The sequence below is a fragment of the Triticum aestivum genome, chromosome 7A, assembly GCF_018294505.1.
Source record: "Triticum aestivum cultivar Chinese Spring chromosome 7A, IWGSC CS RefSeq v2.1, whole genome shotgun sequence".
NCBI lineage: Eukaryota > Viridiplantae > Streptophyta > Magnoliopsida > Poales > Poaceae > Triticum > Triticum aestivum.
In genome coordinates this window covers 31628700-31700788 of record NC_057812.1, presented here as the reverse complement: position 1 = coordinate 31700788, position 72089 = coordinate 31628700, and the positions used below count along the sequence as shown (strand labels likewise).

Genomic DNA, 72089 nt, shown 5'->3' with positions numbered 1-72089 from the left:
AATGTTTGCATTTTTATTTGTTCAGAAATTCAAAAAATTTGTTTGGGAATTTCAAAAAACATGCAAGATTTTCCAAATTGTTCTTATTTCCAAAACAAATCAGGATTTTCCATTCGTTCTCATTTTTCAAATTTTGTTCACCAAATCAAAAAATATTCATGTTTACAAAGCATGTTCTGGAATTTTGAAACATGTTCACGTTTTAAAAAAACGTTTTGAAATTTTTAAAAATGTCATGTTTAGAATAAATTGTTTATAATTCCAAAATAAGTACCACTTTTCGAGTTTTGATTACAAACTCCAAAAAATGTTCACATTTACGAAAAATGTTTAGGAAGTTGAAATTTTCTTCATAGCTTTCATAAGATGGTGAGAAAATTTTAAATTTGTTCACGTGTGTTAAAAAATATTCCTAACTTAATTAAAGTGTTCTAAATTTGAAACATTGTTTGCTATGTTTTAAGTAATGTTTCGTCTACGCCACTAAATGTAGTACTTTATGGTTCACACGGCTAGTTTCGTCAACAATGTTCAATAGGTGGACTGGTTAGCCAGACTCATTCGCCAGCAGCATCTCTCTAGTTCTAATCCGAGCTCGCGTGACGCATTGTTTTTACGATTTTTTTTCGCCGGACAGCTTGGTTTGTTCAACTCAAAATGGGCCGGCCCAGTCGGACGCGCCCTGTGCGAAGGGAGGTCTGTTTGCCGCATAATGCGGTGGCTAGGATCTCCCGGTGTACTACACCAGTGGTGGCTACTCCACGAGGAGCCCAGCAGTAGGCCTGCCACGGGTCCTAGAAGACCCACCAAGGAGCTAGTGACCGGTCACGATATCTCTATTCCTAATGGACGACTTGGTGAATAGTCTGCACGGTTTTTTTTCGCTGGTTTTTTTTCGTCATCCTCCCACCTCCGTTTTATTTTCGTCATCCTCCCACCACTTTCGTCTGGGTTTTTTCGTCCCCCCTCCCACCACCCCATCGGTATATTTTTTTCACTATTTCCTTCTAAACAAACACTTTCCTACCGTACAAAAAGACACAGATCTAACTTTACTAAATCACCCAAATCAAACGATCCATCTCATCAATGCAATTTGCTTTAGGAAACATATAATGGATGTGAAGGAAACAAATAATAGACTATCCAAATCAATCGATCCATCCCATCAATGCAATTTGATTTAGGAAACATATAATAAATTTTAAGGAAACAAATAACAGACTTTAAAGAAAAATCCAATTTTAAGGAAACAAATCAATCGATCCATCCAAATCAAACGATCCATCTCGTCAATGCAATTTGCTTTAGGAAACATATAATGGATGTGAAGGAAACAAATAATAGACTATCCAAATCAATCGATCCATCCCATCGATGCAATTTGATTTAGGAAATCTCTACTCCTAATGGACGACTTGGTGAATAGTCTGCGCGGTTTTTTTTCGCTAGTTTTTTTTCGTCATCCTCCCACCTCCGTTTTATTTTCGTCATCCTCCCACCACTTTCGTCTGGGTTTTTTCGTCCCCCCTCCCACCACCCCATCGGTTTATTTTTTCACTATTTCTTTCTAAACAAACACTTTCCTACCGTACAAAAAGACACAGATCTAACTTTACTAAATTACCCAAATCAAACGATCCATCTCATCAATGCAATTTGCTTTAGGAAACATATAATGGATGTGAAGGAAACAAATAATAGACTATCCAAATCAATCGATCCATCCCATCAATGCAATTTGATTTAGGAAACATATAATAAATTTTAAGGAAACAAATAACAGACTTTAAAGAAAAATCCAATTTTAAGGAAACAAATCAATCGATCCATCCAAATCAAACGATCCATCTCATCAATGCAATTTGCTTTAGGAAACAAATAATGGATGTGAAGGAAACAAATAATAGACTATCCAAATCAATCGATCCATCCCATCAATGCAATTTGATTTAGGAAATCTCTACTCCTAATGGATGACTTGGTGAATAGTCTGCGCGGTTTTTTTTCGTCATCCTCCCACCTCCATTTTATTTTTGTCATCCTCCCACCACTTTCGTCTGGATTTTTTTGTCCCCCCTCCCACCATCCCATCGGTTTATTTTTTCACTATTTCCTTCTAAACAAACACTTTCCTACCGTACAAAAAGACACATATCTAACTTTACTAAATTACCCAAATCAAACGATCCATCTCATCAATGCAATTTGCTTTAGGAAACATATAATGGATGTGAAGGAAACAAATAATAGACTATCCAAATCAATCGATCCATCCCATCAATGCAATTTGATTTAGGAAACATATAATAAATTTTAAGGAAACAAATAACAGACTTTAAAGAAAAATCCAATTTTAAGGAAACAAATCAATCGATCCATCCAAATCAAACGATCCATCTCATCAATGCAATTTGCTTTAGGAAACATATAATGGATGTGAAGGAAACAAATAATAGACTATCCAAATCAATCGATCCATCCCATCAATGCAATTTGATTTAGGAAATCTCTACTCCTAATGGACGACTTGGTGAATAGTCTGCGCGGTTTTTTTTCGTCATCCTCCCACCTCCATTTTATTTTCGTCATCCTCCCACCACTTTCGTCTGGGTTTTTTCGTCCCCCCTCCCACCACCCCATCGGTTTATTTTTTCACTATTTCCTTCTAAACAAACACTTTCCTACCGTACAAAAAGACACAGATCTAACTTTACTAAATCACCCAAATCAAACGATCCATCTCATCAATGCAATTTGCTTTAGGAAACATATAATGGATGTGAAGGAAACAAATAATAGACTATCCAAATCAATCGATCCATCCCATCAATGCAATTTGATTTAGGAAACATATAATAAATTTTAAGGAAACAAATAACAGACTTTAAAGAAAAATCCAATTTTAAGGAAACAAATCAATCGATCCATCCAAATCAAACGATCCATCTCATCAATGCAATTTGCTTTAGGAAACATATAATGGATGTGAAGGAAACAAATAATAGACTATCCAAATCAATCGATCCATCCCATCAATGCAATTTGATTTAGGAAATCTCTACTCCTAATGGATGACTTGGTGAATAGTCTGCGCGGTTTTTTTTCGTCATCCTCCCACCTCCATTTTATTTTCGTCATCCTCCCACCACTTTCGTCTGGATTTTTTCGTCCCCCCTCCCACCATCCCATCGGTTTATTTTTTCACTATTTCCTTCTAAACAAACACTTTCCTACCGTACAAAAAGACACATATCTAACTTTACTAAATTACCCAAATCAAACGATCCATCTCATCAATGCAATTTGCTTTAGGAAACATATAATGGATGTGAAGGAAACAAATAATAGACTATCCAAATCAATCGATCCATCCCATCAATGCAATTTGATTTACGAAACATATAATAAATTTTAAGGAAACAAATAACAGACTTTAAAGAAAAATCCAATTTTAAGGAAACAAATAAATCGATCCATCCAAATCAAACGATCCATCTCATCAATGCAATTTGCTTTAGGAAACATATGATGGATGTGAAGGAAACAAATAATAGACTATCCAAATCAATCGATCCATCCCATCAATGCAATTTGATTTAGGAAATCTCTACTCCTAATGGACGACTTGGTGAATAGTCTGCGCGGTTTTTTTTCGTCATCCTCCCACCTCCATTTTATTTTCGTCATCCTCCCACCACTTTCGTCTGGGTTTTTTCGTCCCCCCTCCCACCACCCCATCGGTTTATTTTTTCACTATTTCCTTCTAAACAAACACTTTCCTACCGTACAAAAAGACACATATCTAACTTTACTAAATTACCCAAATCAAACGATCCATCTCATCAATGCAATTTGCTTTAGGAAACATATAATGGATGTGAAGGAAACAAATAATAGACTATCCAAATCAATCGATCCATCATCAATGCAATTTGATTTAGGAAACATATAATAAATTTTAAGGAAACAATTAACAGACTTTAAAGAAAAATCCAATTTTAAGGAAACAAATCAATCGATCCATCCAAATCAAACGATCCATCTCATCAATGCAATTTGCTTTAGGAAACATATAATGGATGTGAAGGAAACAAATAATAGACTATCCAAATCAATCGATCCATCCCATCGATGCAATTTGATTTAGAAAACATATAATAAATTTTAAGGAAACAAATAACAGACTTTAAAAAAATCCAATTAACTAATCTCTGCTCTTAAAGGCCCCTCGATTGATTTTTGTCCCTCGCTTCCTTCCCAGCACTGATACAATGGAAGGAATTATAATCCACCTATTTGTTCTCCTATATATATCCGTGCAGACAACACAACATAAACCGGTGAAAAAAACACTCACCTCGCACGTCCCCCTGCCTGCAATCCCGAAACGCCGCCATCGCTCCAGGCTCCAGCCTCCGCCGTCCTACATCTTGCCCCTCTCCAACCTCAGAGACCTCCGCCACCGCCGCCATCTCTAAACCCCAGTTCAGGGCAGGACTCAGGGAGGGTGTGGATGTGGATGACGCTGCCGCCGTCGCAGAACCCTAGGGCAGGGCGTGGTCGCGTTGCGGGCAGCGCGAGCGGCCGTGCGTCTCCCCCGTCAGGCTGTGCGGCGTGCACAGTAATCTCCCCGGCCTACTATGTCTTCACGTCAATGCTCCTGTGCTCCGACCCTCCCCGACTCCTCCCAGCAAGCAGCAGAGTCTCTCGGGTTCGAGCTCCACCAGGCCGCCGGCGGCGGCGTCCATGTTCGTTGGGCAGAGCACAATGCTAGGTTTGAAATCCACCATGATGCTACTGATGAGGCTCTCCTTCTCCTTTGTTTCGTCTGGGTTTTTTCGTCCCCCCTCCCACCACCCCATCTCGTCTGGGTTTGAAATCAATAAGAGCAGCACAAAGTCTAGGTCCCTGTCTCGGTGGCAGACGGAAGGAGGAGAAGGATTGATATGTATGAGAATATTAATATTAAACTCTTAAAGTTAATGTGGCCCCGTTGCAACGCACGGACGTTCTTCTAGTCTATACTGGTATTGGGGAGGGAGCAGCTCCTAAGCGGTGCTAGATGTATTGACAAACGATGTATCACTGTTTTCATATGAAATATAAACCGTCATGATGGCTTTTCCCTCGAAAATAGCGGTGCTCTAAGCGCCGGTTGGTTCTATCGGCGCACGCTAGCGGCGCGTAGCGGGCCGTCCCACTAACCAATTGAAAATAGAACGTGGAGAAGAAAATATGCGTTAGTGGGATTCGAATTCGAACTCAACAACGCATCACTTGTAGCGTTACGTATTAACCACTAGACCATCCTACTTGTTATGTATAATGCTAGCAAATAGTCCTAACTAACCTTTCCTTTAGTAAAACGTTAACATATAACCAGAACATATATTTTTGAAAAAAAATCTAAATCTGAAAGCAAGAACAGATTTCTAGAAAAGATCGTCAATTTTTAAGAAAAAGTTCACAAAGTTGAAAAAACTTCATTAGTTTTGAAGAAAAGTTCATATATTTGGAAAAAGTTCATCATTTTTCAAAAAAAAGTTTTAAAAAAAGGTCATTGATTTTGAAAAAAAAAGTTCATCGGTTTTGAAAAAAGATTCATTGAAAAGAGTTCATCGATTTCGAAAAAAGTTCATTGATTTTGAAAAAAAGTTCATCAAATTTAAAAATAGTTCATCAATTTGAAAAAGTTCATCCAGTTCGAAAAAAGTTCAGCGATTTTGAAAAAAAATTCAGCGAAAGTAGTTCAGCGATGTTCAAAAGAGTTCATCATCTTTTAAAAGAGTTCATCAATTTGAAAAAATTCATGGATTTGGAAAAAAGCTCATCGACTTTAAACAATAATAAATTTTAAAAAGAGTTCATCACTTTTAAAAGAGTTCATCGATTTTAAAAGAGCTTGTCCATTATGAAAAAAAAGTTCATCATTTTTGAAGACAAGGTTCACAAAATTAAAAAAAAATCAGGCATTTAGCAAAACTAAAAAGAAAAAAAAGGAAAAGAACATAACCGTTCCAAAAAAGAGGACAAAAAAAGGAACAGGAAAAAAGAATAAGAAAATAAATCAGAATGAAGAATGAAGAATAAGGAAAGAAGAAAAGAAAGAAGAAGTAAATAATCACATCAGTAGTGGGTGGTCAGTTGGTTACTTTTGCTTACAAATCACGTACCAAATTTTTTGCGGGATAAAGCAGGGAAAAAGTGGTAGATGGCCAAGCCCAAGTCGCTGGGAGGTATGAGCCCAAGTCGCTGAAGGCGCCGTTTAGGAATTGCCTAATATATGCGAAATCACTAATTAAGGAGTACTCGTTGCAAAGAACACTTCACTTTCCCAGGTCGCGACAAGTGGCGCACAAGCAGCGCTCCACTTGTCGCAACCTGTGAGTTTTCCCTTTTTTCGTAGATCCGTTTATTCAAAACGCTTTATCTCTTAAACCGTGCGTCCAAATCTCGAACCGTTTTCACCGTTGAATTCCTCGCGTCGAGATCTTCAAAATTAGATCACATGTTGATAGGTTTTGATGAACTTTTTTTTCACAAAAAAAATGGACAAAAATACCGAACTGGGAGCATGGTTTTTTTCCTTTTCCGAAAGAGGCACGTCCGTGCCTCTCGCGAAATCACAACCGTGCCTCTCGTGAAAGGAAAAAAAACAGAAGACACATTTTTTTTTGTTTTCCGAGAGGCACGGCCGTGACTCTCGCAAAAGCACAACCGTGCCAACATTAATGGGCTGGCCCATATAATTTTTTTCCTTGTGCATTTTTAATCTGCAAAAGATGCGCGCACTGATAAAAGATCCAAACCAACGACCTCCCCATCTTAAGGGAGTGGTAAACGAAGCCAGATCTGGTTTACTCGAACCTTTACGTTTTCTTTTCCGTTTTCTCCTTTTTTTTCTTTTGCTTTTACTTTTTACTTTTTACTTTTTCCTTCTTCCGGGGTCAACGAATTGTCTTGCAAATACATGAACTTTTTCTTCAAATCAGTGAACTTATATTAAATTGTCTTTTGCTTTTACTTTTCAAATTTAATGAATTTTTTTCAAATTGAAGAATTTTTTTCCAAGTTTTTTGTAAAAAATCATGAATTTTTTTAAAGTTTTCTGACGAACTATTTTCAAAATTGATGAACTTTTTTTCCCAATCCGCTGAACTGTTTTGAAAATCAATGAACTTTTTTCTAATTATGATGAATTTTTTGTCACACTCGATGAACTTTTCTCAGATTCGATGAAATTTGTCCAGTTATGATGAACTTTTCTCAAATTCGATGAACTTTTTTTCAGATTCGATCAACTTTCGTTAAATTTTGATGAACTATTAAAAAACCAATGAAATTTTTCAAATTTTAAAAAGTAAAAAGTTTGATATTTTTTTTAGAAAAGTGCACGCATATAGAAAAGAAAAAGGAAAGAAAGAAGGCAAACAAAACCGTTAAAGAAAAAAAAGACGGTTTTGGAAGCTTCCTAGACCGGGGTCTTTGTGAGATGGAGGAAGATAAAGGTGAGCAAACTGACTTTAGTGAGCACAAGTTGGTCGATGGCGTAGTGGTTCATGCACTCGTAGCTGTAGGTTCGGCTACCGAGTTCGAATCCTGCTCCTCTTTACACAGAAAGAGGACAAATGGGCCTCACAGCAAAGGCAGCAAATGAGCAGCTCAACGTCCAGCGAGCTGCGGCTGAAGTATATAGAGCCACGATGAGTGTAACGAGGGGATAGTTAGCACGAACTAGGCGAGGTTGGGTCGCGCTCCGGCACTCTCGTAGCCGCAGCTCTCCCTGCGCCAAATGACCGCACATCCTGCACAATGGCGAGCTTTGTCCGCAGTGTAGGGTGGTTTGGCATGCGTTGTCGCCGTGAACCAGGCAACACAATATGCTGCACACGGCCGTAGGATATGGAATGAGGATGGGTCGCACGGCGCCGGACCAGCAGAAACGTAGAAGCATCGGTCCACGAGAACAGCGGCATAAGCGGAGCCGGCCCGGCAGGCGTGGTCAGAGATGCAGAGAATCACGGATTAACAACAAGAACAGCTCCGATAAAAGAGCTCGGCTAGGGAGTTGAGCCCCAAGGATCGGATAAAGTATCTAGAGATCATCTTGGCCGCCAAGTCAACGTGACGACCGTCATATTGGCTCTACCTCATGTAAAACCCAAGCCCTCACCGTATATGTAAACCGAAGGGAGGGGGCTCTTATATATCCCCATCTATTTCCATAGACCTAGACTCTCGGTAGCAATACTTCCTTCATTGTAATCCCTCACACGAGGTATATCCATTATGAATACAAACACAAAGCAGAATGTAAGGTATTACTCTTTACCAGAGGCACGAACCTGGGTAAACTGTGCATTTCAGCTCCGTTCTGGTACTTCCGGCCATGTTCGCCACCCTACCGAGGGTACCTACGACTTTCCGCTCCCTCGATTGGTGCGTCGGGCACGAGCTACGCTGGACGGAGAAGGAACCCAGATCGGAGATCTATATATACATGCCCGGCGACATCACGCCAGGCCGAACTTTCGCCGTTGGCTCGTTCGATCTCGAGGTCCGTGACCGGGGGCTGCTCTACGACGTGATGCCCCCACCCCACATCGACTACATCCACCACATCTCACCGTGTATGTAAACCGAAGGGAGGGGGCTCTTATATATCCCCATCTTGATCGATCCATAGTCCCCCCCCCCCCCCCGGCCCTCGCGTCGTCCTCCCGAGGGCGACTCGGGGGCGACTAGGGTTTCCCCCGTGCCGCCACCCCCTCAATCCCAGCCCCTCCTCGCCGCCACCTGAGGGGATCGACAGGCAAGCCTGTTGGGTCGTTGATGAAGGTGGCGGTGAGGTGCTGCGTTGCTTCGTGCCCCCGCGAAGGACCTGGAAGCCAGGGCGGCGGCCCCGGACGGCGAGGCGGCGCTGCCTCCGCGATTGGCGGCGCGCGCAGGAAGAGGTGGCCGGCATCCTCGGCTGCCCGGGCAGCGAGGATTCGGCGGGCGGTCGCGGCGCGGAGTCTCTCTCCCCCAGATCTGAAGGTCAGGCGCCCTCCTCCCCTGCTCTCTCCTCCCTGCCGGTCGTACCCTTCTGCGACTCTGGTCGCCAGATCCGGTGCTGGTGGGGTGCGGGTGCTCAGGTTCGAGCCCGGGGGAAACCCTTGGCCGGTCCTCCGGTCACGACGGCGACGACGCGTGTGCGCGTCGTGTTCTTCGCTGGAGGCGCCGTCGAGGGCTCTCCTCTTCACCCCCGTCCCAGACCCCGGGTGAAAACCCAAAACCCGTCTCGGGTTGGCCGGCGGCGGCGCCTAGTGCGTCGCGTCCTTGTTGGAGGCGCCGTCTTGGGTGTCTGGTTCTTCGGGAGAGGGATGAGGTGGTTGGTGGGCGTCGGCTGCGAGGCCAAGTTTGCGTTCTTCTGTGGAGGGTGCTCGTTCCTGTAAGAGTCCTTCGCGGCCATGGAATGGGACCTGGTGCTCCCCTGCTCCGCCTCTTGGCCTCGGCAGCTTTCTTCTTTGGCGACCTCCCGACGGCTATCCTTCTGCTCTTGGTTGTTCAGGAGAGGTGGCAGTGCAGCTGTGGTGTGTGCGCGCGGCGTGGCGAGGGCTGTACAACTTGTCTGCGATGGGGATCCGGCTGGCGTCTGCTCTAGTTCTCGGGTGAGTGCCAACGATCCGACGGTGCGGCGCCTTCGAGCCTAGGCGAGAGGAAAGGGTTCCTCTTCGGCGTTGGGAGCGATGTTCTTCCCTTGCCCTTGGGTTCAGACAGTTCACACCTTTCTCTGGCCTTCGGCTGATCATCGATGCTTTTCTGCTGCTCCTCTCTCTGTTGACTATGTGCAGTAGGCTTCGACACTACTAGCAGGGCTCTTCATGTATTTTCTTTCTGCTCTAGTGTGTGTTGCATTGTTAGCTGTTCACTAAGCTCCATTGTATCTTTCAGTCGCTATCGCTTGGTGGCCTTGTGTAATCCTGGCCGGTTGATGGCTTCGTTAATTCAAAGCCGGGCTCCCCTTGAGCCTTCGTTCTAAAAAAGATATATCCCCATCTATTTCCGTAGACCTAGACTCTCGGTAGCAATACTTTCTTCATTGTAATCCCTCACACGAGGTATATCCACTATGAATACAAACACAAAGCAGAATGTAAGGTATTACTCTTTACCAGAGGCCTGAACCTAGGTAAACTGTGCATGTCAGCTCCGTTCTGGTACTTCCGGCCATGTTCGCCACCCTACCGAGGGTACCTACGACTTTCCGCTCCCTCGATTGGTGCGTCGGGCACGGGCTACGCTGATCGGAGAAGGAACCCAGATCGGAGATCTATACATGCCCGGCGACATCACGCCAGGCCGAACTTTCGCCTTTGGCTCGTTCGATCTCGAGGTCCGCGACCGGGGGCTGCTCTACAACGTGATGCCCCCACCCCACATCGACTACATCCACTTTGGCAAGGTCGAGTTCCTGTTCGACGAGCACGGCGACACCACGGCCATCCAGGCCCTTGCGTCGCCCATGGCAAAGAAAGCGGCTCAGGCAGGACCTTCATCAACCCGCTAGTCCACCCCCAACAACCAGCATCAACATGATCTTCCCGGCCGCCGGCACGCGCTGGGCTCAAAAGATTACTCGATGCACGGTATACACGACCGCACCGGCCCCCCTAGAGTTGTTTGATGCCACGATCATCTTCGACAACACTGATCATCCGGCCTACGTTCCCCACCCTGGCAAGTTTGTCTTGGTGGTAGATCCGATCGTCGGGGGCTTCTGCATCCCGCGGGGCCTGGTTAATTAGCCACCCGTCTGATCCGTTGGCGATTAGTACAAAACACCCCCACTCCACCAACCTAATAACAAAGAAATACAGGGTTGTCATCTCACCAGAAAATGAAGAAATGCAATTTTTATATGCTCAGTTCGTACCCAGCTGCATCGTATTGATAACCACGAGTTGGAGTGGGAGTTCGGACACGGACACAGACGTTCATGTCCTGCATTGACACATGGTATATAAATCTGTTTTCACGAAGAAGAAAATGACACAGTAAAACCATTGACGGTGACAGCTGGAAACCGGAGTTTTGATCGACCACCGTCTAGTCTAGTACCTGATCGAACTCGGATGGGCAGGTTCCACCGCCACAAGTAACCTAGCCAAGTCATCGGAGCTATGCTCCTTTATCCAAAAAAATCAGAGCTATGCTCAGTTCATAGATTCAATTTGCCCGCAGTCATGGAGCACGCCCTCGAGACCCCAACCGACCGACCGCGAAAACCGGAGCCAGAAATGAAACCAACAGTCATGCATATCACAGTGTGCAAAAACAGACAGACGGCCGCGGCCGTGGTTATTCCATCGGAGGTTCATCCACGGGAATGTTTGGGAGCCTAGTAGAATCCAATGTTTTGGGTACCGAGCGAAATTCCGAGATCTCGCGCGTTTACCGCCCCCCCCCCCCCCCCCCCCCCTCAAGAACTACGCATACCGAGCAAAGAATCTCGAATAATTTGAAAATTTTGAATTCAAACGCTCACATCATAGTTAAAAACAGGCCATCTCTTATCCAACCGCAGAGCTACTCGCGGCCTAGTGGTAAAGCCAACCTTTTGTAAGCTGCTAAATTGTGGTAAACACTTTTTATTTTTCTTTTTGAGGATGCAAAAGTTAAAAAACAGGCCATTTCTTATCCAACCGCAGAGCTCTCGCGGCCTAGTGGTAAAGCCAACCTTTTGTAAGCTGCTAAATTGTGGTAAACACTTTTTCTTTTTCTTTTTGAGGATGCAAAAGTTAAAAAACAGGCCATTTCTTATCCAACCGCAGAGCTCTCGCGGCCTAGTGGTAAAGCCAACCTTTTGTAAGCTGCTAAATTGTGGTAAACACTTTTTATTTTTCTTTTTGAGGATGCAAAAGTTAAAAAACAGGCCATCTCTTATCCAACCGCAGAGCTACTCGCGGCCTAGTGGTAAAGCCAACCTTTTGTAAGCTGCTAAATTGTGGTAAACACTTTTTATTTTTCTTTTTGAGGATGCAAAAGTTAAAAAACAGGCCATCTCTTATCCAACCGCAGAGCTACTCGCGGCCTAGTGGTAAAGCCAACCTTTTGTAAGCTGCTAAATTGTGGTAAACACTTTTTATTTTTCTTTTTGAGGATGCAAAAGTTAAAAAACAGGCCAAATTGTGGGGCGACCAAGGTTCGAACTTAGAACTTCTACACAGGTGGTAGCTGCTGCCGAATAGCCACTAGGCCAGAGAAGCATTAGTGATATTTAGGACTGATAAATATATCTATATCTACTTCAAAAAAATTTGAATTCAAAATTTGATTTGAAATTTCGTGCGAAATTTTTCCGGAATTTCGTGGTTACCGTGGTAACCGTAAATTCCGGTGCCCCACGAGAAAAAAGGTTCGCTCGGGATCCAAAACCTACTAGAATCCCCACGATCCCCAGGGCTGCTGCACTTCTTCTTATACACCTTCCGTTTCCGGGGGAGACGCACAACACAAGAAGGCAAGCAAGCAAGCAAATTCTTTCTAGTGGTAGACAGATGCTAATGCCGCTCACGAACAGCTGAAAAAGCACGGCGACAACGTGGGTTCATCACATGGCGTTGATCATCCGCTTCATCTCCGCGGTCCTCCGTGGGTCAGGGTCCGCAATGGCCCACTCCGTCAGCACATGCTTGATCCGGCACATCGATCTCCTCACCTGAAACAAAAAAACAAACAATAGCGGGGCGAGTCAGGTGCTGATGTGCGCGCTGGTAAGAAACTTTCAAGTCCTGTTGTTGACTCTTGGCAAGAACCAAATGGGGGTGGGGGTGGGGGGGGGGGGGCGGCACCCTATGAAAGCAGGTCATATCTCCATACGCTAAAAAGATCACCAACAACATATTGTTGACTAACTGTGTACTCGTTATTTTCCTCAAAATCATGTGCCCAGCGCTAAACAGAGTCCTAACAGAAAAGATGCCTTAAACAAAAAAAATATGCTCATGACAAGAAAGACCAAGTCACATCGACACTTGACAAGAACCACATGGAGGAAATGCTAGCCTATAAAGCAGGTCATAGACCCAGTTTGAAAGATCATCAACAAGATATTGTTGACTATCCCTTCACCCATTATGTCTTCAAAAGCAAGCACCCAGTGCTCAACGCAAAATAACATTAACAAGTGACCAAGCTGCACCAACGTTGAACACTACCAATGAATTGTCATTTTGGATAAGAAAAAAAAGTAGTCACCGTCCCCACGACACCATGGTTTCATAAATTTTCCCTTACAATTCTGCAAAAACAAATTGTTTTCCAGCTTGTCCATGCACCTTATTATTTCACTGATGCAAAACAGGTACTTCTGTGCTTCAGTTTATCACGAAGGCCAATGTTTGTGAGCAAAAAACACTAGGTGCGGACTACACAGCTTCTTTGGTTACACAGTCTGGTTATCTGAACCAAGCATATTCAAGGACAATAAACTTAAATGAAGACTCAGAAAGACAGCAATGGATTAACTTAACAGGACCTGCAGAGAATGACCAATGGTATCTGTGACTTTTAGTCCATCATTAAACTAGAGCGACCAAATTGTAGTTCTACTAACTAGCAAAAAATGTGCAAGTATCATAAATATGTGATTAGATACAGATGGCAGGGATTCCGAAATACAACAATTTGACTTGCAGTGGGCATAGCTTGCCATCCACAGATGGAGGGAGCAAAAATCTTACAAAAAGTATGTCATACAATTATTTGATTAAATCAAAATTTGTTGCACGTGGACATGGTTATGTGGACTGAGAACCAAAATATGCAGTAACCCATGTTGAACACTATGACCAAGACACCCGTGATTTCATAGAACTTTCTGCAATTCTGCAAAAATAAATTGTTTTCCAGTATGTCCATGCAGCTTAATTTACAAATCAGGCGAGATAAAAATATTCTGTTTGCCGCAAAAAATAGCAATTCTGTAGTTTTGTTTGTCAAAAAGCCGATTGTTTCTACACACTAAGATGGTATCTTTGATGACACGGTTTGGTTATCAGAACCAATGATATTCAAGGGCAGTAAAGTTTATTTAGACTAGCAAACATGCCCGTGCGTTGCACCGGGAGAAAAAAAATGCCACACTTTCCTAGCCCATAGGCTCAAGACCATATTTTGCTGCATCACTGAGATATTCTCTCTCTCTCTCTCTCTCTTCCGCTATCACTGAGATATTTTCCCTCTCTTCCTCTATCACTGAGGCTTTCCTGGCAGCATAAGTCATGTAATGTATTTTATCGACAGTGTTAAACAAGAAAAGAGCTATATTCACATAGCACTGCTCATAAAGGACATGCTCATTGTCATTGTAAAGAATTGGTTAATTTAAACATGCAAATTACCTTCACAGTTAATTTAAATATGTAAGGAGCCATTATGTTCATCAGTTGATATATTATTGAGACTTGAGAGACTAAATCATGAGTATCGTACATATATGTAGACAAATAAGAAATTGATGTTTAATTAGTAAGTCGCTAAATGCCCGTTAGTGATTACGAAATTTCTTCTAACCCTGCTTGCACGTCTGACCTATACAAAGCTTAAAGTGCAACTCAATTTTCTTTTCTTTGATACAGAAGAAAACATAATAAACAGATTTGCACGTACCACACCAAAGCGGTTTTATTTCTTTAAAGAATGCGGAAAGAACATTACCCTAGTTATATCAGGTCAATTGAATAACATTTGCTAAGCTTAATGACATCGCAACGCTTCATGCTACGGTAATTTACTTCGAAATTTTGTCCTTCCAAAGATGACTTTAATACACATGCATTGCAGACCTTTTCTTGGTTGCAGCACGGCCTCCATGACGTCCAATGAGTTGATGCCAAATTTTAAATATGAACTTCAAATTTAGGCGGCCAGTAATAATTTCCACGAAATCAAGTGCATGATGCAGATTTTGTTTTTTAACCATGCATGCTTCCGAATCCAAGTTAAGACATGATCCAGTTATTTAGACAAAGAGATCATTGATGTTTTGGCAAACTGATTGCTCTCCTACTTTTGACAGTGATTCAAGCGAGATTAGGAGCACCGGACACAATACCAAGCTAAGTTTTGACAACAATTAGTACGTGATTGAAAAATTGATGCCAAATATGACATGCCGATGAATTGGCGAGATGCTCGCCGTGTGTGACAGGGAACAAAAATGACATGAATTCATGGAGAACTTGACGATTCAATGGATGGGAGGGTCTTTGAGAGGTGTTAGCTCGGAATTCAGGTTCGTTGTGTCGGTACTGTCCTCCTATTAGTTTATATCGACAGAGACGTCTCGGTTCTATGAAATTAAGCTGCGTGGGGTCGGGCGGCTGGACCAAATCTATAGACCTGTTATGGTCTAAAATTGTCTGAATTTTTGAAAATTGAATTTCGCGATGCCGTCGCCGCTAGCTAGGAGGACCTGTATGTCGCGCGGTAGGTGTCGCCGGGGCTACCTTTGTGCCAGTTGGTCAAGGCCACGCGGTGGGCAGCAACCGAGGCCATCGTGGCCATGGCCGAGTGCCGAAATTCCAGGAACAACAACAGGAGCGCTATGTAGCGCCGCGTGGCGAGCAGACTGGCTGTGGCGGCGACCGCAGACCAGGAGTACTTTCTGGAGACCCCTGGAGGTCTTTAATTGTCTAGCTTATCCATGGCACCGGTGAACATGCCCTCTGCATTGCCTCGCCGTCTAGCGGCTCGATTGGCCACCGCACCCTTGACGTAGTCCTTCGCCCAGCACTGATCACCATGGTTGAACAAGACGGTGGTTAAGGTCCAAGGAGTAGGACAGTAGTGCAATAGGTACATCTTGGCATGGATGAGAATCAAGCTAGGTTCAAGACCATGGCGGAGGTGGGCTCTGTTTTGCAGGCCGACACCTCGGTCTCTTGGCGGAGATTGTGCATAAAATAGACCTTCAAATAGTGTAATTTTTCCACACTATCACAGCTCATGTCTCCTTCTATTATAACTTTGAAATGCAGTACAGAGAATTAGTAATTTCCTGTAGAGCCAGTTTTAATCCTGTGATGATCAATGAATTAACAGAATAAAATTCTATGCTCTGAGCACAGCGCAAGGAAAGGCGGTTTGGAACTTCACTCCAATTAAACAAGAACCTCAAGTGTGCTGTTTGTCAAAACCTTCAGGTTTTTGTTCATAGTAAACTTGATATGTCCCTCTCTAAACTTGCATACTACACTCCTAAATTTCGTAGTCATCAAAGGGCTCCCTTAAAATCTTCCTGAAGGTACATGAAAAAAATGAAATTACTTCTTCCTCTAAATTGTCAGGGCTGAATAAAGTCAATAGCAGTAAATAATTAAAAAAGTGCTGCAAACAGGCATGCTACTTCAAGGTTACTCATTCTCTGATCATGTAGAACGTAGTCTTGTTAATCTAACAATAGAATTGCATTTAACTTGGCATGTGAATAATATGCTACGCAGCTACAAAAGCACACAACAGCGGCACACAGTCACAATTTCATAAAGAAATATATGTGCCTACGCCTCCAGCGTACAAACACACAATAATGTGGTAAATAACTGCATTTAGCTTTGGCATCTGAATAATATAGTACACAGGTACAAAAGCACACAAGCTACCAACAGTTGCACATAAAGTCACAATTGTACAAAGAAATCAATGCGCCAGGAAGCAACGCCAGCAGAGCATCGAGCAATCCCATTCTTTAATTTATATTCTCCAATTCTCTATTACGTTATCACAGGACACATAAAACATACACTGAATCACTGATACAAATTACAGAGGAGGGATTATCTTAGGATATTGAAAAATATTACCACTTCGTGGGTCTATTGCCCTATCGGCTTGGTGCTGGCCTGCTCGGTCTAGAAGCAGCCGGGTTGGCGGGCCTGGATTCAAACGGTGGAGACCAAAGACCCCCTGCACTCAAGTGACAGCGGCCGGCCTGGAGCCTCGACTCGAGTGACAACGGCTGCCCTGTTGCATCAGCCCTGGAGAGCGTTCGAGCAAAGTAGATTGAACGACTACCAGATTGAATACTTATGTAGAGGTTCAAGGTCTTTCTATGTGGCAAAACGAGGGTGGTTCAAGTGGAGTCCGTGTCCGGCACCCCTTGATGGCGTGCTCAAGCAGGACACATCAGAGACTTTCTGATCCGAGTCGGGCGACGAGCGCCAGCGGGGTATGGTTTTACCGGGAGGAGGCCGGAGGCGAGGTTCTGCCGGGAGGAGGACGGAGGCAAGGAGGAGAAAGAGAGCAGTAGCAAACCCGCCCTCTATTTTCAGAGCGTCGCCGAAGTCGGGGTGAGAGGAGCTGTGGTCGTGTTTTTTTAGATTGGCGATGTGGTCTTGTTGGTGTTGGAGGGGGAGCGCGCATGGACGGGGGAGGTTGCGCTGACCAGAGGACGGGCTACAGATCAGAATTTTTTTTAGCTTGTAGCGATCAGAACTTGTTTTTCTTTTTACGGGAAGTAGCGATCAGAAATTAGTCGTAGCCTCGTAGGCAACGGGCGACGTTTGAAAATAATAATAATCGTTTTTCACTTATAGGTGGCATATATGGTGTAAATTTTGTCAACTTACAGTTATGCGGATCTAATTAAATCTCAGCCGTAAATCTAGTAAATAAACGGATAAAAAGGGGATGACGTATGGAGAACTATGAAAGCGTCCGTCCTTTAATATTAGGTAATAGATATCATTTTTTCTAAAAACTACGTGGACAATTGTTTTACATTACATTACCATTTTTAATGCATGGTGAGCTTTTTTTGTGTATGAACAATTTGTTAATACACTAGTTTTTTAATACATTTTAAAACATTTTTCAGACACACATTTAACATTTTTTGAATGCATGTCAATCATTTTTCAGATAACACTGAACATTTTTCAACATATTTTGATTTTTATAAATACTAGCACATATGCCCATGCGTTGCAACGGGTGTGATGCGTCCACTAATGCTTGCATCAACGTGGCAAGACAATATCCTCAAAGGTAGGGAGGTGCATCCCGATGTCAATAAAAATACAGATCTCCATAAAATGTGATGCATGCATTCATGGCCATGGAATGAGTAAAAATGGTCACATACATTTATAAGTTTTCTTTTAACCTTTGCATGCAACAAATTAATGCACCTTAAAATCTAAATAGGTGAAAAAGAGAAATGAAAATAGGACTAAAACACAAAAAAGATAGTGAGATAAGGCCAACAAACCTAAAAGGAGGGAATGCATGTATTATACTTCACACTTATGTTATACTCCCTCGCATGCATTTTATGTCAAGCTTCGGTGGTAAGGAGCATTTATGATATACAACCTCAAGCTATATATTTTAGAAAAAACGATGGTGTGCTCGTCGTACATATTTTAGAAAAATGTTGGAGTGCATCTTCCACGAAATCCAGGTTAAATACTCTAATGCGCTATCATGTAGTAGTTCACAATTACGTTTAGTTAAAGAGCCAAACACACTCTATCATGCAGCGCCCACAATCAGCACATGTGTTGCAACAAAAGATTATATGTGTCCATGGTATCCCCAGCTTGCCTTCTGGATTTATTACAGGACTTTCGACGATGTGCATTTAGTGGGAGAAGATGTTCCGGTCGACTACGAAGACGTCTTTGGTGATTTCATCAATCTCAAAACGATGTGTCGGCTCAGCCTTTTGGAGGTGCTCATGGGGATAAGGTGTATGTACATTCATATGAGTGAATGTATATGCATATCCATGAGTGCCTGCATCTGTATTGTGTAAAAAAAATACGATGCATGCACTGTGACCACTAACCTCACAATCTGAATCTATATTGTACAGTTTAAATTCTTCTGGTGCCATGACGCTCCGTTGCGGCCGGATTTGGTACACGGAAGAGAGCCGATATGAATCTGCAGGGCGTTGCCGATAGCCCGTCGGTGTTTCCAGGAGCACGGCGACGCTCAAGGTCAAGCTCACGGTGGGGTGTCAAATCTGAGTTGTTCTTTGTTTGGCCCCGTTCTTTGGGGTGATTTCTTCGTTCCCTTTTTAATTTTCGAGGCCGCTTCATTACATTCCGGATTTCAAGGGTTCGTTCCCTTCCTAATTCCCGGATGCTGCTTCATTCCATTCATTCCCTTCCCAATTTGAAGGGCCACTTGTTGATTCTCAAGGGTGTGTATGTATATGCACAGTAATTAATTCCTTCATTTCCTTTTTGATTTGCTTCCTTCTTGATTTTGGAGGCCGCTTGTTGATTTTCTAGGGCGTACGTATATGAACTGGTGAGGTCAGATGTAAAGTAGTGAGGTGGGATTATTTGATGGAAGAAAGAGTCTCAATGCATGTGATGGAAGAAAGCGAGCTAGGTGCCTGATGCGGGCTGGAAGGCGTGCATCGCCAAAGAACATATGGGCCGCTTCGTTTGCAGGCTGGACAAAGCCAATTTAGGACGTACGGGGCGATGTAGACGTGGGAGCGGATGAAACCGAAAATTATCGAAGCAAAAATTAGTACCACCTTGAATATGTCTTTTTCATAAAAATGCCGCGACGGTGAACCCGACGGAAGCAATGCGTGCTTTATTAGTAGGTAAAGATAAAGATAAAGATATGTTACATTCTACATATACATATTGAACATTGTTTTAGTGCATGTTGAACATTTTTAATACATGTTGATTATTTTATTAAATAGTTGGGAAAACTGTATGAATACGATTTTTTAATACACGGTGAAGGTTTTTTATGTGTCACGAACATTTTTTTCAAAATTTGTCAAATTACCTTTACATTTCATAACAGTTATTATGAATCACATGAACACAATTTTATATTTTTCACAAACGATTTTATCAAATGTCATGAACAATTTTCTAAACATGTGAATGATTTTGAATTTTGTGAATAGTTTTTAAAAGTATGTGAATAAATATATTACATTTCATTAATGTTCTTAAATGCGCATTGAATGATTATAAAAATTGAAGTTAATTAAATTTAGAAATATATGTATTACAATATGTCAAAATAAAAAAATCTATAATAACAAAAAGAAGAAAATAAATGAAAGAAAAAAATGTATGCTCATACATACACACTTACATTCGACCATATGAACCCACGAATGCACGCCTACCTCTATAAGCACCTCTGAGAGGCTGAGTCGGCACATCATTTTGAGATTGAGAAGTGGTGGATCCGGCGGCAGTGGCTGGATTCGGTAGCGACTAGCGCGAGCGGGTTGGGGACCGCGCGCGGGCCAGGATTCGGTAGCGACTAGCGCGAGCGGGTTGGGGACCGCGCGCGGGCCAGTGGCAGAGACAGCGGGGACCAGTAGGGACCCTTCCCCCCTAACATTAGTAATTTGCAGCTAATTTACTGATGAACAGTGCATGATTAGTAAAAAAATCTTGCTAAAAATCTATTATTTTATGCTTTGGCCGTCCCCAATATGCTTTAACAACACTTGGCCCTCCTGATCTAATTTTGGATGCTGGTTGGGCGTTTTGCGGCAACCACATGTATTCTATATTTTGCAGCATGAGGTGGTGAATCTTGGACCTGCCCCAACTATGCACTACGGATGTACTGTGGCAGCATTATCAGTGATACATCCGTGGTATCATAGATGACTTTATTTATTAGCATGCATGACATATAGTAGCACAACATTTAATATAATACGGTATCATGATATGATACTCAACCCTCTTTTTTTTATTTAATTATATGCCACCTCATCAAATTTACCTAGTTGACATGCATGATACTACCTATAATACTCATATTACGGCTAGCCTTATGGCTCACACACAAACAAAACTTTTTGGGACTCTCACGACAGTAGCTGGCCATGAAAACGATGCACCATCATGGCATCATCACATGACCGTGATGGGAAACATGGAAACATGCTGGCGAAAAGGCAGACATGCATGTACCCATCGATGCATGTCGACCGCCACCAGTCACCCGGAACCGAATCAACTGGCGAGATCCCGGTCCTCCACTCCAGTGAAGCAACAGCAATAGTGCAACAGCAAACATGGGTGGAAGATATCCAGCCCGGTAAAAACTGTAAAGACAATCAGTGAACACGATGGAGAAGTCGAGCCATGGAAAGCACGCACGCGTGTGGGCCGTCGTTGCCGACAACAGCACACGGTGATCGACGGCCATGGCAGCAGTGCAACAGTATTGCCGGCTGGGAGATCCACACAGAATCTGCACTGATTGTTGGAGCAGCCCGAGGAGGAAGAAGGAAGAATACACACACGAGCACGAGCTGGAGGTTGAAGAGGACACACTCACACGAGCACACACTGGACACAAGAACACAGAGTTTTGTGGCAACACACTTCTGCCTTTTCTCTTGTTCTTTCTCGCACAAATAGAACTAAGTACATGTGTTTAAGTACCAGACCTATACAACACACACGCACCCACTAACCCGACTACGTTGCATGCAGACGCGACGGCCAAGCCAGCTGCTTGATCCGATTATTTCTGCATGTACAGACTTGAGTCAAATCCAAGTTTGCAACAGACTTGAGCTTGCCCACAACGGCACACTTGACGCACGCCTCAACTGATTGCGTCCGCATCCTCAAAAAAAAAAAACTGAGTGCGTCCGCTTCTAGCTCCACGCTGATCTGCCACCGGACTTGGCCACTCTTACTCCACGGAGCTGTACGCGCATGTTGCTAACAACCACAACTAACTAGCTAGGCACTATTAGCTTGCATGTGTACTCGTCTCCACACTTCTACGAGCACGCTCACTGCCGCAGCCTCAAGCCTTCAACTTAACTACATGCATGAACGAAACTAATGCGACGAGATAAACATGATGAATACCTAGACAACAAGGTAAACTCTATCACTGATAATGCTGCCACAGTACAGGGGAGAAGCCAGCCATGGGATGGGATCGACGGACGCCCACTACAAGAAATATGTCAACTTGTGACCACCACTATTGGTCACTAAAAGGTCACAAATTTCCATTTACGACCTTTTTGTGACCAAAAACAGAAGGTCAAAAGCTGGCAGTCGTAAACTGACTATAGCGACCTTTAACAAAAGGTCGTTGATCCTATGACCTTCTGTTTTGGTCGCTAACTCTCTCCCCAGGCCATGTCGGATCCGACGTGGCAATCTGACGTGGCAAAATTGCGACGTGGCAAAATCTGATGTGGTTAAAATCAGCCCGGTCCAATTGGGGGTTTTACATGGGCCGAGCCCATTAATTCAGCCCATTTTATGTTTTTTTCAGTTAATTTTCGCTAGCTACATGGGCCTAGCCCAACATGGCGTTTTTTGTTTTCTAAGCCTTTTCCATTTTCTGGGCCTCAGCCTTTTTGTGGTCCATTTTCTATTTTTGAGACTTTTTTTGTTCCATCTTTGTCCAGCATTGTTTGGGCCAAAGCCTCTTCCAACCCATCAATATTTTCAGCCCGCTAATTCATAGGACTGTACAACAAAGAAATAGATGAGTTTTTTTATTTTGCTATCAAAGCAATATTTGTTTCGCCGTACAATCATATATCATATGTACATCTTCATCAGATTATCTATACATAAGCAATAGCAACTAAAAGAATGCCATCTATATCAAACAACAGCGAAGCAACAAAGAAGATATACTGCCATCACAACTCCAACAGACAACTAATGTACACTACCTACGAGAAGGCCAAACAGAAAAGGAATCGCTGAAAAGATGATCACTAGCTTAGATATTCAGAGACCACTACCATGTTGTCAATTGGATTTGGTTGCAACCCTTCCAGTTTGCTAAGAGCATCTTTCCAGCAGCATATCTTCTCATAACCTAAAAAGAGAACATAAACCAGCATAAGAATTTGAAACTTCTTGTCCTACCAAAACATTAGTACTTGTTTAAAACAAAGGATTACCAGCAAAAGTTATTTCCACAACCGTTTGGTGGATACTGATGGTAGTTAGTCAATAGGCTGATTAGTTCAGTAAGTGTGTTAAACAACCAGGAGCATTCTCTAAAACTGAACCAGGTATATAGTTCAAAGTGTGTTGAGCATGTGACACAAAGCATTTTCTCTACAGACCAATAACACATACAAAATTTTGTGCAGAAGGATGCTAACTTGATGTAGAAGGCATACACATGGCACAATGGACATGAACGCAGAGCGACCACCATAGTCATGGCTCCATGACCACGACAAGCTCAGACCAACCACAGAGGTGGGGAGCAGAGGAAGGAAAGGATCTCACCTTGGGTGTTTTTGTAGCCAATGCCAAACAGCACCACCGCCACCACCGTTGCATGCAAGCAGCAGAAAAGAGGAGCCTGGCACGATGAACCCATTGTACCGAATCAAATCCTGCTGCACAAGGACAAGAGAAATAAGAAGATAATACGGAAGTTGTTAAATAGAATCGTAGAATGCCATCACGTAATCCAAAAAAACGAACACATATATGCATGCTTGTCAAAGTTTAATTCCAGAGAATTATAGTGCTTTTGATAGTAACCAAATTGTTTTAATACTCAGCCATCCAGTACCACACATGAAGCAAATCCTAAAATAAAAATGCACTTCTGAACAGAACGACACACTACAAGAACTTGCCAATAGGTTTGAACAATGGATGACATACAGTACAAGAAAAAGAGCAGGAGAATGGATTCTGATAGAATGTTGCATCTTCCAAATGAAGACGATTTGCTTTTGGAGCTAGCTAGCAATTGGAAGAATCTAGAATCAGCCGAGATTAGGAATCTATAATGCAAAAACCATAACCATTGAAGATTGAAAGAATCTGTGAAGTGAGTTCACTCTCTTTCTAGATATTTTGACAGTTTTGAGTCAACACACATATTAAAGTAAGCGACCATATCATTTATATATGCCGGCACAAACACTACCCTTGAGTAACATCTCAATTAAGCACAAGTAACAAAGTAGAGGAGATGGATCAATCATAGCAGGCGTTTAGGATAATGCCCTCAAACTTGTATGTGTCAAGTATTTAGAAACAAAACAGTGTCACATTTATGGAAATAGAGGGACTAAAAAGATATATGAGCATAAGGTTTTCAATAAGTAGACTCAAAGGCATATGACATCACAGAGAAGATAAAAGCACAAGATGACTGCAGTGACTAGGCTACAAGTTAATACAATTAACACAAGTTAATACAAGCCTGATGTACTACTCAGGCTAAGAAGAAGCAGGTACAGTAGTAGTTTTAGCACACTAGTACATGTCTTAAAATGGAAGCATCGCTGCTGGGTTATATTAATAAATAATCCAAGTGTTGCAACAGCCAACAAAATTTAAAAGAATCTATACACATTCACAGACCACAACACATTTACCAACATTGATGGACTGGACAAACCTAACACATACTTATCATACCAACTAGTAGGATGCCCGTGCTACGCTACGGGGTCACACAAGATTTCGCTTCATCCATTTGGTAATCTAAGAGGACATTAGACAATCACTACTCCATACATAACTTTTTGTGATATATTTAGACAAAAGGAAAAAATAATGAACAACACTTGCAATACATTCTGTACTGAGCAAAGAAACAAAATGCACAGTAAAAGATGCTCTGAATTATGTGTATATAGAAGGCCCAAGTGCACATGTACATGCACACAGACACAAAATTAGTACTGGACCTGTTCTTACTCCAGGTCTTATGCAACTAGGACAACCCTAAATAACATACAACAATGCAATTGTAGCGTTGTTCAACAAGAATTCTCGTCTTCTATTGGCAGTTTAGCACCACACAAACAGAAAAGAATTTTGAGCAAAAACATTATTCGCATGGTGACATGAAGTTTGGCGAAATTACAGAGATAAGTCCCACTATAACAGCAAGTCCTACTATAAAAGTTTCAACTAATGCTACTATTGATGCATGACAATATGTGTGTCAAATAGTTACTGCAATATTTAAATAATCTCTGGCAAGTTTCATCTAATGTTTCATTTAGATTTAGTTAATGGAAAAGACTCATCTCTGGAGTAGTTTAATTGAAAAGAATCTACAGAATACTCCAGTAATTAGAGTACACAGCTGAGATGCTGGAAAGAACATTGCACAGGCAGGACAAACTACTCCATCTCAGACCGATCCTTGGACTTTGCTTGAATGGAGGACTTGACACGGTTATTGTCCAGTATCCTGCCATATAATCTCTTGCGGTCCTTTATGTATCGAGTCTGAAAGATATATATTTTTTGTGAGCAGTCAGCACAACAAAATCAACCAGAAACAATACAAGATGACTTTGATTTAGACATTTCAAACCATGCATGTTCAGAACATAAATTAGTACTAGTTCTCTATATATGGTGTTCATTTATTTCAGCATCATATATATGGACTTTGAATGTAAACAAGCAGCCAGATTTAATTTCATGCCAAAATTTCTAGATAAGGCACAGATTAGGTGATGGTTTAAACTGTAGCACCAAACTGTAAAAACAAGCAAAGATTAGAGGATGGTTTCAAAAAAATTACCTTCCTTAAAACTGAAACCCAAACATTAATTCTCAGTTCAATTCTTCCACCAGCTTAATTATATCAAGGTTAACTGAACTAGTAGTTTTGTCTAGTTTTTCTCAAGCAGGTGTTTGTCAGTTGATTCACCGAGAGTTTATCAAAACATGGCAACGATTAGTGGGATATTTTATTCCCAACACAACACACAATGTCAAGAGAGCAGACAGCAAAATAACTACTAGCATACGAAGCTCATCCAGTCACTACTAGCATACGAAGCTCATCCAGCTAACTGAGTAACATGGGTTGCAATTGAAGCAATTTGGGTGGGTTGGTTGACGTTGCTACCACTGGAGAAGGCGCATTCCGTAGCGTACCGAGAGGTGGTGGAGGTAGGCGAGCACGGCCACGTCGTCACCGGTGACGACCTTCTCGGCCTCGTCGACTGCGGTGAGGTTCTGCAGAGTAGGGCCCAGCTTCTTGCCGACCCAAGCCACGATGACGTCCCTGCAGCAAAGCAAAAATTCATTCTTAACAGCCGTGGAGACGGAGCAGGGAGGGAATTGGGGATCTGCAGAGATCCTCACTTGGTCCTCTCGCCGGAGTAGTCCCTGGGCACGCCGTCGATGAAGAAGAGGAGGGTGGGGTAGCCCTGCACGTTGTGCGCCTGCGCCAGGTCGTGGTCCTCGATGGCGTCCACCTTGGCCAGCGCGACGTCGATCCCCTGCAGTGAGGCGCGAGCGCGCGGCAGTGGCCACACCAGAGCGCGTAGAACTCGACCATGACGTGGCGGCGGGCGGATCTGAGGGGATAGGGTTCCCGGAGGAAGCTGAGGAAGGGGTCGTCGCGGCCGGGGATCTGGAGCTCGAGAGGAGCGTGGGGAAGGGGGATGGGAAGTGAAATCGAGGTCGGAGAGCCGGATCCGTGTGTATGGGGTTGGTGTGATTGAAGAGGGGCTGGCGGGGAGTGCACGGCGCTAGGGTAGGGGGGAGGGACGAGGTCGGCGTCGGTGAGGAGGACGACGAGGTCGGTGGTGGGTGGGAGAGGACGGGGAGGATGTGGATCGGGAGGGGCCGGGGACGGGGAGGAGGAGGTGGCGGCGAGGGCGGATCTGGAAGGGGAGAGGAGGAGAAGAGAGCGAGGGAAAGAAAGGAGGCGGGGGGTGGATGTAAAATTACAACAGGGCAGAGCTAGGGTTTCGGGGATGGTGTGGAAGGGCTGATGACTGCCGTTGGATCCACGATCATCCAACGGTGTTCGATGCATGATCCGCGTGATGCGTCCACGGACTAATCAGAATACAGTACGACGTTATGACCATCTAAATTGGTCAAAAAATTCATTTTCTATTTTTCGAGTGCGTAAATTGAGTTTTTTTAAATGACCTACCATATATTTATTGCAAAATGGGACCAGATCATTTTTATAATATATTAGGCCATATTTAATGTTCAATTGACAAAATAATTGGTTGTCAAAAGTTTTCATTTTCTTTGGACGAAAAAACCATTTTTCATTTTCCGAGTGCCCGAAAGGAGGTTTTTTTGTGAAGGAACTACCAAATAATTGTTGCAAAATTGGACCAAATCAATTTTCTAAAATACTAGGACATATTTAATGCACAATTGACAAAATGGTTGGGTGTAAAAAGTTTTGATCCACCTCTCGTGAAAAAGACAAATTTCCGCCGATTCAGCTGGAAGCGGGTCAAATTTGAATTGCAGCTGCCTCATAGTTTGCTATTTATTTTTTACAAAAATCATTTCTAGGTACATAAGTATCTATTTAATCATAGAAACACCAAAAGTTTTCCAAGATTCAACCACTAGCTAGGAGCGGTCAAGCCCGCCGTTTTGACCGCATTTTGAAACGGGCATAAAAAATTCAAAAAAAATCAAAAAATTGGGAAACCTTCACATTGTGTCATTATATGTGGCCAAGTTCCCAAGAAAAATAGCAAACTTGTAATACGGCAATTATTTTAAAAAAGTGTTCTCAGAAATGAGCTATCATCTCTGAAGATTCATGGCTTTCAAGCCAAATGATCAATCTTATGGCCATATTCGTGGCATAGTTTGTTCAAATGATCTCATATTGTGCACAAGGGTGCATATTGGAATGGCAAACAATGTTGCCTAAGGAAGTTTTCATTTTCTTTGGACGAAAAAACCATTTTTCATTTTCCGAGTGCCCGAAAGGAGGTTTTTTTGTGAAGGAACTACCAAATAATTGTTGCAAAATTGGACCAAATCAATTTTGTAAAATACTAGGATATATTTAATGCACAATTGACAAAATGGTTGGGTGTAAAAAGTTTTGATCCACCTCTCGTGAAAAAGACAAATTTCCGCCGATTCAGCTGGAAGCGGGTCAAATTTGAACTGCAGCTGCCTCATAGTTTGCTATTTATTTTTTACAAAAAATCATTTCTAGGTACATAAGTATCTATTTAATCATAGAAACACCAAAAGTTTTCCAAGATCCAACCACTAGCTAGGAACGGTCAAGCCCGCCGTTTTGACCACATTTTGAAACGGGCATAAAAAATTCAAAAAAAATCAAAAAAATTGGGAAACCTTCGCATTGTGTCATTATATGTGGCCAAGTTCCCAAGAAAAATAACAAACTTGTAATACGGCAATTATTTTTAAAAAGTGTTCTCAGAAATGAGCTATCATCTTTGAAGATTCATGGCTTTCAAGCCAAATGATCAATTTTATGGCCACATTCGTGGCATAGTTTGTTCAAATGATCTCATATTGTGCACAAGGGTGCATATTGGAATGGCAAACAATGTTGCCTAAGGAAGTTTTCATTTTCTTTGGACGAAAAAACCATTTTTCATTTTCCGAGTGCCCGAAAGGAGGTTTTTTTGTGAAGGAACTACCAAATAATTGTTGCAAAATTGGACCAAATCAATTTTCTAAAATACTAGGACATATTTAATGCACAATTGACAAAATGGTTGGGTGTAAAAAGTTTTGATCCACCTCTCGTGAAAAAGACAAATTTCCGCCGATTCAGGTGGAAGCGGGTCAAATTTGAACTGCAGCTGCCTCATAGTTTGCTATTTATTTTTTACAAAAATCATTTCTAGGTACATAAGTATCTATTTAATCATAGAAACACCAAAAGTTTTCCAAGATCCAACCACTAGCTAGGAACGGTCAAGCCCGCCGTTTTGACCACATTTTGAAACGGGCATAAAAAATTCAAAAAAAATCAAAAAATTGGGAAACCTTCGCATTGTGTCATTATATGTGGCCAAGTTCCCAAGAAAAATAACAAACTTGTAATACGGTAATTAGTTTTAAAAAGTGTTCTCAGAAATGAGCTATCATCTTTGAAGATTCATGGCTTTCAAGCCAAATGATCAATTTTATGGCCACATTCGTGGCATAGTTTGTTCAAATGATCTCATATTGTGCACAAGGGTGCATATTGGAATGGCAAACAATGTTGCCTAAGGAAGTTTTCATTTTCTTTGGACGAAAAAACCATTTTTCATTTTCCGAGTGCCCGAAAGGAGGTTTTTTTTGTGAAGGAACTACCAAATAATTGTTGCAAAATTGGACCAAATCAATTTTCTAAAATACTAGGACATATTTAATGCACAATTGACAAAATGGTTGGGTGTAAAAAGTTTTGATCCACCTCTCGTGAAAAAGACAAATTTCCACCGATTCAGCTGGAAGCGGGTCAAATTTGAACTGCAGCTGCCTCATAGTTTGCTATTTATTTTTTACAAAAATCATTTCTAGGTACATAAGTATCTATTTAATCAGAGAAACACCAAAAGTTTTCCAAGATCCAACCACTAGCTAGGAACGGTCAAGCCCGCCGTTTTGACCGCATTTTGAAACGGGCATAAAAAATTCAAAAAAATCAAAAAATTGGGAAACCTTTGCATTGTGTCATTATATGTGGCCAAGTTCCCAAGAAAAATAACAAACTTGTAATACGGTAATTATTTTAAAAAAGTGTTCTCAGAAATGAGCTATCATCTCTGAAGATTCATGGCTTTCAAGCCAAATGATCAATTTTATGGCCACATTCGTGGCATAATTTGTTCAAATGATCTCATATTGTGCACAAGGGTGCATATTGGAATGGCAAACAATGTTGCCTAAGGAAGTTTTCATTTTCTTTGGACGAAAAAACCATTTTTCATTTTCCGAGTGCCCGAAAGGAGGTTTTTTTGTGAAGGAACTATCAAATAATTGTTGCAAAATTGGACCAAATCAATTTTGTAAAATACTAGGACATATTTAATGCACAATTGACAAAATGGTTGGGTGTAAAAAGTTTTGATCCACCTCTCGTGAAAAAGACAAATTTCCACCGATTCAGCTGGAAGCAGGTCAAATTTGAACTGCATCTGCCTCATAGTTTGCTATTTATTTTTTCCAAAAATCATTTCTAGGTACATAAGTACATGGTTTGGTGGCGATACGTCGAGGTTTGGGCGGTGGCCGAGGGCCCCATCTCTAGAGCGCGTAAACTCGCATGCCCGCCGCGTGGTCACCGCGTGACCGTGGCGTTGCCATGTGTTCCGGGTGGCCTAGACATGTCTAGTGGGTTGGGCACTCCCCAGGTAGATGCTAAGAAGAAAATTACAACATAAGATTCTCATGAGGAGACCGATTGGTGCTCAAACATGAATTAGCAGCCAAGTGTTTGATTAGCAGTACAGGAAATGTACATGGCTAATGGGCGTGAGTTTTGGCTGAAGATGATCAGTTACTAAGAAGACCGTCTTCACAAATTTTCAGCTCAAAAGGAGGAGCCTAGGTGGTACTTGCTTTGCAAACTACCACACTGGACATAAATACGTATGTTGAAGCTCGGCTCAAAATAATGAATAGATTGAGCTGGCATTTGGTGGAGGATGTTTATTTGGGCATAGGAAAGCACTGTAGAAAATGGATACTATTTGGACATGCCAAAGTGGTACTTCCTTCACAAACTGTTGTTCTGAACAGAATAGGAAAATGAATATTTTTGAATTATTTTTGAACTAGGCAAGGAAGGTTTTACATATTTGACGAAGATATGACCCAAAGAATTTATGAGATTTTTTTAAGAATTTTGGGAATGATAGAAATATAGGTTGCTTCACAACCTAGGGCAAAAACTGCCACATGGACATTACACATAGGCAACACTGATGAGGTGGCGCCTAGTCATAGCAACCCACCACAATTTACAAGGCTATGACCATCTATATTGGTCATTAACAACTAGAAATAAGGCAGCGGACTAGCGATGTTTGCTTTATGACCTTTTCGTGTGAGGAAATTACGACCTTTCTGACCAAAATGGTCGCAATGGTTTAGGGTTTGGAGCCCCCCGAACAGCTTTTGACCAATTGGTCTGAAATGGTCATAAATTTATGACTAATTCTTCGAGGGTCACTGACAGAAGGTCATAAGTTGACATATTTCTTGTAGTGGCCGTGAGCTCACCCGTCACCATGCTGTCTGCCACATCATGACTGACTCTGCTTTCACTAGCCTCGCTCGACGGCCAGGGAGGGGACTATTTAGTGTCACTAGCCGTCAACCCGTGCACCTGCATGGGCTAGTGGTTGTGTCACAAATCATTAATAATATTTGAGTACATATATAACAATTTTGAGCCAAATCTGCCGCACAATTACGATTTGGAAAACTAAGTTGTTGTTACACAAAGGATTATTTCTTGCAGGGGTACATGTAAACCTTCATACTTCTATTCATATGTATATTTTTTCAAGGATAGCGATGTTGAGTAGAAGTAACTTGGTGATTAATATATGTTGGAAAAATGAAAACATGTCACAATAGTGTTGACATTGTCTATTTGTAAATGTAGGTCACGCATCATGGTGATAGCAACATACTTTCCTTGTAAGGTAATTCAATAGGTTTATAATTTAGAGCTACAGATCCATGAAACATAAAATATGAACATTGTTTTAGTTTTCATAGGAAAACTACAATGAAAATGAATTATAGTGGAAGATTTATTTCAGAAAATGCCTTTGATAAGAGTAAAAGCCAAAAAATAGTTGGTGCATGCATGTGAATTCAAGTACTACGTACCCGACTTTTTGAAACTCTGGAAACCCAAAATTAGAAACCAATACTCGATCACCATAACTGGAAATTACTCAGACATTGTTTTTAAGTCTGAACTGACATAAAAACTATTTGATGAAGCTCGTCAGTATCTTGCAACAATAAGGAATAACTATACTGGTCCACCCATGTAGTAGAACAATCAATACAACTTAAATTTCCAATTATGTTCAATGTCCCAAGAGTTAATTAGTTACAAAAGAAGCATGGATGTACCTTCAAAGATGCAAATAATTGCAATGTCTAACATTCTTTTCACTGTAAGAAAGAAATGGTATTGATATCGATAGGCATCAACAGTAGTGCAAGATCTTTTTAAAGGATTCAAAATAGTGGGAAAAAATTAGAACCTTTTGGAAAATCTGTCATGTAATAAACAACTGAGATACACACAAACATCATTTATGACATTTGAAGGTTTATAATTCTGAATCACATACATGCCAAATAATAAAAATACATTTAAATGGCTGGACAACCTATGGCAAAGGAAGTACAATGAAAAATTGTAGTACTGAAGTTGATCATTAGAATGTTAGTAAGATGAGACCTTTTGTAAATTGGCAGCAAGAACTAAGACCATTAATTTTGTAAAATGCTATACTATATTTTAACTATTACATTATATACATTCAACTATTCACGGGGTCACACAGTAATGTCAAGGAAAATGTGTGGTTGGGAATCATGCATTAATCTGGCTGGAAAATCGTAGAAAACAAAATGTGTATGTTTCAATTTTGTTTGGAACAACAACTAGATAATGTACTGATGATGCCCATGTGCTATAGGCTTTTACAGATCAACATTAGAATTAACTACCTGAGTATAAGTGTAACTTATATGATTAAAAAAACTCTTAGGAGCTCAGTTTGAATGTAGTTTTCCTAATGCGATATCAAATAGCCTATCGTCACTACTTTGCACACTCCTCTTTGAAGCAACAAATAGGCAAAAAATAAAAATCACACCTATATTTGGCGCTAGATTCAAATTCAAGAGGCAATGTTGCTTACCTGCCTAAATGGAAAAACTGCCATGGGGATTCAAGAAGAGCACTCATTAATTATGTAGTGGATGAAAATCGATGTTGTGGAGGCTCACAGTCGGCGCGATGAAAAGAGACCATTGGGATGCATAGCATCGCGTTCCACGGAGCAGCATGATGCACTGCGAGAGGCCGTTTTCCCAGAACAACCGCAAGAAGCAGCGGCATTAGAGGCTAGGTGGTCAAAATTCAATCATATAAACACCAAGAGAACCCAATTGTTGTCTCCAAGAAGCCCCATGAAAAAAATTAAATGGAGAAGGGGAAATATGTATATAACTGAAGAACATAACCCACCAAACTGAATGTTCTCCTGATGCAAGGAGCTTTAGATAGCAACTAACAGTCAGAATCATAGCATGAATTTTTATCTGCCCTCACAATGGGACAAAACTTTAGTTATGCTAAGAAGGATAACGAATAGCACACCAAGAGAAAAGAAGTGGAAGCTCATGCATATGAAACAAAATTAAATCTCACTGAATGTGTGGTTTATATATACTGATGTGTGTGTGCCTATTTGAAGGATATATGATCGGAATTTCTTCATTGGAAGAGTATATAGAACACATACATATGGGCTGTGGTGCAAGATTCCACAAACTGACTACCAACTACATTCTACTACAGCAATTATGGATGTGCATTCGGATACAATTATACTGAATTAACTGGATTGCTATACAATAATGCCACTTAATGAACTCATGAGGGTAACTTTGTTTTGATCAAAAGACCATCATGCCCGCTTCCATGCATTTTTCATTGAGAATGAAACACATAGAACAACATTATATGGATCAACTTACAGCAACACTGCTAGTCCAGCGAAAGGAGTAGAACAAAAACAGAGACCATCCTTTGCAAGAAAACTCGGTAAACAATTTTCAGAAACTGCCGGATCACCACAGTTTGAGTCTTTGCCCACTTCACTTCACTGGTAGTCATGTTCTTTAGTAGCAAGTGAGCACTGGGTTTCCTTTTAGCTAGATTTTCAGGGTGCCCTCAGATGAGCCTGACTAAAGCATGTACGACTGAAATTCCCCTCTTAGTTAAACTGTGGTGAGTATATACATGTGGGAAAGATCAATGCAACTGGCATATTTATCCATTGCAGCTGATGGTTTACCTCTTGGTTGCTATTGCCAAGACGGATGCAAGTTGGGGTACGAAGCCAACATGAGTTGTTTAGTAATAGTGACCTCGTGATGATTTCTAACGGTGTTGGTGATCCACTAGCCCGGCCTGGTTGATTATTATTTTTTACTTTTCACAGATCGCATGGATACAATTTCATCGGGCATGAGGATGTTTTTTTGATAAACTTGCATGAGGATGGACTTTGTAGCAATTGTTTTTGGTAAAATAAAACATGGACTCTATTTGTACAACCGTAAGATGAAAGCTCTATGGGCCGATTCTATTTCTACAACCGTGAGATCAAAGGACTGTGGGCCTTCTATTTTTTTTGGCCGAATTAAGCTATTTTCAGCCAAAAGTTACACGGGTTAATCTGAACCGTAATAACTCGGCCTCACCAGATTAACGGCTCCTAATTACTGATTAACGTAAGAATTTCTTGAGAGTCTGTAATTAGTATAGGCATAGATAGATGTGGACCTGATCAGTGGGCCTGGTATGTCAGAAATTGAATTAATTCGCCCCAAATGAATCATCGGTGTTTATTGAGAAAATTAGCAAGGAAATCAATTGATTCTTGGGGCGCCCAAGAAATGTGGTGGCAAATCTAAACATGAACTTAAAATGTGATGGTTTTTTGCAATTTGCTACCTGTGAAGACAATGCGCGTCCACAAAAAAACCATTTGTTAAGTATTTTCTTTTCTGAATTCACGAGGTAAGACATTTAGTTATGGGAGCCACGCAACTGTACTTTGATTATGTCAAGTACGTAAAAGGGTCTCTGCAGTACCTTTTCAGTGGTTGCCGGTAGATTTTGTCACACGGATTTTTATTTTTATTTGTTATGATGCGGCAACGGATACATTCATGTGCTTCCATGCTCGCATTTCTATCTATGAACGTTCAAAAGACATGCTTCTAGCATCCCGATTTTACTCTACATGGAAACACCAGTGTAGATTCCCAATGTGTTTCCCTTCAAAAACTAGTAAATGTGTAGGTGCAATGCACGTTGATATTAGATAATACATTAATTACACGTAAATATTAGGTTTGGAGGAAATCAAAACGTAGGAATTAGGAGTAGTATAGAAATTCGATAGGATGGCAATTGCCATCCTAAGGAATTGACTTGCCTCGTTCCTACGCGCAAAATGAGCTTTGAGTGGATGTGTAGTTTCCTCCCAAAACACATGAAATGGGTAGCGTTCCTACGAAATTCCTGTACGCATTTCCTACAAACCGAATGCATATATAGGAAATTTTCCTCCGGAATCTTTGTTCCTATGTTTTCCTACGGAAATCCTCCAAACCGAATGTGTACGTGCATTGCACGCTGATATTAGGTAATATATTAATTACACGTAAATATTAGGTAGGATATTATTTCCATATTAATTATGTGATTAGCATTGGTGTTGACATTTGATATGATATTAACTGCACACTAAAACATGTTGAGCGCTCATCATTATAGCAGCCCGAGTCGTTGGATTAACCTGATTTGACGACCGGGATTTGTTAGATCTGCCGCTTCGGGTCTTTTTATATTGTTATAGATACACATAAATATTAGGTAGGATATTATTTGCGTATTAATTATGTGATTAACATTGGTGTTGATATTTGGTATGATATTAACTGCATACTAAACATGTTAAGCGCTCACCGTTATAGCAGCCTGAGTCATTGAATTGACATAATTTGACGACCTGGATTTGTCGGATCTTCCCCTTTGGTCTTTTTATATTGGTATATATATATATGGAATATAATATAAGACGGCCGCATGATTTGCTTGTCTACTGCATTGGTATTGGTAGCGGGGACATCTGCGTATGCATGATTGAGCTGGAGACCCTCCCTGGACGATGGCTCCATGGACGACAGGGGTATCTGTAGCCTGACCTCGGTATTATGGCATCAAGTGACCACTTGCAAAATACAACCACATTTCAAGTTCTTGTTTGGATTTGCCACCGCATTTCTTGGGTGTCTCAAAAATCTACCGATTTTCTTGCTAATTTTCTTAATAAACACTGAAGATTGATTTGGGACAAATTAATTCAATTTATGACATACCAGACCCACTGGTCAGGACCACATGGCACTAAATGGTCAACACCGCTTGTTGAACGCTAAGTTAAACGAAGGGCCCACCTATCAGCATCGTCATCTCTCTCAAACCTTCTTATCCTCCTTGGGGGCATTCCAATAAACACCTCGCGTGCATGCGTAGGGATGGATGAGAGGGCGCATAGGTGATGGTCTGTAGATCAACTGGGCTGCCGAGGTCGACACCAAAAGAAGTAAGAGGCGAGGCGGCCGGTGGCGCAATCTTCCCTGGCGTGAGCCAGCTATTGCAGTGTGCACTATGGCCGAGCCGTGGCCATCGGGAACCCCATGGCGTGGCTGGCGAGCTTCGTCGACGTGGTCATGGGCTCCGGTGTCAACGGCATGCCGTGTCCATGCAGGTGGCGCGCAGCGCCGACGACGGGCTCCGACGAGGACGTGCTCGTGTTCCTCATGCGTAGCCTCTGCGTGGTGCTCCGGTCGCTCGTCCCGCATTGTCCCATTTATCAGGCTCGTCGCACGCCAGAGGTGAGGATGGAGCTCGGCGAGGCATGACAGGGGGAGGAGCCGCGTCACGGATCCACCCGATCCAGTGTGGGACGGCGCGTGACGGGATGCCGTGCTACTGATCTCGCCCGCACCGGGAGGGAGGAGAGATGGAGGAAGGTGGAGGGGTCGACGGGAGAGAGGATACGGGGTGGCGCGGGGGAGAGGGGCGGTGCCGGCCATAAGCGAGAGGAGGTGGAGCATAATGGATGCATGGTGTTTTGTTTTAACAATCAAAACAAACTGTGTTGACCAAATAGTGTCCTGTGGACCTGATAAGTGGGTCCGGTATGTCAGAAATTGAATTAATTCACCCCAAATGAATCATCGGTGTTTATTGAGAAAATTAGCAAGGAAATCGATTGGTTCTTGGGGCGCCCAAGAAATGTGGTTGCAAATCTAAACATGAACTTAAAATGTGGCAGTTTTTTGCAATTTGGTCCCTGTGAAGACAATGCGCGTCCACTAAAAATTCATTTGTTAAGTATTTTCTTTTCGGAATACACGAGGTAAGACATTTAGTTATGGGAGACACGCAACTGTACTTTGATTACGTTAGGTACCTAAAAGGGTGTCGGCAGTACCTTTTCGATGGTTGCCGGTAGATTTTGTCCCACAGATTTTTATTTTTATCTGTTATGATGCGACAAAGGATACATTCAGGTGCTCCCATGCTCACATTTCTATTTATGAACGTTCAAAAGACATGCTTCTAGAATCCCAATTTTACTCTATATGGAAACACCAGGATAGATTCCCAATGTGTTTCCCTTCTAAAACTAGTAAATGCGTACTTGCAATGCACGTTGATATTAGGTAATATATTTATTACACGTAATCTTAGATAGAATATTATTTGCGTATTAATTATCTAATTAGCATTCGTGTTGATATTTGGTATGATATTAACTGCACACTGAACATGTGGAGGGCTCACCATTATAGTAGCCTGAGTCATTTGATTGACCTGGTTTGACCATCAGGATTTGTTGAATATGCCCCTTTGGGTCTTTTTATATTGGTATAGATACACGTAAATATTAGGCAGGATATTATTTACGTTTTAATTATGTGATTAGCATTGGTTTTTATATTTTGTACGATAGTAACTGTGCCCTAAACATGTTGAGCGCTCACCATTATAGCAGCCTAAGTCGCTGGATTAACCTGATTTCACAGCCGGAATTTGTTGGATCTGCCTGTTCAGGTCTTTTTATACTGGTATACATGAAATATAATATAAGACGGCCGGTTGATTTTCTTGTCTACTGCATTGGTATTAGTAGCGAAGACATCTGCATCTTCATGATTGAGCTGGAGACCTTCCCTGGACGATGGCTCCGTGGACGACAGGGGTATCTGTAGCTTGACCTCGATATTATGGCATCAAGTGACCACACTCTTCATACACAAATTGACATGTGAAAGAGTAAATTCCAAAAAAAAAACCACATTTCAAGTTCTTGTTTGGATTTGCCACCACATTTCTTGGGTGTCCAAAAAATCTATCAATTTTCTTGCTAATTTTTTCAATAAACACTGATGATCGATTTGGGACAAATTAATTCAATTTCTGACATACCCAGACCCACTGATCTGGTCCACATGGCACTAAATGGTCAACACCGCTTGTCGACCATTAAGTTAAACGGAGGGCTCACCTGTCAGCATTGTCATCTCTCTCAGACCTTATTCTCGTCCTTGGGGGCATTCAAACAAACACCTCGCATGCATGCACGGGGATGGATGAGAGGGCGCAGAGGTGATGGTCTGCAGATCAACTGGGTTGCCGAGGTCAACACCAGAAGAAGGAGGAGGCGAGGCGGCCGATGGCGCAATATTCCCTGGCTAGAGAAGGCCGACGCGGTGGCGTGAGCCGGCTACGGCGGTGTGCGCTATGGCCGAGCCGTGGCCATTGGGAACCCCATGGCGTGGCTGGCGAGCTTCTTCGACATGGTCATGGGTTCCGGTGTCGGCGGCATGCCGTGTCCATGCTGGTGGCACGCGGCGTTGACGACGCGTGCTAACGAGGACATGCTCGTGTTTCTCATGCGTAGACTCCGATCCGCGTGGTGCTCCGGTTGCTCGTCCTGTGTCATTCCATTTATCAGGCTCGTCGCACGCCAGAGGTGGGGATGGAGCTCGTCGAGGCATGACAGGGGGAGGAGCTGCGTCACGGATCCACCCGATCTAGTGTGGGGCGGCGTGTGACTGGGTGCAGTGTTGTTGATCTTGCCCGCACCGGGAGGGAGGAGAGATGGAGGAAGGTGTAGGGGTCGACGGGAGAGAGGATGCGGGGTGGCGCGGAAGAGAGGGGCGGCGTCGGCCATAAGCGACAGGAGGTGGAACATAATAGATGCATGGTGATTTGTTTTAATAGTGAAAACAAACAGTGTTGACCATTTAGTGTCATGTGGACCTGATCAATGGGCCCGGTATGTCAGAAATTGAATTAATTCGCCGCAAATGAACCATCGGTGTTTATTCAGAAAATTAGCAAGGAAACCGATTGATTTTTGGGGCGCCCAAATAAATGTGGTGGCAAATCTAAACATGAACTTAAAATGTGGTGTGTTTTTTTGCAATTTGCTCCCTGTGAAGATAATGCGCGTCCACAAAAAATTCATTTCTTAAGTATTTTCTTTTCGGAATTCACGAGGTAAGATATTAAGTTATGGGAGCCACCCAACTGTACTTTGATTACATCAGGTACGTAAAAGGGTGTCTTCAGTACCTTTTCAGTGGTTGTCGGTAGATTTTGTCACATGGATTTTTATTTTTTATTTGTTATGATGCGGCAACGGATACATTCTGGTGCTCCCATGCTCGTATTTCTATCTATAAACGTTCAAAAGACAGGCTTGTAGAATCCCGATTTTACTCTACATGGAAACACCAGGACAAATTTAACTAGTAAATGTGTACGCATCAGGACAAATTTAACTAGTAAATGTGTACGCATCAGGACATATTTAACTAGTAAATGTGTACGTGCAATACATGTTGATATAAGGTAATATATTAATTACACGTAAATATTAGGTAGGCTATTATTCACGTATTAATTATGTGATTAGCATTGGTGTTGATATTTGGTATGATATTAACTGCACACTAAACATGTTGAGCGCTCACCATTATAGCAGCCTGAGTCGTTGGATTGACCTGACTTGACTACCGGATTTGTTGGATCTGCCCCGTTGGGTCTTTTTATATTAGTGTAGATAGATACACGTAAATATTAGGTAGGATATTATTTGTGTATTAATAATGATTAACATTGGTTTGGATATTTGGTATGATATTAATTGCACACTAAACATGTTGAGCGCTCACTATTATAGCAGCCTGAGTCATTGGATTGACTTGATTTGACGGCTGGGATTTGTTGGATCTTTCTTTTTAGGTCTTTTTATATTGGTATAGATACACAATGTTTGCTTTCCCTAAAAATACGAAATACAAAGGTTGCATATAAATAAATAAGAAATGAGAGAACTTGAACTTGAACTCTCGAAGTAGTCACTTATATTTGGTGGCAGGCATCCATGTCCTTTTAATTTACCCGTAATTGATTTACATGTGACCAACATCATCTAATTCATCTTAGTAAAACCAAAACTAGAACAAGGAACATAAATCAAGATGATACGTAGAGTAGCTGGTACTCCACCGCTATCTGTCCAAGAGATAAGGAAGCCACCGACCGAGCAAAAACTCCATAACTTGTTGTAGGTGATCAGTCTAATCGAGGACTAGCAAGTCGTCGTCCGTGAATATCTTGTTGTACGACGAGTCCATGTCGTGCACGACGAGCTTCTCCGCTGTGACGCTGGCGCTGGTGGCATTGTTGAACAGGTAGACCACCGCTGCGTAAATGGCCTCCGTCGGGTAGGCCCTCGACGTCACCGTCAACCTCCCGCCCATCACGAAGCTTTGCACGATGGAGTGGTCCACGAGCACTCTAACGGAAAAATCCTCGCCGTCGAGCACCGGCACCGTGCTACCCACCACCTCCTTCGCCACATCGGTGGCATGTGTTGACCGCAACTCATCGTGGCAGAAATGGGTCCGAAGACCGCCGTCGAGGCCCTTGGACACATAAAAGTACACCGCCGTCTGTTCTGTCAGGGCGACGTTGGCGAGGACGAGAATGCCGAAGGGGCCAAGTGCGCCGTGGGTGGCAGCGCCGCTTGTCATGGTGCAGTTGTAGCCGACATCGACGTCATTGAGGGCCTCAATGGCGGAGGTGTTGATGCGGAAGGATGCCTCGATGTCAAGTTGGGAGGTCTGGTGGAGGGGGAGGGAGACGAAGGATCCGGCACCGACAGTGATGCCGCTGAGATCGGTGGTGTTGATGCGGAGGGTATCGAGCTCCTCCACTGGCCATTGGATGAGGTTCGTCCGGGTCTTCTCGTCAAGCTCCACGGTTCTCGGAATCGACTGCACGCACAACACACAACATTAATCCAGTTTGGTTCAATAATTCAATCTAGTTAAGTCTAAGAGTAGCAATGATGACCGATGTTGATAAGTGTAAGGTAAAACACTCATGTTGATGACGATGATGGTTACCTGGAGGTTGGCCCACCCCTTGGCGGCGTCGGCGCTCGAGGAGTCGGTCTCGACGACGTACCCCCAGACGATCCGCCGATTCTTCACGGGGTCGTAGAAGGACTTGGACGCGTCGTACCTGCCATAGTCGTACCGCAGCGAGACCCCGAGTTCCCGCTCGGTGTTGATCGGCGTCCATGTGTTGGCCGCTGCGTCGAACCTCCCGAGCGCGTAATAGTCGCGCCGGTCGTCGTCGCTGCTCTCCTTGAGCACGTACAACACGTCCTTGGCCGTCGAATTGTACATGTCGCTGGCCTTGCGGCCACCACCAACGGCAAACATGTCAATGCACTCGTACATGCCGGTGCCGGCGGGGCCGCGGTACAAGTATCCCGGTATCAGCTCGTAGCTGACGAAGTCCTTGGTCTTGTACGTGAAGACGATGCCGGAGTGGTCCGTGTCATTCTTGGAGCCAATGATGATGCGCCACGTGTTGTCGGAGTTGTCGAACCACGCCGTGGTTGGGTCACGGTAGTCCTTCATGCCGATGCCAGGGGGCGGGTACACCACGGGGTTGGCGGGGTGCTTCACCCACTCGCGGAGGAGGGGGTCGCTCGGGTCGGCGGCCTCCGCGAGGCAGGTCACTTGCGCAAACGTCTCGGTGTACCCAGTGTAGAACACGATGACCCTGCCATCAGGGAGTATGGTGATGGATCCGGTGCAGACGCCCTCGATATCATACCAGTGGTCAGGCACCATGGCGAGCGGTAGGTGGCGCCAGTGGACCATGTCCCGCGACACGGCGTGCCCCCATGAGATGTTGCCCCACCCAGTGCCTCCGGGGTTGTGTTGGTAGAACAAATGGTACCATCCTCTATAGTACACCGGACCTGCAGTGGACAATGCATTTCAGAGAAAGTGCTCTACTAATCGCGAGGTTATATGCACCCGGGTGAACATTAGGATCCAAAAAATAAAAAGAACAACAAAAAACTGATTTTTTTTGTAATAAACATCGATGAATGTTTTACCTATGTGAAAATTTTCATGATGAAATGACATTTATAGAGGCCTGACAAAAGAAAATGCACCACGAAATTGTTGCGGAGGTAAAAATTTATCAACGTTCATAAAAAAATTCAGAATTTGTTGATTTTTCAACTTTAAAAAAAATACTGTTCGTGGTGGTGCAATTATATCCCGCACAGGTCACAAAACTTCTGAATAGGAATACCCGATTGAGAGGATTCGTTAGGTGGAGCGTAGTAATAGTGTAATACTAACCGTTGGGATCTGCACGGATGGATGTCGCCGGAGAATGCCACCGCCGGCGAGCAAACAGGAAGCAAATAAGGCAGGGAGGTCAGTTTCTGGATCAAACCACGTCGGAGAAAATTAAACGGAATCTGAATCTGAAAATCTAATCGCACGGATGAACTCGGTCAGTACGTACCGTTCATGTAGTTCTTGTCCGGCTGGAAATGGAAGCCGGTGCGCTGCCACTGCAGCATCGCGCTGCTCCACGGGAAGCCGCCGCTGGCGGAGTATGCCCCGGACGTCTTCTCCGACACGCCGTGTTCTGCCATAGCCCGTACGGAGGAGGACGCCACCGCGTCCGGGTGGACCCTGCTGGCCCCAAAGACCACGGCGGCGACGACGAGCGCCACCACGGCCAGCACGGCGGCCCAAGCGTGCCACCTCACGCCGCCGCTGGTCCTGGTCCGCCTGCCCTCCTGGCCGTTGACGTCGGTTAAGGAGGAGGGCAGCGGCGGCGTGCCGGGGATGATGGTGCCGCGTGACGACTCCATGGCGCTGGCGCTCTCCAGGAGAATCCCGTGGGAATTTGGTGGGTTCTTTCTCACCGACGGATGGGTGGTGGGTTCAGTGGGGTAGCGAGGGTGACTTATACAGGAGTACTTCTCACACAAGAGGGAGATTTATAGCAGGGGTTTTGGGGGTAAAGATGAGTTTTTTTTTTTGCGGGTGTAAAGATGAAAATTTTAGTGGGAAAACACCTCACGCTTAGAGCATCTCCATCAGGCACGTGATATTAGCGCCGCGCTGGAAAAATTAAATTTTTTTTTGCGCGCGCAGTCGTTCCAGACGCTCCAGCAGACGCGCAAAATACGCGTGGGGTAAAAGATAGGAGGTAAGTAAATCCGCCTACGCTAGAGTCGAGGTAGCTCCAAGACAGGATCTAGCACGTTAGCCAATGACAACATGATGCACTAGAAGTAAGCTGGACTGCACGGCAACACCCTCAAGAGGGAGACGACACACCGTGCCGCCGCCGTCGAGACCGAATGACCGGTCAAGGGTTTTCACCCGAAGCCCTGGCTCGGTGGGAGGACCCTCAACGACGCCCCCAAGAAGGATGTGATGCCCACGAGCATCATCGTCACCAATGCCAAGGGTCGGCAGCGCCTAGGGTTTGCCTCCTCCTCCTCCCCCCCCCCCCCCCCCCGGTCGCTCGCGGGAGCGATGTGGGAGAGGGAGCAGAGATGAGGGGGGAAGGGTCCTTGTTGGTTCCTCTCGCGTCCCGTGTTTTCTGCAGACAGGTTCGGGCTCCACCGTCCGGAGCAGGAGGGCAGGGGGGCCCCCTTCGGCGGAAACTTGGAGTGAGTGGCGAAACGATGTCCGATGGTTTCCCTTGGCGGTGAGTCTCCGTCCTTGTTGGTAGTCTAGGTGGCTTTGTGGTAGGGTGTGATCTCTTTTAGTTTCTTGTATTTTCCTTTGATCTGCTTTGTAAGAGGTTCTCCTTATCACCTTGTATCAGTTTGGCTGTGTGTTTTATATATAAAGCGGGGCGGAAGCTTTTTCATTAAAATACACGTGCAGTATAATTGGTTCAGCACACGGAGCGAAATGACATCACGCGCCACTTATTTCGTGCACCCGCTCCTGTGCGCTGCACACTCGAGCGCCAGCGCCGCACTGCCGCCACCCTCTCCGGCCGCCCCGCCTTCGCTGCGCCCCACGCCACCGGCGGCAAATTCGTCTGATGGACGGCCGCACTGACATCCCCCCTCCCTACACCCGTGACCCCTCCACCACCGTCGCCGGCGGCGCAAACCCTAGCCCGGGGAGTTTTATCTTCGCCTCCGACGGTGCTCCTACAAACACCGTTCTCGCGTGCGACCTTTTCATGACGCCACGGACGACCTCGGCGGGTGGCGTCGCACTGGCACCCGCCGTGAAGCCACGTGCCCCCCTCTCGAAGCTCCCAAATGATTGATGTGCCGTGCAATTGAACTATACTATGTCTTTATTTTGCACATTTGTTTAATGTTTGAAACATCTTCATATTGTCAAAATGGACATGTAAAATCTTATTCGCAAGCGCCGGCTGCTTGCGTGCGCTGTAAGTTAGCGCGCCTGCTGAAGCTGCTCATGCGCGCCATATTTTGAAGCAGTCGCTGGAGCCAGCGCCCTGCCGCGCGCATTTGTTTTCCTATTTCCACGCTATAAAAAGGTTTTAGCGCCCCACGCGGTTGAGAAGGGATTGCTCTTGGGCTCGCCAGTTTTTCAGAAAAAATAAATTTAGAAACAAAACGACGGCAGGATCACATTGGCTTTAAGTCAAGGAAGAAAATAAACCAAGGAAAGAAACCAACTTGTGTGCCATGTGTTACAAAGCAAGTTCCGTGCTCTGATATTTTATTTCATTTTTAGAACATAAACCTAATATTTTTTATACCCAAATGATATGTGCCACACGTGTAGCACAAAGCACTCCGGCCCTCACGCTTTTGTTGTCACCCGAAAAGAAAAAAGAAAAGAAAACTAAAACTTACCGTTCAAAAAGAAAGTTGTTATGCTTGACAATTAAAGTTGCCATCCTCGTATTATTAAACTGGCCATGAAAAATGTGCGGAGTTGCCATGTGTTCGTGCTACACATGTGACACTTATCAGGGTCCATTTTAAAAGATTTGCCGACTCATATGCCTTTTGGAGATTGTTTGTCCCAGGGATTATCGCGAAGTTCGTTAAGAAGGAAATAATGGTTGCTTGTAGAAGGGAGTGTGTGTAGATGCAAAAGGTGACAACGTCATATTGTCCTCTCTGTTGGACAATCCTATAGTCAAGTCAATAGGCCAAAGCGAGAGAATGGGTGGACATTAGTGTGGGTCTGTTTCCGATTTTGTCGTCGCATAAGATTTCGTCGAAGAGGTTATGATCAACTACATTGATTTTTTTTCTACGAAGTCTTCCAGTTCAAGCCGGCTCGCGCCACCGTCGACCTCAACGCCCTCGGGCCCTCGGACAAGGACGCGAAGAAGAAGGAAAAGCGAGAGATGATGGCGGCGGCCGTCGCCGAGGCTGCCAAGCGGGAGGCGCTCCGCGACGACCGGGACGCCATCTCCGTCGTCATAGGAGCGCGCGTCCCCGGATCCGCCGCTGAGGGCGATGCAGCCGAAGGAAACATCAAGGACACCGTGCTCGACAACTTCTCTGTCTCTGCGCGAGGGAAGGAGCTGCTCAAGGGCGCCTCCCTCCGGATCTCGCATGGTCGCCGCTACGGGCTCGTGGGGCCCAATGGCATGGGCAAATCTACCCTCCTGAAGCTGCTCTCTTCTCTTGGCGGCAGGTGCCTGTGCCCAAGAACATTGATGTCCTGCTTGTGGAGCAGCAGATTGTTGGTGATGACCGCTCGGCAACCGAGGTGGTGGTTGCAGCCAATGAGGAGCTCACGGCGCTCCGGTCTGAGCAGGCAAAGCTTGAGGCCTCTAACGACCCCGATGACAACGACAAGCTTGCCGAGGTATATGAGAAACTAAATCTATGCGACTCTGATGCTGCACGCGCGGGTGCGTCCAAAATCCTCGCGGGGCTGGGGTTTGATCAGGCGATGCAGGCAAGGTCCACAAAGTCCTTCAGTGGTGGCTGGAGGATGCGCATCTCGCTTGCCCGTGCTCTCTTCATGCAGCCAACATTGCTGCTCCTTGATGAGCCTACCAACCATTTGGACCTCCGAGCTGATCAACAAGCAACCATGTCTTTCAAAATATATTCTACAATGAGGTATGTATGCATTGTTCGACATGCGGGCCGTACTTCACTAATGATTAAACAACACAAATATTTTGCAACGTGAGAAAACACACACATCTCTAGCCCAGTAAACAAGGTTCAAGTCCCTACAGGTCGACGTCGTCTATTTCAACACGTCACGAAATCTATGGCAATGCTTATCCTCTTTCACGCCCTTCTCGACGATGGTCCTAGTGTGCACCTGATCGCAATGTGTCGAACTTGATCAATCTAAAGCGACAACTGAGCCAACGCACGACACACTTGCCATTGAACCGTGCGAGGGAATGTTTATAAAACTTTTTAAAAATTGTCATGTAAACCTCTCTCTATCTCGTTCTTCCGCCCCTCCCCATATCTCCCTCTCTCCACTTTCCCACGCTCTGTCTTCCTCCCCGCACCCTCTCTAACTCCTTGCCGATGTCAGAGCGGACATACATGGATGTTGAGCATGTCACACGGGTATGGTTGAGGTGGGACAGGAGCAAGTCCAACATTTTTCCTAAAATCTCACCCCTAATTTTCTATCTAGGGGACTTCCTTAAAAATATTTTCCCTAAAATTTGCTTAACACCAGTAGCACTCCAAAATCTCAACCCCTATATTTTAACATTCTATATTTAATAATATTATTTAACTATCAAATTCATATGTTCATCATTGTAATACCCTATGCATTTTCAGTAAACTACAATGTGAAACTATCATAAAACAAAAAAAAAATACATTTTTTATATAACAATACGAAACAACACAACCAATCACATTTTCAGCAGCAGCATTCACATCTAGGGGCATTAAACGATGGGAATACTGTATGGACACCTCTCTGTTCTCTCTAGCAAAGAGCAGTTATATTAAACAAAATCTAACAATCAATAATCAGCAGTAGCATTAAGCAATCAACCATGTATAAATTATAAACTGCTACGACAATCCAAATATAATCAGAAGCACACCCTCTCACTTTCTACTTCTCTCTCTGCTCTCCCGAGACAACACGCAGCAACAGCAACGTATGCAAGAGCAGCATCCTCAGTTTCTCTCTCGACAGCAGCACCCCTGCATGCAACGTCGGCCCCTGCACCCAACGACTCCAACATGGCCACACCTCTCGCCGCCCAAACACACAGCTACACACCTTCTCCACCGTCCTCTCTCTTCACCGCCTCACCCCATCCCTGCTCGCCTCCCTCTCTCTACCGCCCGTGCTCGTGTATCACTGCAACACTACCCTGCGCCGCCATCTTACATTGATGTACCAACTTCTCCCCCATCACTCGTGCATCCAGCAGTCACGTCCTAGAGCCGCATGCGTCAATTTGGGCATCCCCGGGTATATCTATCCTTCGTTAGCGATTTATAGGCGAAGGGACAGACCATGCGGTGGTGGAAGCCGCAGTGATGCACCAACTTCTCTTTCCTGTCGCCTGCACACCCAACTGCCGCATCCCAGCGCCGCCCCGTGAGGGGTCTTGAAGCTTCTTATGCTTGTCGGTGAGGTTGTATGCCCAAGATCGCCCCTCCCCCAAAATCGAAGTCCACGACATATTAGATGATAGTATAGTTCTGGGCTTCAGCCCAAGGCACTACCTCGGTGACAACATTCGACCGAGAATTTCAAAAGTCATGGCAATTCGATTTCGTATTGAGTCTGGGATTCGTTGACGGATCGAGCTTTTCTTTTGGGAAAAGAAGGGCAGGCAACCAGGCACCCATGGTCGGAGACACAAAAAAAATCTGATCCGAGTTGGTGATGTACGCCAGTGGGAGGACGGAGGCGGAAGAGGTTCTGGGTGGATGCACCGCCATGGGGAACCTGTACGCAGGGCCGACAGATCGAGACCGTGATGAGCAAGGGGGTCAGAATGCAAGAGCAGCGGGTGGGAGGGGTTAGTGTCAGCTTCGACGGCCAGAGACTTTTTCGAGAGATATGATTGACAGGAATTCGACAACGTCGGCAACATGTCCGGCCTACCTCTACCCCAACATATAAATTTCTTTTTCAAAATCAGGAAGCCTCCCCTTTCCCCAAAACGTGAGGCTTGAGGTCTCTTTCTTGTACGTGCATGGATTTCATTTTATGAGATTGGCACATGAGACGTGGGACTTCAGGACTTCTCATTTGGACAATATTAAAGGAAGAAGTCACGCACAATATTTGTATTTGTTCAAAAATTGGACGTGGGTGTTGGGACGTGGTGTTTTTTTTTTTCAAAAGAAGCAGCGTCCAGGTTGATCCTATCTATGTACGTGGTGTTTTTTTTTTCAAAACAGGTAGCGTTTTTTAAGATTTTCTCAGAAATTGGACGTGGGTGTTGGGGGACACCTTTGGGAACGTGTCAGCTTAAACTTTTTTTGAACGTGTCATCTTATTCCAATCTATGTACGTAGTGTTTCTTTTTTTTAAGGAAGCAACTTATTTTAATAGATCTTGACCATCGAATTTTATATCTGATGGCTAAACTAATTTTGTTGATGTGGGTTAACGTGGAGGCTCTTGAGATATATAAGATTGTTGAGAGATTGCACTAAAGTACGGACTTTAGGCCTTGTTTTCAAGCATTGCAATACCGTTTGTGCTTACTTTTGTTACTTGCTACCTTGCTATTTTTTTATTGTTATTATTACAAAAATCAATATCTACTATCATTACTACACTTACACTTGTATCACCATCTCTTCGCCGAACTAGTGCACCTATACAATTTATCATTGTATTTGGTGTGTTGGGGACACACGAGACTTTTTGTTATTTGGTTGCAGCGTTGTTTGAGAGAGAACATCTACATCCTACGCCTCCCACGTATTGATAAACCTTAAGTCATACACTTGAGAGAAAATTTCGACTGTCCTACAAAACTCTGCGCTTGGAGACCCAACACAAGTCTACAAGAACAAGTTGCGTAGTAGACATCAGTGATCAGAGCAACCAATCACATGGAGTCGGGCGGATCACCCGCCCCGGGTTGATAATCCGGGTCAGCTAGCATTGGTGGTAGCCCCTCAAGTTGGGGGTTATAAATTCACTAAGGTGCTCATGGATGGCGGCAGCAGTATTAACATCTTGTATTATCACACGTTTCGGCAGATGAATTTGACTGACAAGGATCTCAAACCATCCTCAACAGTCTTTCACGGTGTGGTGCCTGGTAAGTCGGCACATCATGTGGGGAAAATATCCTTAAAAGTGGCCTTTGGTGATGAACATGACTACAGGGCAGAGATACTATGGTTTGAGGTGGTTAAAATCAAGAGCCATTATCATGCCTTGTTTGGACGTCCGGCTTATGCCAAGTTTATGGCTCGGCATTGTTATGTTTATTTACAGCTTAAGATGCCAGGGTGTAAGGGTACTATCACGGTCCATGGTGATCAGAAAATTTCCCTGGAATGTGAAGAAGGAGATACTGCTTATGCTGAGTCGGCCTGCGCGATAGAAGAGCTTAAGTTTTATAAAGATAATGTTGACCCAGCAGATATGACCCCTTTGAAGAATCCCACCACTGAGCAAGACCCTTTGTTGAAGTTTAAATCATCTTATGATACTAAGCAGGTTGACTTTGTCCTTGGCGACTCATGTTAGCAGTTTACAGTGGGGGCTAATATGGATCCTAAATAGAAAAGTGCACTCATTGAGTTCATCCATGAGAATCGGGACATATTTGCATGGAAACCTTCTGACATGCTGGGTGTACCGAGAGAATTCGCTGAGAACACTCTTAATGTGGATCCTAAGCTTAAGCCGGTCAAGCAGTTTCTTCGTCGCTTCAATGAAGAACGACGTAAGTGTAACGCCCCGGATGTAACTTTCCCAATTTGTACTCCAACTCTTGCCGTTTCCGGCGTTAAGTTATTTTATTTTCTCGGGTTCGGGTCTTTTGTATTTCGTGTTGTTGTCGTTGTCATGCATCTCATATCATGTCATCATGTGAATTGCATTTGCATACGTGTTCGTCTCATGCATTCGAGCATTTTCCCCGTTGTCCGTTTTGCATTCCGGCGCTTCGTTCTCCTCCGGTGGTCATTTCTAGCTTTCTTTCATGTGTGGGGATTAAACATTTCCGGATTGGACCGAGACTTGTCAAGCGGCCTTAGTTTACTACCGGTAGACCGCCTGTCAAGTTTCGTCCCATTTGGACTTCGTTTGATACTCCAACGGTTAACCGAGGGACCGAAAAGGCCTCGTGTGTGTTGCAGCCCAACACTCTTCCAATTTGACCCAACACCCACCAAACTCTGCTCCATGTCCTAGAGCGTTTGATCATGATCGCGTGGCCGAAAACTGCACCTCATTTGGACTCTCCTAACTCCTCCTATGCCTATATATACACCCCCGTATTCCAATTCACGGATCCTCTCCCCCCTAACCCTAAAAGTCCCTCTCCGCGCCGCCGTCCGGATTCCGCCGCCGCCAATCCCGCATCGCCACGTGGCAGGCGCCACACACCGCCGCCGCCGGCCCGCCCGAGCCCACGGGAGGCCCCCGCGGCCCAGGTCGGCGCCGCCGCCGCCCGACTTCTTCCTCCTCCCGCGCTCCCGAGCGACCGCCGCCTCCTTCGCCGGCTCCGGCCACCGGGAGCCGCGCCGCCGCCGCCCGAGACGCCCGGGTTGCCGCACCGGACCGCCCCGCGCCGCGACTCGCCCCCACCGGACCCCCTCGCCGCGGCCATCGCCGGCCCGCGCCGCCCCGGCTTCCTCCCCTCGCCACAGCACCTTCTCCGGCCTCCCTCGTCTACTCCGGCCACGACCGCGGCCATTTCCGGCGACCTCGGCGCGGATTGCTACAGTACCGGGCGCCAGATCCAGATCTTAAAAAAACCCTAGGGTTGACTTTCCATCTCTCCCATCATTTTTTATGCAATCTTTGACCTGTGATATCTCCGCATCCGTAGCTCCGATTTGGGCATATAGTATATCAAAATGTTCGCCTCGATGAGTACATCATTTCATTCCATTGCATCATTTTCATTTGAGTTCATCTTGACGCCCGAAATGCTATTAGAAGGAGCCTTCGTGAGTTAATTGTCAGATCTGCTAGTTCATCTTAGGCTTTTGTCATTTTTGCCATGATTATTGTGTGCATGATATGCCTATGAGTCCTATAGATGTTTTGTTAAGGATTTTGTTATATTTCCAGAGGTGCAACCCATGCATTTTTGTGATGTGTGTGGTGACTTGTGCAAGCTTGCAAAGTGAGGCACCCAGTAAATCTGTTTTCAGGGACTTAGTAGTTTTCACTAAGTCTGGGATTGTTTAGTTCATGATGCCATATGTTCTTGTTGTTTCCTAGTGATTCGTGCCTCTTTTGAGGATGTTCAGTAAGGGAGTTTTGTTAATCTTGTAGTGCTCTATCCATCCATGTCTTTGTTTGCAATTATTGAGCACCCTAACTTGAGTCAATCGAGCTCTACTTTTGCTTCGTTGTGAATCTGGGCAGATCGTCAACTTGTTTGCGATTTTGCCGATGTTGTTGTAGTTGATCCGTGCATGACATGCCATTGTTCTTGCCATGTCTAGCTTGTATTTTGTGCCTTCTTAAGGTATGTATGCTTGTCTTGCCATGACTTGCACCGTGGTGAGTGCATCAAGCTTGTAAACATGCCTTCGTGAGTTATGTTTCAGCATGTCCCAGTTCTCACTAAGTCTGAAAACTGATTATGTTTTTGCTATGTTCGTGTGCTTGCTAGTATATTTTGTGATCCCTTTTGGCTCAAGGTCACTAAGGGACTTTTGTTAAGCTTTTTGAGTAGCTCCATGCCATGTCTTTCTTTGTCATGTTCAGGACCTGTAGCATGTTGTTTTGTTGCTCCGAAGAGGGCTATATGATCTGAAATTCCAGAGAAGTGTTAATTTCACCAAGTCTGAGATATGTTTACCATTTGCGTTTTTGCCATGCTTGTTTGAACCTCCTAATGGGTGAATTGGCCGTAGCTCAGTGCTAGACTTTTGTTACGTATCTTGTGTGCTTCCCTGCCATGTATTTTGTTGTCATGTTTGGGTGCTGTAGCATGTTCATCTCATTGCATTTAGATGCCTACTTGCTGTAAATCGCAGACCGGTGTCATTTTTGAATCGCTTGCCATTTCCAAACCGTAACTCCGATTCCGGCGTTCTTTATATCGTTTTCAAGCGATTTCATCTCATCTTTCCAGTGGCACCCTTGGAATTCCAAGTTGATGCCAGGTTCATGCATTTTCCTGTCATATCTTGCATTTTGCATCCCGCATCGCATCCCGCATAGCATATCATCATTTCATCGTGTTGCTTGATCTTGCACGTGGTTGATTGTATCCTTGTTGCTTGTTTGTCTTGTTTGGGTAGAGCCGGGAGACGAGTTCTCTAACGAGGAGCCCGTTGAGTTTGCTTTTGAGGATCCAGTCAACTCTGACAGCTGTGCAGGCAAGATGATCATACCCTCGAAATCACTACTACCTTTGCTATGCCAGTTTGCTCGCTCTTTTGCTATGCCATTGCTACAATGTCTACCACTTGCTTGAAAGCCTCCTAAATTGCCATGTCAAACCTCTAACCCACCATTGTCCTAGCAAACCGTTGTTTGGCTATGTTACCGCTTTGCTCAGCCCCTCTTATAGCGTTGCTAGTTGCAAGTGAAGATTGGAGGCCGTTCCTTATTGGAACATCATTTATATACTTGTTGGGATATCACTATATTGCCATGTTATCTTAATGCATCTATATACTTGGTAAAGGGTGGAAGGCTCGGCCTCTCGCCTAGTGTTTTGTTCCACTCTTGCCGCCCTAGTTTCCGTCATATCGGTGTTATGTTCCCGGATTTTTTGCGTTCCTTACGCGGTTGGGTTATAATGGGAACCCCTTGATAGTTTTCCTTGATTAAAGCTTTTCTAGCAATGCCCAACCTTGGTTTTACCATTTGCCACCTAGCCTTTTCTTTCCCTTGGGTTCTGCAGACTCAAGGGTCATCTTATTTTAACCCCCCGGGGCCAGTGCTCCTCTGAGTGTTGGTCCACCTGTCAGCTGCCGGTGGCCACCAGGGGCAACTCTGGGCTGGCCTACCCATACCAAGACAATCTGAGTGTGCCCTGAGAAAGAGATATGTGCAGCTCCTATCGGGATTTGTCGGCACATTCGAGCGGTGTTGTTGGTCTTGTTTTAACCTGTCGAAGTGTCTTGAATTACCGAGATACCGACTCTGATCGGAACGTCTTGGGAGGAGGTCTATTCCTTCGTTGACCGTGAGAGCTTGTCATGGGCTAAGTTGGGACTCCCCTGCAGGGATTGAACTTTTGAAAGCCGTGCCCGCGGTTATGGGCAGATGGGAATTTGTTAATGTCCGGTTGTAGATAACTTGAACCTTAATTAATTAAAATGAATCAACTGAGTGTGTTAACGTGATGGCCTCTTCTCGGCGGAGTCCGGGAAGTGGACACGGTGTTGGAGTAATGTTTGCGCAGGTTGCTCTCTAGTTTCTCGCTCGTGCTTTGCCTCCTCTTCTCGCTCTCTTTTACGAATAAGTTAGCCACCATATATGCTAGTCGCTTGCTGCAGCTCCACTTATATTTTACCTTGCCATACCCATAAGCTTAAATAGTCTTGATCGCGAGGGTGCGAGATTGCTGAGTCCCTGTGGCTCACAGATTACTATTACACCAGATGCAGGGCCTGATGATTCCGCTCCAGGAGACGCGTATGAGCTCAAGTGGGAGTTCGACGAAGACTCTCAATGATACTATGTTTCCTTTTCCCGACGATCAGTAGTGGTGCCCAGTTGGGGGTGATTGGGACCATGTCGCATGTTGGGTTCTCTTTTATTTTGGCGCCGTAGTCGGGCCATGAGTGTATGCCTGATGTAATGTTATTTATGTACTTGATTGACGTGGCGAGTGTAAGCCAACTATGTTATCTCCCCTTTTATTATTACATTACATGGGATGTTTGTGAAGATTGCCTAACTTGCGACATATGCCTTCAATGCGATTATGTCTCTAAGTCGTGCCTCGACACGTGGGAGCTATATTCGCATCGAGGGTGTGACAAGTTGGTAATCAGAGCCTTCCCCGACCTTAGGAGTCTTTTAGGAATTATATATCGGAGAGTTTAGGAATTCTTTTTTTACTTCCCAGTCTCCTCATCGCTCTGGTAAGGCATCCTGACGTAGAGTTTTGACTCTTCTCTTCTCAAATTTCACTAAATTTTTTTTAGGATCACGCGGGTATCTTGGAATCGTTTCGATGGTTTTATGATGAGAACATTGACTTGGTGCCTCCTGTCAGGGGTTTAGTGGAAGTGTCCCGGGGAGTTGAGCTCTGAGGTGTTGTCATCATAATTTTATCATTGCAGTTCTGGAATACCTGAGTTTAGTACGCTGACATCGAAAATCTCTTTTATGCAGTTCATTGGTGAGATAACCTCGACGCCACCCAGTACTGGGGCGGGAGTTCGGGAGTATCGCCATAACTTGTATAACAGATGCTTTTCGAAGGTTGAGGTAGATGGTTTTCGAAGGTTTCTTGGTTATGTGTTGAAGGATGGATACAGCTGGATGTAGGATTTGCTAGTTTGGGTGAAATATTATGCTTCCCCTGTATCCCCAACACCTGATTGCATAACCGGAAAGGTTCGGAAGTTTCATACGTGGGAATTCTAGTAGCTCTAGTTCTTCTTCCACGGATATTGGTTTGAGATTGGGATTTCTTACCGATTATTCGTTCTTGATCCGTACCTTGTTGATTTATTTCTCTACCTTAATTCTACGTGGCTTCTCAATTTATGGATATGTGACCATTTCAAGAGGAATGCATTCGTTCATTTTGTTCGGATGTGAAGACTATATGTTGCAATCTTCATTCCGTTGGATTCAGCTTCAATATTTATCTATCAATGTGCTAATGGTGGTCAACCTCTTCAGGATGGCTCCTCCAACGCGCACAACTCCAAATCCTGATCCGCCACCACCCCCACCTCCTCCAGAGGCATGGCAAGCTGTGATGGCCGCAACCAATGCAAACACACAGCTGATCATGCAAATTCTTCAAGAGCGCAATCAAGGCAGTCAAGGGAATCAAGGCAGCAATCAGAGTCACTTTGCTACACTCAACCAGTTCCTTGCTAACGGGCCAAAGACTTTCAGCAATTGTGTTGAGGCAACCGATGCTGACGATTGGCTTGTGGATCTGTGTAAGCATTTCGAGTGCAGTAACGTCAGGCCTGAGGACTTTGTTAAGTTCGCTTCCTTCCAACTCCAAGATCAAGCTGCAGAATGGTTCCAGCAGTACAAGGACTCCAGAGGTGGACGTGTTATTACTTGGGATGATTTCTGTCGAGATTTCCGAGCTCATCATATTCCGCAGAGCATGGTTGAAAGCAAGCGTGAGGAATTCCGCAATCTGAAGCAAGGCTCTTTGTCTGTCTATGACTACAACAAGTTGTTCCAGAAGCTCGCCCGCTTTGCCAAGCAGGACGTCCCTGATGAGAAGAGCATGATATATCAGTTCAGGGGTGGTCTCAGAGAAGATATTCAGCTCGCTCTTGTTCTTTTCGAGCCCTTGAGATACGATGAGTTCTACAACATGGCACTGAAGCAAGAGGCTGCTCAGTTGAGGTGTGATGCTTCCAAGAAGCGAGTCAGAGATGTTGCTCCTTCTTCCTCTACTCAAGTGGCCAAGCAGCAGAAGTTTTGGCTTCCTCCTCCTCCGTTCCGTCAGCCGTATCAGCAGAAGAGCAAAGGTGGCAGTGGTTCTTCCCACCCACCCAACCCAGGCTTTCAGAACAAGACTCCGTCTCAACCACCAAGATCGACTGCTCCGTATCACCGTCCGCTTTCAGAGGTCACATGCAACAAGTGCCAACAGAAGGGTCACTATGCCAACAAGTGTTTCAACCAGAGGCGTCTTCCTCCTCCTCCTCCTGTCAGATCAGCAAGTACATCTGTGGTCAAGCATAATCCCAAGCATGCCAAGGTCAATTTGATGAATGCAGCTCAGGCAGAGGACTCGTCAGATGTGATCATGGGTAACCTTCCTGTTAATGATATTCCTGCAAAAGTTCTTTTTGACACGGGTGCATCGCATTGTTTCATCTCGAGACCGTTTTCATCTAAGCATGGTTTGCCTTTGCAAATTTTGCCTAGTCCTTTAGCAGTTGTCTCTCCCGGTAAGCGCATGCATGCTAACTCCATTGTTCCGGATGTTTCTATCACTTTGGGTGACTACAAGTTTCTATCTTCTCCAACGGTTCTCGGTGACTCGGATATTGATCTTATTCTCGGGATGGATTGGCTTTCTAAGCACAAGGCTCAGCTTGATTGTGCAGCCAGGCAGATTCAATTGACTCATTCATTTGAGGATGTTATTGTCTTTGCCGCTCGGGATAATACTATCCGTCTGTTTTCTCTCAATGAGAAGGGTGAATTGGATGCCATCTCTCAAATTCCAGTCGTTTGCGAATATCAAGACGTCTTTCCAGAAGAGCTTCCAGGAATGCCTCCGCACCGGCCAGTTGAATTTGTTATTGATCTTGAGCCTGGTACGGAACCTGTGTGCAAACGTCCTTACAAGCTCGGACCTGAAGAGTTGAAGGAGCTGAAGAAGCAACTCGATGAGAAAGAAAGAATGGGTCTCATCCGGCCTAGTTCTTCTCTGTGGGGTTGTGGTGTTCTTTTTGTGAAGAAGAAGGATGGAACGGACCGACTTTGTGTTGATTACCGTCCAGTGAACAAGAAGACCATCAAGAACAAATACCCACTTCCCAACATCAATGAGCTGTTCGAACAACTCAAAGGTGCCCAAGTATTCTCCAAGCTTGATCTCCGTATGGGTTATCACCAGATTCGCATTCATGAAGTAGATATTCCCAAGACAGCATTCAGAACAAGGTTTGGTTCATATGAATACACTGTCATGTCTTTTGGCCTCGTCAACGCTCCTCCGACGTTCTCTCGCATGATGAACTTCATCTTCAACGCCTACACCAATGACTTTGTTTTGGTCTATCTCGATGACATTCTGGTTTTCTCCAAGAACAAGGAAGATCATGCCAAGCACTTGCGTTTGGTTCTTGACAAGCTCAGGGAACATCAGTTCTACGCCAAGTTCTTCAAGTGTGAATTTTGGCTTGATGAGGTTCTTTATCTTGGTCATATCATCTCTGCCAAGGGTATTGCCGTGAATCCTGAGAAGGTGTCTGCAATTGTGAATTGGGAACCTCCTCAGAATGTGAAGCAACTCCCGCAGTTTTCTCGGTCTCGCAGGCTATTGCCGAAGATTCGTTGAAAACTTTTCTAAGATCGCGAAGCCTCTCTCAAATCTTCTCCAGAAGCACGTCAAGTACGTTTGGTCTCCGGAGTGTGATATTGCTTTCAACACTTTGAAAGAGAAATTGATCACTGCTCCAGTTCTGACTCCGCCTGATGAATTCAAGCCGTACGAGGTCTTTTGTGATGCCTCTCTCCAAGGTCTTGGCGCAGTTTTGATGCAAGAGAAGAAAGTTGTTGCTTATACATCTCGCCAGTTGAAGCCTAATGAGAAGAACTACCCCACTCATGATCTCGAGTTGGCGGCAGTTGTGCATGCTCTTTTGACTTGGAGACATCTTCTATTGGGAAGAAAAGTGGACATTTTCACTGATCACAAGAGTCTCAAGTACATCTTCACTCAGCCTAATCTCAACCTCAGGCAAACTCGATGGGTCGAAATGATTCAAGAGTATAATCCGAGTATTGAGTATACTCCAGGCAAGGCTAATGTGATTGCTGACGCTTTGAGCAGAAAGGCTTACTGCAACAGTCTGATTCTCAAGCCTTATCAACCCGGGCTTTGTGAAGCTTTCTGCAAACTTAATCTGCAAGTTGTTCCTCAAGGTTTCCTCGCCAACCTTCAAGTCTCTCCTACCTTAGAAGACCAGATTCGCCAAGCCCAGCTTCTTGATGCTATGGTGAAAAAAGTGAAGATTGGGATTGCCAAGAGTCAGTCCAAGTACAAGTGCTACCGCCTTGATGACAAGGACACTCTCTTCTTCGAGGATCGTATTGTTGTACCCAAAGGTGACCTTCGTAAAGTGATCATGAACGAGGCTCACAATTCTCTCCTCTCCATCTACCCTGGGAGCACGAAGATGTATCAGGACCTTAAGCAAGCTTATTGGTGGACTCGAATGAAGCGCGAGATTGCTCAATTCGTGAATGAATGTGATGTCTGAAGAAGAGTGAAGGCAGAACACCAAAGGCCAGCAGGTCTCCTCCAACCTCTTGCCATTCTAGAATGGAAGTTTGACCACATTGAAATGGACTTCGTGACTGGGTTTCCAAAGTCCAAGCGTGGCAATGATGCTATATTCGTTGTCATCGACAAACTCACCAAAGTGGCTCACTTTCTGCCTATCAAAGAGTCGATCACTGCAGCTCAATTGGCGGAACTCTATACCTCTCGTATTGTCTCTCTGCACGGTATTCCTCAAGTGATCTCTTCAGACCGTGGCAGCATCTTTACCTCGAAATTTTGGGATTCTTTTCAGAAGGCCATGGGCACCAACATCCGCTTCAGCACAGCTTTCCATCCTCAAACAAGCGGTCAAGTCGAGCGTGTCAACCAGATTCTTGAAGATATGCTCAGGGCTTGTGTGATCTCCTTCGGCATGAAGTGGGAGGATTGTCTTCCTTATGATGAATTCTCCTACAACAACAGTTTTCAAGCAAGTTCGGGCAAGGCCCCATTTGAAATTCTGTATGGCAGCAAGTGCCGTACCCCTCTCAACTGGTCTGAAACCAGTGAACGTCATCTTTTGGGTAATGACTTAATCACAAAAGCAGAAGAAATGTGCAAAGTCATTCGTTATAACCTCAAGGCGGCCCAATCCCGCCAGAAGAGCTACTATGATAGTAAGCACCGTGATTTGGCTTTCGAGATCGGAGATCATGCTTACCTCCGTGTCTCTCCTATGAAAGGTACTCATCGCTTCGGTATCAAAGGGAAGCTTGCCCCTAGATACGTGGGACCTTTCAAGATTGTTAGCAAGAGAGGCGACCTCGCCTATCAACTCGAGCTTCCTTCAAACTTTTCAAATGTTCATGACGTGTTTCATGTCTCTCAGCTTCGAAAGTGCTTCAAGACTCCTGACCGCACTGTTCACTTCGAGGACATTGAGCTCCAAGAAGATCTTTCCTATCGTGAGCACCCAGTTGCTATTCTTGAAGAGACTGAATGCAAGACTCGCAACAAGTCAATCAAATTTCTCAAAGTCAAGTGGTCACACCATTCCGACCGTGAAGCTACTTGGGAACGCGAGGACCACCTCCGTTCTGAGTACCCGGCGTTCTTTCAGTCCTAGATCTCGGGACGAGATCCTTTCGTAGTGGTGGAGTGTTGTAACGCCCCAGATGTAACTTTCCCAATTTGTACTCCAACTCTTACCGTTTCCGGCGTTAAGTTATTTTATTTTCTCGGGTTCGGGTCTTTTGTCTTTCGTGTCGTTGTCGTTGTCATGCATCTCATATCATGTCATCATGTGCATTGCATTTGCATACATGTTTGTCTCATGCATTCGAGCATTTTCCCCGTTGTCCGTTTTGCATTCCGGCGCGTCGTTCTCCTCCGGTGGTCATTTCTAGCTTTCTTTCGTGTGTGGGGATTAAACATTTCCGGATTGTACCGAGACTTGTCAAGCGGCCTTGGTTTACTACCGGTAGACCGCCTGTAAAGTTTCGTGCCATTTGGACTTCGTTTGATACTCCAACGGTTAACCGTGGGACCGAAAAGGCCTCGTGTGTGTTGCAGCCCAACACCCCTCAAATTTGGCCCAACACCCACCAAACTCTGCTCCATGTCCTAGAGCGTTCGATCACGATCGCGTCGTCGAAAACTGCACCTCATTTGGACTCTCCTAGCTCCTCCTATGCCTATATATACACCCCCCTATTCCAATTCGCGGATCCACTCCCCCTAACCCTAAAAATCCCTCTCCGCCGCCGCCGGACAATGTCCGCGCGAGCCGGACGTGTCCGGATTTCGCCGCCGCCAATCACGCATCGCCACGCCGCCACCGCCAGCCCGCCCGGGCCCGCGGGAGGCCCCCACGGCCCAGGTCGGCGCCGCCGCCGCCCGACTTCGTCCTCCTCCCGCGCTCCCGAGCGACCGCCGCCTCCTTCGCCGACTCCGGCCACCGGGAGCCGCGCCGCCGCCGCCCTTCGCAAACTCCGGCCGCCCGAGGCGCCCGGGTTCCCGCACCGGACCGCCCCGCACAGCGACTCGCCCCCACCGGACCCCCTCGCCGCGGCCATCGCCGGCCCGCGCCGCCCCGGCTTCCTTCCCTCGCCACCGCACCTTCTCCGGCCTCCCTCGTCTACTCCGGCCACCACCGCGGCCATTTCCGGTGACCTCGGCACGGATTGCTAAAGTAACTGCTACAGTACCGGGTGCCAGATCCAGATCTAAAAAAAACCCTAGGGTTGACTTTCCACCTCTCCCGTCATTTTTTATGCAAACTTTGACCTGTGATATCTCCGCATCCGTAGCTCTGAATTGGGCATATAGTATATCAAAATGTTCACCTCGATGAGTACATCATTTCATTCCATTGCATCATTTTCATTTGAGTTCATCTTGATGCCCAAAATGCTGTTAGAAGGAGGCTTCGTGAGTTAATTGTCAGATCTGCTAGTTCATCTTAGGCTTTTGTCATTTTTGCCATGATTATTGTGTGCATGATATGCCTATGAGTCCTATAGATGTATTGTTAAGGATTTTGTTATCTTTCCAGAGGTGCAACCCATGTATTTTTGTGATGTGTGTGGTGACTTGTGCAAGCTTGCAAAGTGAGGCACCCGGTAAATCTGTTTTCAGGGACTTAGTAGTTTTCACTAAGTCTGGGATTGTTTAGTTCATGATGCCATATGTTCTTGTTGTTTCCTAGTGATCCGTGCCTATTTTGAGGATGTTCAGTAAGGGAGTTTTGTTAATCTTGTAGTGCTATATACATCCATGTCTTTGTTTGCAATTATGGAGCACCCTAGCTTGAGTCAATCGAGCTCTACTTTTGCTTCGTTGTGAATCTGGGCAGATCGTCAACTTGTTTGCGATTTTGCCGATGTTTGTTGTAGTTGATCCGTGCATGCCATGCCATTGTTCTTGCCATGTCTAGCTTGTATTTTGTGCCTTCTTAAGGGATGTATGCTTGTATTTCCATGACTTGCAACGTGGTGAGTGCATCGAGCTCGTAAACATGCCTTCGTGAGTTATGTTTCAGCATGTCCCAGTTCTCACTAAGTCTGAAAACTGATTATGTTTTTGCTATGTTCGTGTGCTTACTAGTATATTTTGTGATCCCTTTTGGCTCAAGGTCACTAAGGGACTTTTGTTAAGCTTGTTTAGGATCTCCATGCCATGTCTTTCTTTGTCATGTTCAGGTCCTGTAGCATGTTGTTTTGTTGCTCCGAAGAGGGCTATATGATCTGAAATTCCAGAGAAGTGTTAATTTCACTAAGTCTGAGATCTGTTTACCATTTGCGTTTTTGTCATGCTTGTTTGAACCTCCTAATGGGTGAATTGGCCGTAGCTCAGTGCTAGACTTTTGTTACGTATCTTGTGTGCTTCCCTGCCATGTATTTTGTTGTCATGTTTGGGTGCTGTAGCATGTTCATCTCATTGCATTTAGATGCCTACGTGCTGTAAATCGCAGACCGGTGTCATTTTTGAATCGCTTGCCATTTCCAAACCGTAACTCCGATTCCGGCGTTCTTTATATCGTTTTCAAGCGATTTCATCTCATCTTTCCAGTGGCACCCTTGGAATTCCAAGTTGATGCCAGGTTCATGCATTTTCCTGTCATATCTTGCATTTTTGCATCCCGCATCGCATCCCGCATAGCATATCATCATTTCATCGTGTTGCTTGATCTTGCACGTGGTTGATTGTATCCTTGTTGCTTGTTTGTCTTGTTTGGGTAGAGCCGGGAGACGAGTTCGCTAACGAGGAGCCCGTTGAGTTTGCTTTTGAGGATCCAGTCAACTCTGACAGCTGTGCAGGCAAGATGATCATACCCTCGAAATCACTACTACCTTTGCTATGCCAGTTTGCTCGCTCTTTTGCTATGCCATTGCTACAATGCCTACCACTTGCTTGAAAGCCTCCTAAATTGCCATGTCAAACCTCTAACCCACCATTGTCCTAGCAAACCGTTGTTTGGCTATGTTACCGCTTTGCTCAGCCCCTCTTATAGCGTTGCTAGTTGCAGGTGAAGATTGGAGGCCGTTCCTTGTTGGAACATCATTTATATACTTGTTGGGATATCACTATATTGCAATGTTATCTTAATGCATCTATATACTTGGTAAAGGGTGGAAGGCTCGGCCTCTCGCCTAGTGTTTTGTTCCACTCTTGTCGCCCTAGTTTCCGTCATATCGGTGTTATGTTCCCGGATTTTTTGCGTTCCTTACGCGGTTGGGTTATAATGGGAACCCCTTGATAGTTCGCCTTGATTAAAGCTTTTCCAGCAATGCCCAACCTTGGTTTTACCATTTGCCACCTAGCCTTTTCTTTCCCTTGGGTTCTGCAGATGCAAGGGTCATCTTATTTTAACCCCCCCGGGCCAGTGCTCCTCTGAGTGTTGGTCCACCTGTCAGCTGCCGGTGGCCACCAGGGGCAACTCTGGGCTGGCCTACCCGTACCTAAGACAATCTGAGTGTGCCCTGAGAAAGAGATATGTGTAGCTCCTATCGGGATTTGTCGGCACATTCTGGCGGTGTTGTGGTCTTGTTTTAACCTATCGAAGTGTCCTGAATTACCGAGATACCGAGTCTGATCGGAACGTCTTGGGAGGAGGTCTATTCCTTCATTGACCGTGAGAGCTTGTCATGGGCTAAGTTGGGACTCCCCTACAGGGATTGAACTTTCGAAAGCCGTGCCCGCGGTTATGGGCAGATGGGAATTTGTTAATGTCCGGTTGTAGATAACTTGAACCTTAATTAATTAAAATGAATCAACTGAGTGTGTTACCGTGATGGCCTCTTCTCGGCGGAGTCCGGGAAGTGGACACGGTGTTCGAGTAATGTTTGCGCAGGTTGCTCTCTAGTTTCTCGCTCGTGCTTTGCCTCCTCTTCTCGCTCTCTTTTGCGAATAAGTTAGCCACCATATATGCTAGTCGCTTGCTGCAGCTCCACTTATCTTTTACCTTGCCATACCCATAAGCTTAAATAGTCTTGATCGCGAGGGTGCGAGATTGTTGAGTCCCTGTGGCACGCAGATTACTATTACACCAGATGCAGGGCCTGATGATTCCGCTCCAGGAGACGCGTATGAGCTCAAGTGGGAGTTCAACGAAGACTCTCAACGATACTATGTTTCCTTTTCCTGACGATCAGTAGTGGTGCCCAGTTGGGGGTGATTGGGACCGTGTCGCATGTTGGGTTTTCTTTTATTTTGGCGCCGTAGTCGGGCCATGAGTGTATGACTGATGTAATGTTATTTATGTACTTGATTGACGTGGCGAGTGTAAGCCAACTATGTTATCTCCCCTTTTATTATTACATTACATGGGATGTTTGTGAAGATTGCCTAACTTGCGACATATGCCTTCAATGCGATTATGTCTCTAAGTCGTGCCTCGACACGTGGGAGCTATATTCGCATCGAGGGTGTGACAAGTTGGTAATCAGAGCCTTCCCCGACCTTAGGAGCCCCATTGCTTGATCGTTTTAGCGGTCGAGTTGTGTCTAGAAAAATGTTTTGAGTCTTTTAGGAATTATATATCTGAGAGTTTAGGAATTCTTTTTTTACTTCCCAGTCTCCTCATCGCTCTGGTAAGGCATCCTGACGTAGAGTTTTGACTCTTCTCTTCTCAAATTTCACTAAAAAAAATTTAGGATCACGCGGGTATCTTGGAATCGTTCCGATGGTTTTATGATGAGAACATTGACTTTGTGCCTCCTGTGAGGGGTTTAGTGGAAGTGTCCTGGGGAGTTGAGCTCTGAGGTGTTGTCATCATAATTTTATCGTTGTAGTTCTGGAATACCTGAGTTTAGTACGCCGACATCAAAAATCTCTTTTATGCAGTTCGTTGGTGAGATAACCTCGACGCCACCCAGTACTGGGGCAGGAGTTCGGTAGTATCGCCATAACTTGTATAACGGATGCTTTTCGAAGGTTGAGGTAGATGGTTTCCGAAGGTTTCTTGGTTATGTGTTGAAGGATGGATATAGCTAGATGTAGGATTTGCTAGTTTGGGTGAAATATTATGCTTCCCCTGTATCCCCAACACCTGATTGCATAACCGGAAAGGTTCGGAAGTTTCATAGGTGGGAATTCTAGTAGCTCTAGTTCTTCTTCCATGGATATTGGTTTGAGATTGGGATTTCTTACCGATTATTCGTTCTTGATCCGTACCTTGTTGATTTATTTCTCTACCTTAATTCTACGTGGCTTCTCAATTTATGGATATGTGACCATTTCAAGAGGAATGCATTCGTTCATTTTGTTCGGATGTGAAGACTATATGTTGCAATCCTCATTCCATTGGATTCAGCTTCAATATTTATCTATCATTGTGCTAATGGTGGTCAACCTCTTCAGGATGGCTCCTCCAACGTGCACAACTCCAAATCCTGATCCGCCACCATCCCCACCTCCTCCAGAGGCATGGCAAGCTGTGATGGCCGCAACCAATGCAAACACACAGCTGATCATGCAAATTCTTCAAGAGCGCAATCAGGGCAGTCAAGGGAATCAAGGCAGCCATCAGAGTCACTTTGCTACACTCAACCAGTTCCTTGCTAACGGGGCAAAGACTTTCAGCAATTGTGTTGAGGCAACCGATGCTGACAATTGGCTTGTGGATCTGTGTAAGCATTTCGAGTGCAGTAACGTCAGGCCTGAGGACTTTGTTAAGTTCGCTTCTTTCCAACTCAAAGATCAAGCTGCAGAATGGTTCCAGCAGTACAAGGACTCCAGAGGTGGACGTGTTATTACTTGGGATGATTTCGGTCGAGATTTCCGAGCTCATCATATTCCGCAGAGCGTGGTTGAAAGCAAGCGTGAGGAATTCCGCAATCTGAAGCAAGGCTCTTTGTCTGTCTATGACTACAACAAGTTGTTCCAGAAGCTCGCTCGCTTTGCCAAGCAGGACGTCCCTGATGAGAAGAGCATGATATATCAGTTCAAGGGTGGTCTCAGAGAAGATATTCAGCTCGCTCTTGTTCTTTTCGAGCCCTTGAGATACGATGAGTTCTACAACATGGCACTGAAGCAAGAGGCTGCTCAGTTGAGGTGTGATGCTTCCAAGAAGCGAGTCAGAGATGTTGCTCCTTCTTCCTCTACTCAAGTGGCCAAGCAGCAGAAGTTTTGGCTTCCTCCTCCTCCGTACGGTCAGCCGTATCAGCAGAAGAGCAAAGGTGGCAGTGGTTCTTCCCACCCACCCAACCCAGGCTTTCAGAACAAGACTCCGTCTCAACCACCAAGATCGACTACTCCGTATCACCGTCCGCTTTCAGAGGTCACGTGCAACAAGTGCCAACAGAAGGGTCACTATGCCAACAAGTGTTTCAACCAGAGGCGTCTTCCTCCTCCTCCTCCTGTCAGATCGGCAAGTACAGTTGTGGTCAAGCATAATACCAAGCATGCCAAGGTCAATTTGATGAATGCAGCTCAGGCAGGGGACTCGTCAGATGTGATCATGGGTAACCTTCCTGTTAATGATATTCCTGCAAAAGTTCTTTTTGACACGGGTGCATCGCATTGTTTCATCTCGAGACCGTTTTCATCTAAGCATGGTTTGCCTTTGCAAATTTTGCCTAGTCCTTTAGCAGTTGTCTCTCCCGGTAAGTGCATGCATGCTAACTCCATTGTTCCGGATGTTTCTATCACTTTGGGTGACTACAAGTTTCTATCTTCTCCAACGGTTCTCGGTGACTCGGATATTGATCTTATTCTCGGGATGGATTGGCTTTCTAAGCACAAGGCTCAGCTTGATTGTGCAGCCAGGCAGATTCAATTGACTCATTCGTCTGAGGATGTTATTGTCTTTGCCGCTCGGGATAATACTATCCGTCTGTTTTCTCTCAATGAGAAGGGTGAATTGGATGCCATCTCTCAAATTCCAGTCGTTTGCGAATATCAAGACGTCTTTCCAGAAGAGCTTCCAGGAATGCCTCCGCACCGGCTAGTTGAATTAGTTATTGATCTTGAGCCTGGTACGGAACCTGTGTGCAAACATCCTTACAAGCTCAGACCTGAAGAGTTGAAGGAGCTGAAGAAGCAACTCGATGAGAAAGAAAGAATGGGTCTCATCTGGCCTAGTTCTTCTCCGTGGGGTTGTGGTGTTCTTTTTGTGAAGAAGAAGGATGGAACGGACCGACTTTGTGTTGATTACCGTCCAGTGAACAAGAAGACCATCAAGAACAAATACCCACTTCCCAACATCAATGAGCTGTTCGAACAACTCAAAGGTGCCCAAGTATTCTCCAAGCTTGATCTCCGTATGGGTTATCACCAGATTCGCATTCGTGAAGTAGATATTCCCAAGACAGCATTCAGAACAAGCTTTGGTTCATATGAATACACTGTCATGTCTTTTGGCCTCGCCAACGCTCCTCCGACGTTCTCTCGCATGAAAAACTTCATCTTCAACGCCTACACCAATGACTTCGTTTTGGTCTATCTCGACAACATTCTGGTTTTCTCCAAGAACAAGGAAGATCATGCCAAGCACTTGTGTTTGGTTCTTGACAAGCTCAGGGAACATCAGTTCTACGCAAAGTTCTTCAAGTGTGAATTTTGGCTTGATGAGGTTCTTTATCTTGGTCATATCATCTCTGCCAAGGGCATTGCCGTGAATCCTAAGAAGGTGTCTGCAATTGTGAATTGGGAACCTCCTCAGAATGTGAAGCAACTCTGCAGTTTTCTCGGTCTCGCAAGCTATTGCCGAAGATTCGTTGAAAACTTTTCTAAGATCGCGAAGCCTCTCTCAAATCTTCTCCAGAAGCACGTCAAGTACGTTTGGTCTCCGGAGTGTGATATTGCTTTCAACACTTTGAAAGAGAAATTGATCACTGCTCCAGTTCTGACTCCGCCTGATGAATTCAAGCCGTACGAGGTCTTTTGTGATGCCTCTCTCCAAGGTCTTGGCGCAGTTTTGATGCAAGAGAAGAAAGTTGTTGCTTATACATCTCGCCAGTTGAAGCCTAATGAGAAGAACTACCCCACTCATGATCTCGAGTTGGCGGCAGTTGTGCATGCTCTTTTGACTTGGAGACATCTTCTATTGGGAAGAAAAGTGGACATTTTCACTGATCACAAGAGTCTCAAGTACATCTTCACTCAGCCTAATCTCAACCTTAGGCAAACTCGATGGGTCGAAATAATTCAAGAGTATAATCCGAGTATTGAGTATACTCCAGGCAAGGCTAATGTGATTGCTGACGCTTTGAGCAGAAAGGCTTACTGCAACAGTCTGATTCTCAAGCCTTATCAACCCGGGCTTTGTGAAGCTTTCCGCAAACTTAATCTGCAAGTTGTTCCTCAAGGTTTCCTCGCCAACCTTCAAGTCTCTCCTACCTTAGAAGACCAGATTCGCCAAGCCCAGCTTCTTGATGCTATGGTGAAAAAAGTGAAGATTGGGATTGCCAAGAGTTAGTCCAAGTACAAGTGCTACCGCCTTGATGACAAGGACACTCTCTTCTTCGAGGATCGTATTGTTGTACCCAAAGGTGACCTTCGTAAAGTGATCATGAACGAGGCTCACAATTCTCTCCTCTCCATCTACCCTGGGAGCACGATAATGTATCAGGACCTTAAGCAAGCTTATTGGTGGACTCGAATGAAGCGCGAGATTGCTCAATTCGTGAATGAATGTGATGTCTGCAGAAGAGTGAAGGCAGAACACCAAAGGCCAGCAGGTCTCCTCCAACCTCTTGCCATTCCAGAATGGAAGTTTGACCACATTGAAATGGACTTTGTGACTGGGTTTCCAAAGTCCAAGCGTGGCAATGATGCTATATTCGTTGTCATCGACAAACTCACCAAAGTGGCTCACTTTCTGCCTATCAAAGAGTCGATCACTGCAGCTCAATTGGCGGAACTCTATACCTCTCGTATTGTCTCTCTGCATGGTATTCCTCAAGTGATCTCTTCAGACCGTGGCAGCATCTTTACCTCAAAATTTTGGGATTCTTTTCAGAAGGCCATGGGCACCAACATCCGCTTCAGCACAGCTTTCCATCCTCAAACAAGCCGTCAAGTCGAGCGTGTCAACCAGATTCTTGAAGATATGCTCAGGGCTTGTGTGATCTCCTTCGGTATGAAGTGGGAGGATTGTCTTCCTTATGCTGAATTCTCCTACAACAACAGTTTTCAAGAAAGTTCGGGCAAGGCCCCATTTGAAATTCTGTATGGCAGGAAGTGCCATACCCCTCTCAACTGGTCTGAAACCGGTGAACGTCAGCTTTTGGGTAATGACTTAATCACAGAAGCAGAAGAAATGTGCAAAGTCATTCGTGATAACCTCAAAGCGGCCCAATCCCGCTAGAAGAGCTACTATGATAGTAAGCATCGTGATTTGGCTTTCGAGATCGGAGATCATGTTTACCTCCGTGTCTCTCCTATGAAAGGTACTCGTCGCTTCGGTATCAAAGGGAAGCTTGCCCCTAAATATGTGGGACCTTTCAAGATTGTCAGCAAGAGAGGCGACCTCGCCTATCAACTCGAGCTTCCTTCAAACTTTGCAAATGTTCATGACGTGTTCCATGTCTCTCAGCCTCGAAAGTGCTTCAAGACTCCTGACCGCACCGTTAACTTCGAGGACATTGAGATCCAAGAAGATCTTTCCTATCGTGAGCACCCAGTTGCTATTCTTGAAGAGACTGAACGCAAGACTCGCAATAAGTCAATCAAATTTCTTAAAGTCAAGTGGTCACACCATTCCGATCGTGAAGCTACCTGGGAACGCGAGGACCACCTCTGTTCTGAGTACCCGCGTTCTTTCAGTCCTAGATCTCGGGACGAGATCCTTTCGTAGTGGTGGAGTGTTGTAACGCCACGGATGTAACTTTCCCAATTTGTACTCCAAGTCTTACCGTTTCCGGCGTTAAGTTATTTTATTTTCTCGGGTTTGGGTCTTTTGTCTTTCGTGTTGTTGTCTTTGTCATGCATCTCATATCATGTCATCATGTGCATTGCATTTGCATACGTGTTCGTCTCATGCATTCGAGCATTTTCCCCGTTGTCCGTTTTGCATTCCGGCGCTTCGTTCTCCTCCAGTGGTCATTTCTAGCTTTCTTTCGTGTGTGGGGATTAAACATTTCCGGATTGGACCGAGACTTGTCAAGCGGCCTTGGTTTACTATCGGTAGACCGCCTATCAAGTTTCGTGCCATTTGGACTTCGTTTGATACTCCAACGGTTAACCAAGGGACTGAAAAGGCCTCGTGTGTGTTGCAGCCCAACACCCCTCCAATTTGGCGCAACACCCACCAAACTCTACTCCATGTCCTAGAGCGTTCGATCACGATCGCGTGGCCGAAAACTGCACCTTATTTGGACTCTCCTAGCTCCTCCTATGCCTATATATACACCCCCCTATTCCAATTCGCGGATCCTCTCCCCCCTAACCCTAAAAATCCCTCTCCGCCGCCGCCGGACAACGTCCGCGCGAGCCGGACGTGTCCGGATTCCGCCGCCGCCAATCCTGCATCGCCATGTGGCAGGCGCCACCCACTGCTGCCGCCGGCCCGCCCGAGCCCGCGGGAGGCCCCAGCGGCCCAGGTCGGCGCCGCCACCGCCCGACTTCTTCCTCCTCCCGCGCTCCCGAGCGACCACCGCCTCCTTCGCCGGCTCCGGCCACCGGGAGCCGCGCCGCCGCCGCCCGTCGCAAACTCCGGCCGCCCGAGGCGCCCGGGTTGCCGCACCAGACCGCCCTGCGCCGCGACTCGCCCCCACCGGACCCCCTCGCCGCGCCCATCGCTGGCCCGCGCCGGCCCGGCTTCCTTCCCTCGCCACCGCACCTTCTCCGGCCTCCCTCGTCTACTCCGGCCACCACCGCGGCCATTTCTGGCGACCTCGGCGCGGATTGCTACAGTAATTGCTACAGTACTAGGCGCCAGATCCAGATCTAAAAAAACCCTAGGGTTGACTTTCCACCTCTCCCATCATTTTTTTATGCAAACTTTGACCTGTGATATCTCCGCATCCGTAGCTCCGATTTGGGCATATGGTATATCAAAATGTTCGACTCGATGAGTACATCATTTCATTCCATTGCATCATTTTCATTTGAGTTCATATTCATGCCTGAAATGTTGTTAGAAGGAGGCTTCATGAGTTAATTGTCAGATCTGCTAGTTCATCTTAGGCTTTTGTCATTTTTGCCATGATTATTGTGTGCATGATATGCCTATGAGTCCTATAGATGTTTTGTTAAGGATTTTGTTATCTTTCCAGAGGTGCAACCCATGCATTTTTGTGATGTGTGTGGTGACTTGTGCAAGCTTGCAAAGTGAGGCACCCGGTAAATCTGTTTTCAGGGACTTAGTAGTTTTCACCAAGTCTGGGATTGTTTAGTTCATGATGCCATATGTTCTTGTTGTTTCCTAGTGATCCGTGCCTCTTTTGAGGATGTTCAGTAAGGGAGTTTTGTTAATCTTGTAGTGCTCTATCCATCCATGTATTTGTTTGCAATTATGGAGCACCCTAGCTTGAGTCAATCGAGCTCTACTTTTGCTTCGTTGTGAATCTGGGCAGATCGTCAACTTGTTTGCGATTTTGCCGATGTTGTTGTAGTTGATCCGTGCATGCCATGCCATTGTTCTTGCCATGTCTAGCTTGTATTTTGTGCCTTCTTAAGGGATGTATGCTTGTCTTGCCATGACTTGCACCGTGGTGAGTGCATCGAGCTCGTAAACATGCCTTCGTGAGTTATGTTTCAGCATGTCCCAGTTCTCACTAAGTCTGAAAACTGATTATGTTTTTGCTATGTTCGTGTGCTTGCTAGTATATTTTGTGATCCCTTTTGGCTCAAGGTCACTAAGGGACTTTTGTTAAGCTTGTTGAGTAGCTCCATGTCATGTCTTTCTTTGTCATGTTCATGTCCTGTAGCATGTTGTTTTGTTGCTCCGAAGAGGGCTATATGATCTGAAATTCCAGACAAGTGTTAATTTCACTAAGTCTGAGATATGTTTACCATTTGCGTTTTTGCCATGCTTGTTTGAACCTCCTAATGGGTGAATTGGCCGTAGCTCAGTGCTAGACTTTTGTTACGTATGTTGTGTGCTTCCCTGCCATGTATTTTGTTGTCATGTTTGGGTGTTGTAGCATGTTCATCTCATTGCATTTAGATGCCTACTTGCTGTAAATTGCAGACCGGTGCCATTTTTGAATCGCTTGCCATTTCCAAACCGTAACTCCGATTCCGGCGTTCTTTATATCGTTTTCAAGCGATTTCTTCTCATCTTTCTAGTGGCACCCTTGGAATTCCAAGTTGAGGCCAGGTTCATGCATTTTCCTGTCATATCTTGCATTTTTGCATCCCGCATCGCATCTCGCATAGCATATCATCATTTCATCGTGTTGCTTGATCTTGCACGTGGTTGATTGTATCCTTGTTGCTTGTTTGTCTTGTTTGGGTAGAGCCGGGAGACGAGTTCGCTAACGAGGAGCCCGTTGAGTTTGCTTTTGAGGATCCAGTCAACTCTGACAGCTGTGCAGGCAAGATGATCATACCCTCGAAATCACTACTACCTTTGCTATGCCAGTTTGCTCGCTCTTTTGCTATGCCATTGCTACAATGCCTACCACTTGCTTGAAAGCCTCCTAAATTTCCATGTCAAACCTCTAACCCACCATTGTCCTAGCAAACCGTTGTTTGGCTATGTTACCGCTTTGCTCAGCCCCTCTTATAGCGTTGCTAGTTGTAGGTGAAGATTGGAGGCCGTTCCTTGTTGGAACATCATTTATATACTTGTTGGGATATCACTATATTGCCATGTTATCTTAATGCATCTATTTACTTGGTAAAGGGTGGAAGGCTTGGCCTCTCGCCTAGTGTTTTGTTCCACTCTTGCCGCCCTAGTTTCCGTCATATTGGTG

The 72089-nt window shown here is 44.8% G+C and overlaps 1 protein-coding gene and 1 pseudogene across 1 annotated transcript; both read right to left on the bottom strand.

The window, feature by feature from the left end:
• Positions 1 to 25142: 25142 nt before the first annotated feature.
• LOC123152894 (protein disulfide isomerase-like 1-4) lies at positions 25143 to 32692 on the bottom strand (annotated as a pseudogene).
• Positions 32693 to 39966: 7274 nt separating this feature from the next.
• On the bottom strand, positions 39967 to 42969 carry LOC123154657 (sucrose:sucrose 1-fructosyltransferase). The gene is made up of 4 exons (XM_044573331.1): positions 42469 to 42969; positions 42300 to 42308; positions 41037 to 41905; positions 39967 to 40904 (listed from the first exon to the last, which is right to left on the bottom strand). Exons 1-4 carry the CDS (start codon positions 42821 to 42823, stop codon positions 40206 to 40208), a joined length of 1932 nt encoding a protein of 643 aa, XP_044429266.1. The 5' UTR covers positions 42824 to 42969; the 3' UTR covers positions 39967 to 40205.
• Between the last annotated feature and the right edge of the window lie 29120 nt (positions 42970 to 72089).

Coding starts and splice junctions, on each gene's coding strand:
- LOC123154657 (XM_044573331.1), bottom strand. CDS start 42,823: ATGGAGTCGTCACGCGGCACCATCATCCCCGGCACGCCGCCGCTGCCC. Junction 40,905..41,036: donor AGGGGTGGGCCAACCTCCAG/GTAACCATCATC, acceptor TTGTGCGTGCAG/TCGATTCCGAGAACCGTGGA.